General features: G+C 48.9%; 4 protein-coding genes across 4 annotated transcripts; 1 reads left to right on the forward strand and 3 right to left on the reverse strand.

The window, feature by feature from the left end:
• Window positions 1-512: 512 nt before the first annotated feature.
• PtA15_10A329 (uncharacterized protein) lies at window positions 513-3,754 on the reverse strand (the record flags this gene model as incomplete). The annotated part of the gene is made up of 10 exons (XM_053160493.1): window positions 513-566; window positions 645-691; window positions 759-768; window positions 848-903; window positions 998-1,008; window positions 1,112-1,616; window positions 1,743-1,825; window positions 2,246-2,612; window positions 2,751-2,773; window positions 3,417-3,754. 10 exons carry the CDS (start codon window positions 3,752-3,754, stop codon window positions 513-515), a joined length of 1,494 nt encoding a protein of 497 aa, XP_053024462.1.
• A 27,359-nt stretch (window positions 3,755-31,113) lies between these two features.
• On the forward strand, window positions 31,114-31,836 carry PtA15_10A330 (uncharacterized protein; the record flags this gene model as incomplete). The annotated part of the gene is made up of 2 exons (XM_053160495.1): window positions 31,114-31,356; window positions 31,606-31,836. The coding sequence occupies 2 exons, from the start codon at window positions 31,114-31,116 to the stop codon at window positions 31,834-31,836; spliced, it is 474 nt and encodes a 157-aa protein (XP_053024463.1).
• Window positions 31,837-53,518: 21,682 nt separating this feature from the next.
• Window positions 53,519-57,534, reverse strand: PtA15_10A331 (uncharacterized protein; the record flags this gene model as incomplete). Its single annotated transcript, XM_053160496.1, has 5 exons — window positions 53,519-53,586; window positions 56,124-56,591; window positions 56,655-56,871; window positions 56,955-57,374; window positions 57,484-57,534. The coding sequence occupies 5 exons, from the start codon at window positions 57,532-57,534 to the stop codon at window positions 53,519-53,521; spliced, it is 1,224 nt and encodes a 407-aa protein (XP_053024464.1).
• Window positions 57,535-67,193: 9,659 nt separating this feature from the next.
• PtA15_10A332 (uncharacterized protein) lies at window positions 67,194-67,604 on the reverse strand (the record flags this gene model as incomplete). The annotated part of the gene is made up of 2 exons (XM_053160497.1): window positions 67,194-67,325; window positions 67,404-67,604. The coding sequence occupies 2 exons, from the start codon at window positions 67,602-67,604 to the stop codon at window positions 67,194-67,196; spliced, it is 333 nt and encodes a 110-aa protein (XP_053024465.1).
• Between the last annotated feature and the right edge of the window lie 3,873 nt (window positions 67,605-71,477).

Below are 71,477 nucleotides of genomic sequence, written 5' to 3' on the forward strand. Positions count from 1 at the left end.
ACAAGTCAATTTACTTTTGATAAGGAAATACAGTCTGGAGGATTGATTATATGGATCAGTGTTGTAAAGTTCTAGATGGTATCGTGAGTGTATACATGTATCAGTCATCTGAAGATTTTGAAAAAGAATAGTAATTTGAACGCATATTGTATACATCCCCGTTTCAAAGGAAGGGGTTTTAAATGCTGCCAAATGTTATTAATCTGTTAGTTTAATTTTCTCCTAATACTATGCTCTGAACATCTAGTCTTGATTCTTTCTGCATTGTTTTTGGTTTCTGCTATTTGAATGGATGGAACGATTTGATATTAATACTGAGAAAAAGAACGGAAGAAGCACAGGAACTAGGATTGAGCAGGCAGATCTAGAATGTTAATGGGATTACGAGTTGTTTTGGGTCATATTTGTAATTGTCCGTGTGTACAAAGTTCAAAACGAAGTATTCTGCATAAATATTATACGGTATCTTTATTTCAGTCTTTGAAGTGTTCGTCTTGTCGACTCGAAGGAGTTCAATCTTCAGGTTCTCTGAATGGGCAGACCCGACTATGTTTGACCATATTGCCCTAAGTTTTTTCCCCGCAAAATAATCAATGTTGGTTCCTCAGGATATTGTGAGTGTGCAGGTGAAAATTAACTCTTACATGAGTAGTGAAACGTTTCACACAACCGTTCCAAGGACAAGGAAATGCTGTAAAAACACATCAGTTTTTCAGACCAATAAACAATGTAAAAGAGCAGGTGGTAGGTAATCTTACGTCTTTCACCCTATTTATTAAACCCCAAAATGGACAGAAACCATATCAGCGCGAGAAAATCAACAAAAATTTCGCAAAAAAAAACTTACCGTATGGCTTCTTTCATGAATCTGGAGGGCACTCGGACGGTCAAACGCTCTTAGGCCTTTTTGAGTGATGACAATCGGAGGTGAAAGCAGTAGCAAACGATGCTTAGTAATAGCCAAGGAGAAAATGAATTAGCTGCAACTCGCACTCACAAGTATTACACCTTTATTCCCGCAAATAATTCAATCACATCGACCACAGGACAGAATAATCAGCTTGTGTCGCCAAATTCTATTCCCGATAATTAGGGACTAGATCAAACTGACATGTAAGCCAAAGGTCTTCCTTGTGCATTGTATTGCATAGTACCCGGTTGATGGTGGTGTGCAGCATTGGTGTTACTCGGATAATGTGGTGAACTCATCAACTGACCGTTCCTTATAGAATGCGCGAAAGGTGTTGATGAGGGAGCATGATGACCAGTGAGAGGTCCGGAAGGTTGGCGACCAGGTCGAGCGTAAGGGTTAACCGAATCTCTGACGGAGTCAACGGACGGGGTCCAACCCGGCAGAACAGGTCCATCTGAGTGTTGAGCGTGTTGATGATGTCCATAGTTGGAACCCAGCGGCACCTGTACTGAAAGGTTGGAGTAAGGGCTGTAGCTACTAGCGGAAGTCACGGAACTTGCCGGTCGGCGTGGCCCTGTTTGCGGCGTAATTGGTGAGGCGAGGTGGGGATAATGACTGGGGAGTATTCCCGAGCTGGGTGGACTATAATGGGTACCTGTAGCCGGCGCGTAATACGGCCCTCTCATTTCTTCAGAGCTCGGGACTTGAAAGACAAGATCGAGCATGTCGAATGAAAAAATAACCAAACAGCTGTAAGCCAAAAACTTGTGCAAAATGACTCCGAATGCCGCTTTGAAGAGAAAAGCTAAGATGGAAGATGCTTGTGTACCTCTTGTGTGACTTGGGGTATGGCTCTCGTTGCGAGATTGATTTTGATGTTGACCTGGGGTTTGTCGCGAATCTTCACTTGCGCTGGTTACGAGTGATGTTTCCAAACAAAAAGTCAGTTCACTAAGACTTGCTATAATTGGAGCACTAGTAACGGGGCTATCAATGCTAATCTATGTTCACGAATCTAGCGGGGAGGAAGATGTAGATGATGATCGTCAAAGCTTCCGAAACTCAATCCACACAATGTAAGGATGCCACTGATCGGGAAAATTATATCCCACAGAAAAGAAAACTGTTGTAAGGAAAACGAAGGGCAATGAAAGACCCTCTGAAAACATCATTTAGTGGACAGAAATCGTTCAAAGGGCTACGTAATATAATGCTAGCTCGTATATGATGATATGCTTGGAATAGTTTCCCGCACAGGCAAAGTTGATGGCCAAGATATTAAGAGAACCGTGATTTTGCTGGCATCTGCGAAAAATGATGATTTTACTCAACTACATGGGACGAACGTCCAAGCCGGTGCAGTCGATGGCAGCGATCACGGCCAGACTGGCGGGATCTTGTCCTGGATGAGTTTGATAGTACGCAGGGGCCGCAGATGGTGCGGTGGTAGTAAGAGCCGAAGTGATCAAGTCGGTCTGATTTGGACTTGGATTAGCATTAGCATTGGAGCTGCTCCGGCGAGAAGTGGACGTCGCCGTCGGAGAAGGGTAGCCTGTACCGGCACCACTGGAGGGCGGTGGCGGGTCCCTAGGGGCCGAGCCTTCGAGGTTCGCGCTTGTACTGAACGGTCGGCGGCCTGGTGCAGGGTGAGAACCCGGGGGCAGAGTAATGCCGGACGCAGACCACTCGGAGGTTGAGCCTGAAATAGCAATTTTTGGTTATCAGAGGCTTGTTTCGTTAATCTGTGGCAACATCAACCCTCGCGGCCCCATCCCATGATGTGGAGTAAGGGCTCAGGTTGATCCCTAAAGATAAAGCAGAACCACCAAAAACATACCCGAGTTTGGCCTCGATTGGGTTCTAATTGAGCATTTGATTCGCAGACGCAACCAAAAATGGAGATCCAAAGGTCAGTAAATCAATAACGGACACTCCAAGATATCAATTAAATTACATTCATTCAGGAGATAATAAGAACTCGAAATGAATGAGTGCTGTTGCTGCCCTGGCCCTGGCCTGCGGCTCAAACCGGGCTCTATGAAAAAGCAGCCCAACGGGAAGTTGTTGTGTTCATAATAATGCCACTCAGGAGCCGCACAACCAGAGCCGTTCTCTTCACTTGTCAAAGCAGCCGCCATTTTCAGAAACAGATAAACCAGAGTTAAACTTCTGGCCTTACAACATGGACATCCATGGAGATGGTCCGGCCATCAATCTGATCGAAAATTTGCAGCATTTCAAAGTTTAACATTCGGTGATCGGCCACAACAGGCCAAAACTCATTATGTTCACCAAAACACACACTTAATCCCACCGGAGGTGATTTCTACCTCGAAATGAGAGCACCTGGGCTCTGCTAATCAAACTTTGCCACACTGGGGTAGCTCAGGAGCTGGCCGCACTTTGCGGGGATGAAACATCGCCCCAAAAAGCCTTGAAATCGGTGGATTGAGGACCAATAAACAAAAAAAAATGAACGAGGAGAGTAGGAAATTGGACTGACTGCTGCTGGTTGGTGGGAGTGGTGGATTTCGATTGAGGTTGAGGATCCAATATTTTATTATTACTTTCGGCTGAGTTCGGAGTGATGGTCCTGAATGGATGATGATAAACTGGTGATGGATCTACAAACTGATGGTGAGGATGATTAGGATGTTGGTGGTGGTGTTGATGCGAATGCGATGCCGAAGGCGATTGACTAGCATTCTCAGCGCTTGACGATGCCGCCGAAGCATTAACGATCACTGGTTTGTTGTTGGCTTCATGGTCGAAGAGGTTGGATCCAGGCGCGGCGTTACCGCGCGCGAGGCTGGGATGTGGATGTGAATCCATGATTGACATATATATGTTTGAGGTGAAGATATAAATATGTATATGTGTATGATGGTATATCTGATTCAGTGGAGAAAGGCAGAAAAGAAAGTTTGGTGGTGGCTTTGTCTTCTCTGGCAGGAAAATGTATATATAGGATTGATGAAGATGGCCAGAAATATGGAAGAAAAAAAATGAGCTAAGGACCGAGTTCTTGATCTGCCTTCAATTTCAATTGTTGACTCAGTCGATCGTGTCTATGACTTTTGTGGCTGCTGGGTTTATCGTTCCAACGAATGACCTGTCTGGCGGGTTGAAAATCGCTGAGTGACTACAAAGCCTACCAAACACGAGAAGGGGCAAGATGTGGAGGTGGTACGTGGGATCCTGAATATGAAGGCAAAAACACAATTCAATCAGATGAGATCGCGACTCTTTCAGTTTTCAGAGACCCGTCTTCTTCAGAGACGAGATGCAGAACACGGCGCTGAGATGAGAGTGTGTGTGGAGAGTTGAGTCGATGGATAGAATCAATCAATAGAACAAAATCATGAATCGCCGGAAGAAAAAGTAAGGGGCGAGGGAGGAGGTTGGCGAGGAAAAATGCCAGTAATTTTCTGGAGATACTCGGAAAAGCTATCAAGAAAAGATAGGAGATTGTCGTAGAAGGGAACCACACCTGAGCAATCGGTTTATGATTCTTGTAAATAGCTCGAGGGAGAAGAGCTATGCCGAAGTGGAGGAGGTACACGATGGCACTGAAGAGGATTGATGTAGACACGCCAAGGACTCAGGTAAGATGATTGTTCAAAAAAAAGCCCACAAGGAAGTCCAGAGAAGAAGATTGCCCCGAGGGGACTTACGGAAGTAATGGTAAGCTGAGTATGTAGCTGGCATCGTTTTTCTTGGTGAAGCGGGGGATCAAGCCGAGCTAAAGACCGGATTGGGGGTCAGTAGAGCTATAAGCAGCGACAAAGCTATAATCAACACCAGCACTTTAATTCCGCCAGTTTCCGACCAAAAAAAAATTCAGGAGGTTGGTAGGCTGATGATGAAGATGCCTTCATGATAAAAAGAGAAAAAAGGAAACAAAATGGTCATGCATGAAATTAAGGATAGAAAATATTGACTATCGGCCCAGCCTGTGTATCCTAGACATGATGATGATATTTCTTGTCACGTAAAAAAGAGAGAGGAAATTAAGATGGATGCAAAGCCGAGCGGAAGGGGAGAGTCTCTGTTGAAAGGAAGTGAGGTCAGGCTTCCGTCAGATTAAAGTAACGAGCTAAAGATAAAACCCACCGGGAGTAGCTGAAGTAACCACAGGGTAAGTAGCGTGGAGTTATAATCTGAGAGGGGAAAGCCTATACGCAATCGCTGAAAGAGTTGGTGGAAAGTTATTACCACAAGCTGATCTGAGCCTATCTGAGCTCACCCACGTTTGAAAGCATGACGCCGGCAGAAGGTTATTTAAAGCGAATATCATGAGATGATGTACACACTTCAACCCTCAGCCAGTATGTATCCCGCATGGGATATCCAGTACATAATCCGGGATATCTGTCGAGGGACCGCGGATCAAGCCAGATATCTGAAACCCGAGGTTCAGAAACCTGCGGATATGGGCGGATATTTCTGGATCTGAAGCGGGGCTTTTCAGGATGCAGAGGCTCAGCGGATTCGTGCACAAGATGAGAGGAAACTGGCAAATGGCCGGAATATGAAAAGGAACTGGGGGAAAACCCCCTACAAGAGAGAGGATGCCTTGTAATGGCACCTCAAACAGAGACACAAGGACAAACAACCACAGCCGCAACACCGCAGGGCTAATTCAACAAGGCCGTGGCGCCACGACCGCGCGGCCGTACTCTTCAGCGAGCTTAACTAAGCCTCTCGGAGAAGGCGCAAAGCGTCTCTGAAGGAGAGGCTTAGGACTAAAGTCCCATTCTTTGCCTGAGACTGAGGGACATTCCCACAGAAAACCATGATTCTTGTGTTTACATCTTTTGTATGTACTCATTTCTCTCAGCATAAAATTCAAAGCCACCTATGTATGCCATGTTGTAGCCCTGATTCTCAGATTTCTTGTACATATTTTTTCAATCAAGTTTTTCACAAACTCACTGCTCAGCAGCCATTCCTGTGAGGGGTTGTCTTGAGCAATGTGATGAAGCCATCAGATTATCCAAAGGTCAAGGTTGGACACACTCTCACTGGTTTGTTCAGTATTGAATTAAGAATTACAGGTCTCTTGTCAATACAGAATTACCACTGGAGATATGTCAAATCTTATTTTCATGTGTTTAGGCTGGGCAGGCTATCTGGGGAACATTGGGCAGGATAAAGACTCTTGGGTGAATTTTTTACAAACAATTTTTTTCCAAGGGATGGGGGTAGCTGTCAACAGGGGCAACGGTGGGTAGGTACGGTACGGTTATTGTTAACGTACCAATATCGTAACGTTTTTTCTCTTGTTACCGTTACCGTTAACCGTAAACAAAGTGCGTTACAATATTGCACACCCAGGATGTTCAATCTTTGACATCCGTTACAATATCTGCCCGCACGGAGGGGCAGATATTGGACTATATATGATCCAGAGGGGGTCATTTGCCCCTCTTTATCCCGTTAACTGGTGGTTAATGTGTTACGCTACTAGTAACACAATTAACACACCAAAAAAATCAGCCCCGTTACGATACGGGCCTGGGGTTAAAACTGGTTGTTACCAGTGCGCTAAAGCCTGAGCGCAGTAACAGCAAGCGTTACGCTACACAGATAACGGCAGTTATCGTAGCGTATTGTAACTACCCAATGCTGCCAGGGGGGAATGTGTGGCACTCTCTAGAGAGTGCCAGACTTTAATTTTATCAGTCAAATGGACTGATGTGAGTTCAATGTCAACTGTAACCCTTTGCTAAACTTTCTTCTCAATCCAAGCATAAATTTAAGTGAAGTTGTTTCCAACTGATCTTCCTCAATGCCAACACATGAAAATCTCCCTTGTGAAATTGGTTTTCTGGTCCATCTTGATCACATTCTGGATGTTAACTTCAATGCACAAGATGTGGTGCCAAGCATTTACTCATGCTAAAAATATCCTTGACTAAGTGACAAGGAATATTTTGGAGAGCTGATTTCTTTCATTCAAAACACATGTAAAATGAGATTGTGCAAAAAACTTCTAAAATGTAGCAACTGCAAATTCTCAACCAAGTGGTAGATGAATCCTTCTGGAATGTTTATTTCATGCCTATTCCTGTGACAAATTGGGAGGTAAGTGATGTTAAAACCAAATTTCTATTCTTTGAGTATCAAACAGTGCCAAAAATGGGAAAAGATGTGTAACTTATAACTTTCCACATTGCAATGCAGTGAAATGTGAACAATACCAGGGGCTGTTTTCCCTACCATGTTTAACAAAGGATGGAATACTCATGAAAGGTAAAGTTTGAAGTGTCATCAGCTGTTATTTTTGTACCACACCTGGCATATGAGAAATATACACATTGCAAAATTTTCATAGTTTTACCTCCACCTGACTAAAAAATGTGGCTAGTTGTGAAATTGATCAAGTTTCTCAAGAGAAAGTGGGTAGATTGGTGGATATTAACAGGTTCATCAATATTTCAGTGATCATGGAACCAGCAGGCAAAAAAATTCAGAAACTGGTCTCAGAAATACAAGGTGAACAGTGAATTCTGAAATGTCCATGCACATCCCAGAATGGGTAACACCTTTTGTCTTGTAGATTGATTATCTTCACATCTTTTCCTTAAATTTTTCTGCCAATTTGTTCCTACAGGTAGCATCAGCGGTGGGCAGATACGTTACGGTACGTTACAGTGGTCATTTTGGATACCGTAACTTTTTTGAATATCCAATTTGCTTTGTTTTAGATAACGTAACCCCACTATGCAAGTAAAGTAACGTACTGTAACTAAATTTCCTATGCGAGTTTTTACAGCCCCGATAACGTACCGGTGTGGTGATTACTGCACCCGTAACTCAAATTTGGCGCGTTACGATACCCGTAACTTAAAATACAGCGCTTTTATGGTCCCGGTGGGAACCGGGGCCCAAAAAACCTTGATTAATGAGCGACAAAGTGGGGAATCGAACGCGTGGAGCGCAGCAGAGGCAGAAGGCACCAGACTGACCCGTGCTGACTCGACTAAATCACATTGTTCAAGGCACTGGATAACAAGTATGTACTACAGTTACGATACCCGTTATTGTAACTGGTCCTGCGTTACCCCCATATTTGAATTGGGTAACGTACTTGCTCCCCCAGTTATCCGTAAATAGGCGATAACGTAACGTAATTAGTTACGTTACGGGCAGCGTTACCCAGATGGGTAACGTATCTGCCCACTGCTGGTAGCATGCTATCATCACAGGTACCATCATGTCAATGGGCATTGTGCAACAACATGGTGTTGATTGCTATTATGACATGGTACATAGTAGCCCAGTTATTAGATAACACTGATGCACTTTGTAGTAGTACCTGCTTTATCCAGACCAATCAACATAATTCACATTGGAGGAGGAGTATTTGCACCCATGTATATGTGGTGAAAAGCACAAAAAACATCAGGGAGTTTCAAGGTGGGCATAAGTCAACAGCGGCTGCAGAGGGACGACAGAGATCAGCTCTGCATCCCCGTGTGCCCCCAGGAAGTGTTGCTTTTTTTTGCAATATCCACTGTCATGTTTGGCAAAACATCAGGGAGGAAATTTGCAAGGTGCCGATGTATCCAGACTTGCCAAGCCCTGCTTGCTCTCATCAAGCTGGGAAAGCCCCCAACCTCAAAGTAAAACACATACTGGTCATGGAGCCTGGCTTTCCCAGCCCCAATGACCAGTATGTGCTGCCTACAAAACTTGGAAAACCCAAGATCAATGACCAGTAAGTTCTGGTCATCAATCTAGGCCTCCTAAAACTTGATGGCCAGCACAAACTGGTCATCAAGTGGGGAGAGGCCGCACTTGACGGCCATAATGCCCCAGTCATCAATCTGCGGCGTCTCTGAACTCGAAGACAATGGCCAGCACCTGGTCATCAAGCCAGGGAAGCCCTAGCCCAATTACCAGCACATTCTGGTCATTGAGCCAACCTTTCCAAGCAGGGTAGGCATATATACTGGCCACCTAGCTCGGAAAAGCGCAGCTGGATGGACGGTATGTACTGTTCATCAAGTCGGGACTCTCCCAGCGCAATGTAAAGTACATACCCCTCCGTCAAACATGGAAAGGCAAGGCTCAATGACTCCCATGTACACCAAAGGGGGAATTTTGGCTCCCTCGGGCCGTCAACTTGACAGCCATCGTCAACATAAAGTCAACCTGACCTCTGGGTTGGGTTGACGCGGCTGTGGTTGTCCCGCGGTTGGTTGAATTGATTGTTGGACCGCTGCAAGCCATGCAGTCAGCCTTGCGGCGGGGTGACTCTTGGGTCAGCCAGGTCACCCAACCAGAGCCCCGCCGGGCAACTGCCAGGTGGGGACCGGTTGGTTTGACCCTCCCATACTTTGGGCGACCCAACCAACGGCTGGCCCCCGTGTTTGTTGGCACTCTGACCAACAATGGTGTCAAGGTCAACCTGCCTACAGTTGACTAGCAATACAACTCGGCAGGTTGACCTTGCTGGAGAGTTGGCCTGACAGGCAGGCCAAAAAAACCTGCCTGCTGTCGTAGGGAGGCCCACCAGTTAGGATGACACATTTTTAGCCGCCGAATTGACGTCAGGACTTGTTCTCCAAACACATTTCTCAAACAGCTCAAAGCTCATCTTAATTAGCAAAGAGTTTGAGAAAAATTGTCCTGAAAATCAAAATGAAAGACTTTGAAATAAATGTGACCAATATGTGGTGTAAATATCAATTGTGGTCCTCTCCAACAACAAAAAATGTGGGTGAGTGGTTAATATAACCTGTTGGGGGACCTGGTGTTGTCAGACAGGGGTTCAAGTCCCTTTGGGACCTCCTTTTTTGCTGAGAAAAAGTGGCCTGCAGATCTCACACATTCATTGCATGGCCCTGAGATATTCATCTCTTGCAGGCGGTTTTGCAACGGACTGCCGGGGATACATGCCTCAACCGCTTGACCTCCCCACCCCTTTGGATACAAGTATGCAAATTTGATGTCAACCAAAAGCCGGAATTCCCAGGCTTTTGGCTGGGTCGGAGGGAGGCGGGTTGGCAGGCGAGACGTGTGGTTGGTTGACGTTGACATGCACCTGTGGTGTAGTGCTGGTCATTGAGGCGGGTTATTCCCAACCTGTCATCAATTCAGAGATGGCATCAGGTACCTGCTGTCTGATTTTACTGATTTTAATGAATCTGCTTCCAAGTACTTGTGATTAACTAAAATCAATATGTAACAGCTTCAGTCCATCAAGTACCACTTGGACTTGAGGAAAACACTCAGCTAGCTGGATAGGCCAGAACAAGTAAGATTAAAGAAGTCAAATAATGTTGTACAGGTACCTGCCAACAGGTATACCTGTTGACAGGTACCTGTGCGCAGGTATTTGGCATCTGTACTTTTATGTGTGTCTTCCTAGACATTTAGCTGAGTGTCTTCCTCAAGTCCAAATTGTACTTCATGAGATGAAAGTGTTACCTATTGATGTTCTTTAATAACAAGCACTTGGAAGCAGTTTTATCAAAATCAGACAACAGGTACCTGCTGCCATCTCTACATCAATTGGAGGGTGTTTCCACTCAATGGCTGGTAGACAACCATCAACTCCTCCACTCAATTTCCGGTACACACCAGTCATTGAGTGCAGAATCCCTCCACTCAATGGCATTCACCACCGGTCATCAAGTGGAGGATGTCTTCACTTGATAGCTGGTAATGAGCATATGTGAATTTAGTGGACACACCCTCCACTCAATGGTTGTCCAACAGTCATAAAGTGGAGGGTATGTCCGCTGTACACCCCAATCATTGAGTGGAGGGTGTCTCAACTTGATGGCTGATACACATAAATAAGTGTAGAATCCAAGGGTTTACCAAGCATCAGGTGGAGGTACCCTCCACTGAATTGCCAGTGTGTACACCATGGAGTGGATCTATGATCAGCCTTAATTGAACATAACACATGCTCACACAGTTGACATCAATGAGCTTTCCCAAAATAAAATACGGCTTGGCACTCTCTAGAGAGTTCCACAAATTCCCCCTGGTGTGTTATTTTCAAAACATGATAATATGTAGAAACAAATTTTGATTCTAAAGGTTCCAGAGGCTGTGAGGAAATCAGAGGTGTACCAGGGGACACATGGGTTCAAAAGGAAATTTGGAAGATTTTTGGCCAACCTTCAATGCACAGTGACTGCGCAAAAAAACTGATGTTTGCTTGAGCAGAGCTAGAATGGAATTTACACAGGTCAACTGGTGGCACTTGTGTGAATTTTTCTTCTAGTGACTTGTGCCAGTGTAAAGAAATTTAAAATTTGATTTTATAAGGATCATTTTAAAATAACAAGATTACTTACTCCTTCAGAGATTGGGTAGGATGAACAGCTTCATGTAGATCTTCAAGAAACCCTGACCAGAAATCCTCAAAGTTGTGAGGAAAGCTTGTGATTGCAGTTCAAAGTTTTCATCCCACCAAAAGGGTGGAAGCTCACACTTGCTCATTCACCTTTGGCTGATTTTTTTCCTGTTTGCTTTATTGAGTGGCACACTCCTAGGAAAATAGTGTAGAGATGAACATTTGGTACCTGTTGGGGGGTACCCTGCACCACTTGGCAGGTACCCCTTGCACCCGCCACACACCCACGCAGCAGTGCCGGGTGCGGTATTAGGACTTGTTTTTGGCCAGAAAGCAGTGAGGTACCCAGGTACCTCCCACCCCTGGTGTTGAATAGAAAGCGGGATACATATAGTTCAAGTTGAATGTCTGCCTTCTTTCTAGAACAGTTCTGGGCTTGTTTGGTAGTCAACACTGAAACTCTGCAACATACAAATCTCTTCAGCACTCATCTGTAAGTCTGATACAATCCGCCTTCAATTGCTCTGCTTCCGCACGCAAGAACTTGCAAAAGGTATGATTTTAGGGTAGGTAAAAAAACTCTCCGCACGCTTGTAATCCGTAAAGTGACATACGGAAAACCTCTACTACAATGTTGGTACCGTAAGAGTAGTAAGTAGAATGCTAGAATAGTCCCAGAAAAAACATCCCCTCCCATTCCATATCCTCCACTCTATCCACCCCGCTGTCCTCCATTCCCAGCCAACGTTGTCCGCATCCCCCTTTCCCGTACTAACAAACTCCACCTGCATCGCCTCCCAGCCTAGCAAATCTCTGACGCCTGCTCTCCCGCACCCCGCGACTAGCCTCCGGAGTTAGTCTCTACCCAGCGCTTCCACCCCAACGTCATCCGCTTCCGCCGACCCAGTTCACCTAACTCCGCGCCGCTACCAGTCCGTCCGTGCGCTTGATACGCCGCAGTCCTACTCCAAATCTCAGCTAAATCTACGTCTAGGCCGTGGCTTGAACCCCAGTTCCCCGCACCTGTGTGAGTCACCCAGTCTGCACCCGCCTCCGCGTGCTTTTGTTTGGTTGTACATTCAAGGTTCCCTCAGCAGCATATAAGCACGCGTGCTTTTCTCCTCTCTCAGGAATGCACAAGCTTTCTGATGAGCTCAGCTGCCCGCGCTTTCCGGCCATGCTGCTTTGTGAGCATTTTCTGACGGCCCGCCTATTTATACCACCACACCGGGAGGATCCAAGGCCGGGACCCGGTGGATCCAGCTCAGAGGTGGAGTTCTCCCAGAAAGCTGGACAAATTCAGCTTGCTGGGAGGATTCCTCTTGTCAAGCTGGATACACATGTATCCAGCTTGGCGAGGGGACTCCTCTCCAGCTCACCGGGTGGACCTCCCTTGCCGAGCTGGATCATATGTATCCAGCTTGCCAGGAGGACTGATGCCTTTCCAAGAGGATACAAGTAATAGTCTCCACCTTGCTGGGAGAATTTATTGCGGTGAGCTGGATACATATTTATCAATCTTGCGGAGGGGACTCCTCCCAAATCCTCCTGGGAAGCTGGCCAGCTCGCCAGGGGACTCCTCCCAGGGAGCTGGATAAATTTGTATCCAGCGCGCCAAGAGGAATACTCCCAGGTAGATGGATACATTTGTATCAAAACCGCCAGCTACGCTACGTGCGGCGGAAGCGTAGCGGGTTTGGGCCCGCTTTGCTAGCGCTTTTAGTAGCGGGTGGATTGCTACGCTTTTTGCCAATGGGTTTCAAAGAAAAAAACCGTAAATTTTGAGCAAGCTATTTCAGCGGCCCGTAGTGGAGAATTGTTCCACTATTTGCTAACTAGCGGGACCTTGAAAAAGCGGAAAATCACTCCAATTTTTGCTAAATAGCGGGAAAAAATGAGAAGAACATCGAGGGGAGGACATGAATCTTTGGATGGCAGCTTTTGGGTGGAGTGCTCTGCACTTTCACTGCGCGCCGCGCGTACTTTTTGACTGAGTATGACTGAAATTGGTCAAACACGTAGCGGAGCAGTGCGCTATCCGCTATTCTCAGCAAAAAGCCGCAAGAAGAGAGACAAAAATGGGTCTTGCCGCTATTTTGCTTTTCACCAGGAAAACAATTTAGTCACTTGATGGCAAGTGACTTGATGCAGCTTTGGTTTCTGCGCCAGACCTGCTCCAGCTATGCTCCAAGTCTGCTCCACCTAGAGATGGCAAATGGGTACTCGTTGGCGGGTACCTGTTTGGCCCTAAAGGTACCCGCCAGCGGGTTCCGGGTGCCGGTGCAGGTGTCCAGAATTCTGATGGGGAGGACGGCTGGTACCTGGAAAGGTACCCGCAGGTCAGCCGGTCATTGAAGAGGATAAAACCTCTCAATGAACAGTCAGACAGTCATTGAAGAGGATAAAGCCTCTCAATGACCGGTCAGCCAATCATGGAAGAGGATAAAACCTCTCAAAGACCGGTCAGCCTGTCAGATACCTCTTGATGACCGACTGACCAGTCATCAAAGAGGATAAAACCTCTCAATGAACGGTCAGCCGGTCATTGAAGAGGCTACACTCTTGATGAACAGGCTACCAGCTGACCGGTCATTGAAGAGGCTACACTTTTGATGACCGGCTGACCGGTAGTCCCTTAAGGAGGTAGCATTGCCAGTGGAATTTAGTAAACACCAGAATAACCTTGAATATCTGCCAATCTTGAATCTGCTCAGTTTCTCTCTCTCCTTCTCTCTCTCTCTCTCTAATATTTGTAATTTCTTTATCCCAAGAAATCCAAATATTGCCCCCCTTTTTTCTTGTGTCCTGCTGTCACTATAGAGACTCAGGCTCACAGACAAAGCACACTCTGCTATAGGAGTGTGCCAAAGCACAGTCCGTTATAGGTAGAGTATTATCCTCATGGGACATTGGACAAGCAGTAAAGACGGCAAAGACACATGTTTGCTTCCGACCGTCCAAGTTTGATTGGAGCTCTGCTCTTGCATTTTCATTAACCTTAAACAGCGTCCACGAGAACCTCTACTCCATTCCAATAGAGGTCATCACAATTCCGCCTGCTCCAGGATTCAAGTTGAGCTTGAAATTTTGAGGTAAATTAAACCTTTGTCCGCCGATTCAGGCGTAGCAGGCATGAGGTCATAGAGAAATAGTCAACCCCTTGAGCGCAAATTAATTGCAATTTGAGTTGTGGTTTTCCTAGATGCTTGCCGTAACCACTCCATTTGTATTGATGCTTTCCAGTAGGTACGCCTTGCACCAGGTTGATGATTATGAATTTTTAACCATCTTGGAAACTGATACTACGCCCTGATTGCTAAAGATGTGACTGTTTGATGAAATTTGTCTAGCTGATTATACACCACGGGGGCAAAGAAAGTTTTTGGAGACCATTTTGAAACATCCTTGTTTTTGAGTTAATGGATTCCAAAAATGTTTTTGGTTTGTGTATGGTAAAATATTCTTTTCCATCACCATAGCACATGGTGAAAGGCTGAGGAAGACGGTTCAGGTTTAAAGTGGAAATCATACTGAGCCATCATGCTGTCTGGCCCCTAAGGAATACCTAAGTCTCGAGTTATGTCAGGTTAGGGACCGTCCTAATCTTTAAGCCGGCAAGATTTCCGCAAGACATCAATATTTCATGATGCGTTTAGGTGTCTTTCTTTCCGTGCAATGATTCTTCCATCTATCACATACTTTTTGTATGCCAAATTGTGTCCTCTCCTAATTATTACTCTCTGGTCTCGATCTACTGCATTTTAATTTTGCCAACCGACACGCAGCGTCTCAGGCTCTCGATCTGCCAAGGCTGTATCAAAAAGTCTACTATTTAACATGCAATATTTATTTCCTGTATCCTGATCTCATGTGAATGCTTTTTGTGCTGGTTTCTAGATAGAGCCTGGATGCAGATTTTGAAGGCCAACCACCCGTGGTAAATGCCAAGCACATTCGTTGCCGCATTCCGTTCATAAACATATGTATCTTCGGCGCCTACGGGTGATATTTATGTATCTCCAATGCACCGTTATATATAGGGATTGAGCATGAAACTGAATATTTAGAGGTCATGCGGAGCTGTTTTTTGCTTATCACGGGAGCATGGAGGGCACGTTTTTCTCGATCATATCCAATCAGGGCGTATATACAAGCATCATATGCATGACAACACGGTACTTTTAAGTTATGTGAGTTATGTACTCTTGAACTGAGTGTCTTTCCATTCGCAGTAAATCTTGAGGATGGATTTTCCCAACTAAACCCAATTGCCTGGAGAATGGCTCGCAGCTCGCCGGGTGCACTGACAGTCTGGCGCGAGCGGTCATGAAGCCGCTAGAGCGCTCCGCGCGGGGTCCGCGGGATCCTCCGTTCGAACTCCGGGCGTTGCAGTCTGTTGCAGTAGAAAACTTCATGAAGCCAGCGCAATCAAAGTTAAGTTGGAATGCCCAGTCTTTGTGCTGTTCTGACTCAGCGTGTTCATGGCAATTTCAACTTGTGGAGGGTAAGGACAACATACTATCTTTGCACATCTCTTTGTAGTTCTGTTTTTATTTTTTATTTTTTGGCCGGCTAGTGACATACCAGAACATGAAAGAAAGGGATTTCATTGAATGATTGCTTGTAGATGCTTTGCGTCACCGGTGATCTTTAAGTTCTAAACAAGTCATCGAACCTATCGATTGTATTTAGGTGTACATAAAGGGAAGATGTACACATACAGGCCCTTGAAGTCTTGGCAGCCAAGCAGTGGCGGCGTCGCTCGGGCAAGGGGCACTTTGGATAAACCTGACTTTGATATCTTCTTCGGAGGGGAATGTGTCATAGACACCACTAAATCATCACACAAAACTACCGGCGATGAAGCTCCGTGCTCTTGGGCCTGGTTTCAAAATGATCGAGTCCAGTTCCAAACCCTGATAATCAACGGGCGTCCCCATCTCCAGGGTATTCCTGACTCTTCTCAATCTTGCACATTCTTGAGTCTTGCCTTGGAAGGGTTCGGACCCAGCTTTCGGACCGTGGGTCGCTTGGTCGTTCGATTCGAAGATGGTACATAAAACGCGAGCCTACAGCCTTACGCCACACTAAAAAAACTCGCCGATCTGCCTTTGGAATATGCCCGACTACATAAAATTTCAATCAAATTCTATGATATCATATTTATGAAGTTGTGTACATACATATGTAAAAAGTGTGCATAACTGTTTTCCATCCTGTTCCTCATACATATGTAGTTGGATCATCCGGCAGCATGTGGACAGCCGACGGGTTGGGTGAGGGCGCGGGATTGAGATTTTGACAAAAAATTAGAAAAAGGGAAAGAAGTCATCAATGATTGATGGTACTATTCACTACTACTAAGCTACACATTTTAGGCAAACAACTTCAACCTCCTATATCCTCTTTGGAACTTGCTTTGTATTTCTGGATAACTTAAACCAACAACCAAATCCAAGCCGTCTCCGCTTGTTTCTCTCCTGCACACTTTTCCGGGCAGGACCTTGTTGCAGGGGGGCAACGAGGTCCTGACCGTAAATCCGGTGGTTCCTACTTGAGCGTAGGTTTTCACCGGGATCGGTGTTCGGGTCTCAAGTGAGAGCTCCCTTGAAACCTCTTAAGGTTCCGTTGATCACCAGACGTGGCACGGCTATGGAATAGCTTCCTGAGCCGGGGACCAGTGATCTAGAGAGTCTCTCCTCCTGGGGCAGAGAGGAAACCAAGGTGCCGCTGCTACAACAGCGGCAAGATGGGGGGATAGTGCTACACCTGCTACACCTTGTAGAAAGCCCTTTGCAGCTCTATGGGTGGGTGGGTGGTCGAAAAATTTGTTGATCTAAGAGGAGATAAACTGAGAGATGGAGCTTCCGACGTGCTTTCGATGTGAGAACTCTGCTCGGGGATGGAGAAGCTTAAGGTTATTTATTAAGCTGAGTCGTCCTGGGTGTAGAGTGCGCGTGTGGTTCACGGGCCTCCTCCCTGACTCCTCTACAACTCCCCGGTCTGGCCTGCTCCACCGCTCGCGTGCTTGGACCTAGGCGACCTCTCCTAGCAGTCCGGTCATCGTCTATGAAAGCATGCCACTAGGCCAACCAAAACCTCACAAGGCAAATGTACATCATCATAGATGATGGTGAAGCCGCTACGCTGCAGAAAGCGCAGCAAGTGTAGCGGAAAGCACAACAGCTTTGTGGGCCCACTTTCTTGTAATTATTGTCTTTTCCAAGAAGTTTGGACCTTTTCCAATCTTTTTTCTTTTGGTGTGTGGGTTTATTTTTGATTTTTAGGTTAACTTTTGGCTGGAGTATCCCACAGCCCTCATGTCCTTTGCAGGTTGTGTAACGGTCTGGTGCTCAGTTGGCCCCTCCGTTTGGGCAGAGCAAAGCGGTCTATCACCATGAGCCGTGGTTGGAGGGGTCAACAAGCAGCTCTGGTTCCAAATATGATCTAAGTTTTTCATGAAATCTACTCCAAGACCATCTTCTCAAGGATGATGGCTCTGGGTTTCAATTTAGCCTTGGGCTGTATCTGACACCTGTCAAATCAAAAATCGGATTATATGTGAAAGATATGTGATTTGCAAAGGATTTTCAAAAACATTTTTTTAATTTCTGTCCAAGCTTCTTGGAAAAGACAATATGTGTTTTTACCGGGAGCACAGCGGCAGGTGGGCGTGATCCACCAAGCAGCATCTAAATGGCACTCATGGGCAAGGCACAGAGTGTGGCCGCAGACAACCAAGTGACCCATGAGGCAGTGTCCAGTGGCCGCGGGCTCGATAGTCATTATGTAAGTGTTCCACCTTTGCCCCACCTGATGCCGGGGACAGCATCAGGTGGACAGAAAATCAACCAGCCCAGATCCTTGCTTCGGCCCTGGGAGCGCCGCCCTGTGGTCTCAAACCCCCAACCCAAGGCGCCGGGACTCAGGGCCCCAAAAAAGGATCTGGAAGACATCTTTCTCATTAGTGTTCTTCCTTTCCTGCCTGTTTTCTGTTTTCTGTTTTCTCTCATGTCACACTCAGTAACACCTCATCTTGTATGTAGTCTAGGTCAGCAGGCCAGGCACAGAATTCTCTCTTTCATCATCCTTCCGCATACTGTTATGTCTGGCCTGGGTCAGTGTTTTTCCTTTCTTCATAGTATGTAATTAGCTGACCATCCTCCCAAGTACTGTCCTGTCTGGCCTAGTTCGTTGCAACATCGGGCAGATGTGAGGTGCGGATCCGCTAGAGAATTTCAAAACTTACCTGGGTACCATTTACACCGCCGGTACCCGCGCAGTTTTTGCCAAAAAAGGGCACCCGGCACTGCATCCGGCAGCGCCTGGCGGGTACCACAGGTCTTTAAGGCGGGTACCAGCGGTACCTGCCAGCTTTTTTCATCAAAAAGGTCACCAAGAGGTTTCCTTGATGACCGGATTGGACGTGTCATCAAGAGGTCCTCCCCTCGATGACCAGAACAGGTCAGTCATTGAGGGGAGGACCTCTCAATGACCAGAACAGCAATGACCAACATGTTCCGGTCATCAAACAGGTTGGTCATGGTCATTGAGGGTGCTCCCCCAACGGCCAGCACGCACTTTTCATTGAGGGGAGTAACAACTCCCCTCAATGATTGCACCAGGGACCGTCCTTGATGGCCGGTCCTGGCCAATGACCGGTCTCAGTCATCAAGGGCAGCTCAAAGTGGGCCAAGGTTTACCTGATTTATGTTATGGTCTGTTCTGTGGAGAGGAAGATGGAGTCTGGGTTCTGGGGTTCTGGGGGTTCCGGATCCAAGATGGTAGATTGCAGGATGAGGAAGAGGCTTGGATCTCCAGCCTCTCAAACCTTGAGTATGGTCCGTGACATGTACGTGTAGTCTATGTACATGTGAGTCTGCGCTGCGGAGTCCGCGCTACGGCTCATAACATTATCCCCCCTTTAATGCCCAAGCCGCCCCCTTTTCTGGTTGATCAATGAGAAAAAATAAAAAAATAAAAAAATCCTCCTCTTTTGGCTCTGCATTCTGTCCCCGGGCAGCATTAAAAAACCCAGTGGGAAAAAGCTTGCCCTCTCACTTTCTTCTCCGCATCCTCCGATGCCTGGCCGCCGCCTCCGGAAATTTCAAGTTAAACTCCGCCACCAGGTCTCTGCTGTTTTTCAAGTTTGCCTCCGGCTCCCAAGAATTCTCCGCCGGTCCAAATCCGCGCCAGCTGACAAGGTATTGAGTCGTCCGCCCTCTCCGTCGGCTGTCCAGTATTCCGTCGACCTCCCACTCATCTCCGCCGTTGACTGTTACTGGCTCCAGGGTCCGCCGCTGTCGGTGGGCGATCTCGTCGGGCTTGTGTTTGCGGAGTACTGACACGTGGAAAACTGGGTGGACTCCCTGCATGGAAAGCGGAAGGTTCAGTTTGTAAGCGGAGGTTGAAATTCTGCTAGATATTGGGAATGGTCCAAGCCAGCGGTGTTCCAATTTGGGGCTGGGGCGTGTTGTCGAGATATTGCGCCCATCTAGCCAAACCTCGTCTCCACTGTTCCATTCCGGTGTTTTCCGCACTCCGCGGTCAAACTGGCTTTTCATGGCCTCCTGCGCCGCTTCTAGACAGTGCTTCAGTTCGTCCTGTACCTCCGCAAGCTGGCGGAGTCGCTCCGCCACTGCCGGTACACACTGCTCCGCCGATGGAATTCCGCTGTACGATGGGTTGAACCCGTAATTTGCCTTGAATGGTGACACCCCTGTTGACGTGTGATCGTTGTTGTTGTAAGCAAACTCCGCCGTTGCCAGGAGCGGAGCCCAATCGTCCTGTTGATAGCCCACAAAATGGCAGAGATATTGCTCCACCGCTTTGTTTGCGATTTCCGACTGTCTGTCTGTCCTTGGATGGTACGCCGTAGATGGTTGGAGGCGGATGCGGAGTCTGTTGTCCAATTCCCGCGTGATTTGGGATACGAAAATGCTCCCTCGGTCGGAAACAATAGTCTTCGGAGTGCCGTGGAGTTTCCAAACGTGTTCCGCCATCAGGTCCGCTAACTGCTCCGCATTCATGGACTTCCTGCAGGGGATAAAGTGTGCCATCTTTGTCAGACGGTCAACAACAGTCAGTATGCTGTCGTGGGAGCGGGATTCCGGCAAGTCTGTGATGAGGTCATAGCTGATGTCCGTCCACGGCCCCGCCGGAATTGGTAGCGGCTCCAGTGTCCCAAATGGCTATTGCGTTGATGCCTTAACTCTTTGACAAGAATCACATCCATCCACGTATTGGTTGACGAACTTCTTCTGGCCGTTCCACACAAAACTCCGTCGGACCAGGGCGAGGGTGCGGGATCGGCCTGGGTGGCCCGCCGCTTTGGTGTCGTGTCGGCTCTTCAAGATCTTGGTCCGCAGTGCTGGGTCCGCCGGTACCACTATCCGCCCTTTGTCATACAAGATGCCATCAGTCTCCGTGTATCTGTTCCGGTTTCCTGTGGGGGTTTTCAAGGATTCTATCCATCCGGTCAGTTGGGCATTGAGTGGGGTCAATTCTCTGATTCTTGTAATGATCTCCGCATCAGCCATCGCCAGTTCATTTTCCGCTCCGTGCTCCGCACCTATCCCCAGTACGTCTACCTCAAACCAGTGCTCCGCCTCCGCCAAGTCAATAGATTCGTCCTCGAACCAGGATTCAAACTCCGATATCTCCGCAAAAGTCCGCTCCGTGGTGTTATTGGGCTTCAGCAGCTGTCCAAAGGTCAGTTTTTCACCAGGGGCGGGGGCTAGGTCCGGTCTTCTTGATAGGGCATCGGGTTTGGTGGCTTGGCGGCCCGGGCGGAAGATGATTTCAAAATCAAAGCAACCCATGGTCTCCGCCCACCGCGCCTGTCTCCGAGTGAGCTCCTTGGTGGTCATGAAGCTTTCTAGGTTCCGGTGGTCCGTGTAAACAATGGCGGTCAGGCGGTGCGGGTTTCCTTCCAGGTACTGCCGCCACTCCTTGAAAGCGGCAACAATGGCCAATAGTTCCTTGTCAAAGATCTCGTAGTTCTTCTCCGCCTGCACCAATGATCGGGATAAGTAAGCGACGGGGTGGAGTTCTTTGTCTTTGTTGCAGACTTGAGACAAGACTGCTCCAAGCGCGAAGTCGGAGCAGTCACATTCCAGGATAAAGGGCTTGTACGGGTCCGCAATCTTAAGTATCGGAGCGGAGGTAAAGGCGGTCTTTAGGCATTCGAAAGCGGAGTTACATTTGTCATCCCAGACAAAGGGGTTTTTTGCTTTGGTCAGGTTGTGTAGAGGTCTGGTCTTCCCTGAGAAGTGGTCAATGAACCGGCGGTAAAAGTTGGAGAATCCGATGAACCGCTGAAGTTCCGTAACGTTCCGCGGTGCGGGCCACTCCGTCACCGCCTTCACTTTTGCGGGGTCCATTCTAATCCGGTTGCACGCAATTAAGAGTCCAAGATATTCCACCTCCGGTTTCGAAAATTTACATTTCTCCGGTTTCAGCCATAATTGATGCTTGCTCAGGGTCTCCAGGATTCCGTTGACTGCCGCCGTGTGATCGGAGCCTTTCTGTGTGTATACCATAATGTCATCCAGGTATGCAGCGGTGTCCTTTCCAATTCGTCCAAGTAGAATGTCCTGCATGAAGTATTGAAAGTATCCCGGTGCTCCTGTGGGTCCAAACGGCATGGTGAGCGGAGCAAATTGCCCCGCCTTGCAGATGAACGCTAGCTTATCCTCATCTCCCTCCGCCACTCGGAGGTTTCCGTAGGCGTTGCGGAGGTCCAGCTTCGTGAAGGTGTTGGCGTCTAGCAGGCTGTCAACCAGGTCCATGGTCAGCGGAAGGGGGTAGCGGTTCTTCACTGTCAGTGCGTTGAGTTTTTGGTAGTCAAAACAGGGGCGGAGGTTTCCGTCCTTCTTTCCGGTGAATAGAACTGGGGCCGCCCATGGTGACGTGGTCCGCCGTATTGTTCCGCTGGCCAGTCCTTCCGCAATCAGTGTGTCGAGTGCCTGGTTCTCCGCCGGTGAAAGCGGAATGATCCGGCTTGCTTGCGGTGTGGCTCCGGGGACTAGGTCAACGCAGAAGTCATACTTTCTTCGTGGCGGTAGGCTCTTAGCGCTGGATTTCCGGAACATGTTGATGAATCGATGGTAGCACTGCGGGACAAGTTCTTCGACGGTCCGTGTTGCAATAGCGGCCTTTCCCGCCGCTGCTAGCCGGGCGGAGGTCGACCACGATGTCTTGGCGGCGCTAATCTCTGCAGTGTAAAGTTCTAGGAGAGAAATGGGCTTGCCAGCTGCTTAGGAAAATGATTGCGGAGAAACTTTATCGGACTCACATTGCGGGGGCGGTAAAATACACACCCCCTCGTCACAAATCCTAGCTTTCCCCATCATGGGCCCTTGGCCCTCTGTTGAGGATGTTTGCGGAGTGGACGATACCGCCAAAGCGGTAGCAAAATTGTCGGCGGGGTTGGCGGGGTTCCATTCCAGGTGGGGGGGGGCGGGATTCCAGTCGGGGTGCGGAGTACTATCTACGGGGAGAAAAAGCTTGCCAGCCGTTTCAGGGAGTATGGAAGAGGGTAGTCTATCGAACTCACATTGCGGGGGCGGTAAAACACACACCCCCTCGTCACGAATCCTAGCTTTCCCCATCATGGGCCCTTGGCCCTCTGTTGAGGATGTTTTCGGAGTGGACGAAGCTGCGGAGGCAGCTGCAATGTCGGAGTGGTCGGAGCGGAGTGTGCGGGTGGTCCAGTCAATTTGGTGCCCGTGTTTGCGGATCCATGGCATCCCAAGGATGCCGTCGTACGTGTCTTTCAGTCGGATGATGATGAATTTTGAAGGGCGGGGTTCTTCGTCCAGGGTCAGGTCAATCTCATATGCCGCTTGGGATGTGGATCCATCGAATCCCGACACTATCCGCTTTGAGGGGGTGGCGTTGCGGAGTAATCCCGCCGCGGCGGCGTAGGACTCACTCAACACATCATGGGTCGCTCCGGAATCAATCAAAAAGGAGGCAGGGGGTAAGGGGTTCTGGGGTGTGGCTCTGGGAGTTGTGATGGTGCAAGAGATGAAACATCTGGGATCAATTTCATTTCTGGTTAAAGTTTGACTAGCACCAATACTACAAGACAACTCCGCCGTGCTCAGGAAAGGCACAACCTTCATTCCTGAGCACCTCCATTTTTTGACGAGTCGGCCCGGCCTTTTCCGCCTTTATCCGCTGTTCCGCCTCCGCCTATTGCCGCCATCCCTTCCACTAATTGTCGGATCTGATCCTCCATTGCCGCAATCCTGGCGTTTCCGCGGCCTTTTCCCTTCTTGGTCGGACAGTCACGGGAGATGTGGCCCTGCGCTCCACATCGGAAGCAGAGTCCTTCCCGCATCATCCGGGCCTTCTCGGAGTCGGATAGCCGTCCGTTTAACGCCGAGAGGTCCATGGCGTCGGGGTCAATCTTCGGTTTGGTCGGCGCCGTTCCGCTCGCCGCTCCGCTCATTGCCGTGTTGAGCTCCAGGGCCAAGGTAGCAACCTCATTTATGGTTGTAAATGCGGTGCGGGAAACAATGAGCGCCATCTGGATGTCCCGCTTCAGACCTTGGCGGTACTGGCTGAGGAGAGTGGGGATTTCCCATCCCGCTGCGGAGGCGTGCTGGACGAAGGTGTGGGTGTAGTCCGCCACAGAGCCGGTCTGCTTCAGTGCTCGGAGGGCTCGTTCCGCCTTTGCTTTCTTTTCCGGGTCGAAAAACATGCCCCGGAAGGCCGCCGTGAACTCCGCGTAGGTCAGGGTGGGTGGTTCCACTGCTGCCTGGTCAAGGAACGGGGCTGCCCACACGCCCGCGGGTCCGGTCATGTACGAGGACACAAAAAGGATTCGTGTTGTGTCGGTTGGGAACAAGTGCTTGTTCACAGTCATATAGATGCCGACCTGGCGGGCAAACGTCTCCGCCACCGCTCCGCGGTCTCCATTGAACTTGTTGGGTTGGGCGATCTTGGGGGTCTTGGTTGCGGTTGGGGGAGGGGGTGGGTTTGGAGTGCGGAGTGCGTCCTCCAACTTGGCCTCGGCCTGGCGGCGTTTTTCCTCCTCTTCGTTAGCCTTCTTGGTGATGTCCGCCAGTTGTTGTTGGAGTTTGGCGGCTTCGGAGGCATCCATTGTATTGCTGTGTGATGTCGGAGCGGGATATTCAAGGTTTCGGAGTCGGGATGTTCAAGGTTTTGATGTCGGAGCGGGATGTTCAAGGTTTCGGAGTCGGGATGTTCAGGGTTTCGGAGTCGGAGCAATCTGATTCTTGTTGGTCTGTTGGGTTCTTTGTCTTTGTCTCTGTTAAGTAGATCCTGCAATATGGTATGGTCTGTTCTGTGGAGAGGAAGATGGAGTCTGGGTTCTGGGGTTCTGGGGGTTCTGGATCCAAGATGGTAGATTGCAGGATGAGGAAGAGGCTTGGATCTCCAGCCTCTCGAACCTTGAGTATGGTCCGTGACATGTACGTGTAGTCTATGTACATGTGAGTCTGCGCTACGGCTCATAACAATTAACCCGGCGGTGGAAAGTGGTACTTGGGGGCAGTACCCGGGTACGGCACCGCTTTTTCCAAAAAAAAGGCACCCAGCACCACCTTGCGGGTGCGTGGCGAGTGCAGGCGGTACCTGCCCGCGGGTGCTGGGTACCGCCAAACGGGTACTGGTTGAAATTCTCTAGGATCCGCCGCACCGTCCTGGCATGTTAGATGCCAAAGAGCAAATGCAAATCTGAAGAAAAGAAATGTGTTGCTGGCGAGCTCTAGCATACTGTGGTGTGATTTGCCTGTTGAAATGCCAAAAGCATTTATGCAAAGGTCTTGTGACAGTACAGTTACATACTTGTGAAACCCATTATACAAGGAGGAGCCAGTCTTACACAACATTTTCAACATTTACGTACAAACACCTTTTTGGTCACTGTAGCAGATTGGACAGAAGAATACACAATGGAGATACAATGATTTGGGAGGAGGAATGTCAGCCTTAGAGCCAGCACAGCTGGCCTAAAGTCTGCCTTTTCTACTTTCTTATACCTCAACTACCCTATATCTTTTTTACATTAAAGTTTAATTTTTTTTTGACTTCATATTCTGTTTCCTCATGCAGTTTTAACCCTAATTACAACTTGGCCCCGTTTGGCCGCGCGATTTAATGTGATAAATTGGGCAATTTATAACGGGGGGGCGCCCGGGGTATCACACCTGTTTATTTGGTGTTTGGGGCTGCCAATGATATCGTAAAAGGCATTACCCCACATCACCGGAAAAATATCACCCCCGCCATTTTGGAAATAGAGGTCAGGACCTCTATTTCCGGGTGATATATCGGTGACTACATATGTACTCACCCCCCAGTCATCAAGCTGCACCTCTCGATGACCAATCATCTGGTCATCGAGAAGGACACAACCCCTTGATGACTGGTCAACCAATCATCAAAGAGGACACAACCTCTGGATGACCGGTTGGACCGGCCATCCAGACACAACCTCTGGATGACCGTTCTGAACGGCCATCCAGAGGACTTCACCTCTTGATGACCGGTTCAACCGGTCATCGAAGAGGACACATGCTCTCGATGACCAGTTCAACCGGCCATCAAAGAGGACACATCCTCTCGAGGACTGGTTCAACCGGTCATCGAAGAGGACACACCCTCTTGATGACCGGCCAACCGGTCATTGAAGAGGACAGACCCTCTTGATGATCGGTCAACCGGTCATCGAAGAGGACATAACCTCGGGAGTCTGGATGACCGGTCATCAAGAGGTTGTGTCCTCTTTGATGGCCAGTCAACCGCTTCACCTCTCCATGACCAGTCAACAGGTCATCAAGAGGTTGTGTCCTCATGACCAGTTGACCGGTCATCAAGAGGAGTTCAGCTCTCGATGAACGGTCAACCGGTCATCAGGAGCTGAAGCCCTCTGGACGACCGGTTCAACCGACAATCAGGAGCTGAACTCCTCTAGATGACCGGTTCGACCGGCCATCCAGAGGAGTTCAGCTCTTGATGACCGGGTGATCGGACATCGAGAGGTGGGCTCCTCTCCATGACCGGATGATGGAGAGGAGTTCAGCTCTCTCGATGTCCGGTTGACCGGTCATTGAGAGGAGTTCAGCTCTCTCGATGTCCGGTTGACCGGTCATTGAGAGGAGTTCAGCTCTCTCGATGTCCGGTTGACCGGTCATTGAGAGGAGTTCAGCTCTCTCGATGTCCGGTTGACCGGTCATCGAGGGGAGTTCATCTCTCGATGTCCGATCAACCGGACATCGAGAGAGGTGAACGTTCTTGATGGACCAAGAGACGTTCCTGATGGACCGTTCATCAAAGAGGAGTTTAGCTCTTGATGACCGATCAACCGGTCATCAAGAGCTGAATTCCTGTGGATGGCCGGTCAGAGCTGAACGCTCTTGATGGACCATTCATCAAAGAGGACTTGACCTCTAGATGACCAATCAACCAGTCATTGAGAGGTGAACTCCTCTGGATGGCCGGCCGAACCGTTCATCCAGAGGTTAGGTCCTCTTCGATGACCGGTTGACCGGTCATTGAGAGGTGAAGTCCTTTTCGATGACCAGATGACCGGTCATCGAGAGGGTGTTACTCCTGCGGATAACCAGTTGAACAGGTCATCGAGATGTGTACTAGGTGTGTGTACATGTATGATACTGTCTGCTCTCCAAACAGCCTGTTATAAATGGAATCGAACATTATTCTGGAGCGGATGCGCCGAACAGCCATGTTATAAATCTAATCATTTCTTGATTGGCTTTATTACAGTTGGATTGCACATTGGGTGGTATGTATATTATGATGCAATTTATCATATCACACTGGGCGTCCAAACGGGGCCTTACCACTTTTAAATAAATCTACTCCTTCAAAGGGTTCTTGAGTTGTGGTGCGCATGCACAGCAGTGATGTGTCAGTGCTATCAGGCACTCCAACCACTTGTACATATGTAATTACATAATAAAACTTTTAATATTTTTAAAGTCAGGATCCCTCATGCAGCAGGAGGATCCACAGACTTCAGACAACCAGAAACATCACTAGAGACACCCCAGTGTAAAACCCCTGCACTGCGGGTTTCACAAACCATACACAGACCAGACGCAACAGCCCGTTATCTGCTGTCTCCCTCCTCATGTCCTAGCTCAGCAGAGACCTCTGACTTACCACTCTCTCCGCTGAGCTAGGTAAGCTTTGTTTCCTGTTTTGTCATCTCTGTTCTCTTTCCTCTCAGAATTGTAAATAGAGCAGAGACCCCCACTGCCAGCATATTTTGCTAGGATGAAGTCATCCCAGTTTAACTTGGATGCACTCAACCAATCTTAGATGGGTTGATCTCAACCAATGAAATATAAAAGCAAGGGGGGTCCCTTGGATTTGTATTTCATCAGTTGAGATCAACCAAATTTAAATTGGTTGAGTGCATCCCAGTTTAACTGGGATAACCTCAGCCCAGCCAATTATGCTGGTAGTGCCCCAACTGACCACCCTCTCCCCTGAGCTAGATGAAATAAAGACCCCTATGTCGGCATCAGAAACCCTTGAGACCACTGTTTCCCTGAGTGCCAGAGCCTAGCAAGTGAAGAGATCCCATCTCTTACACCCAGGATCACCTTACAGAGGCCACCTCACTCCCAGTATCACCACAGGATATTGACAGTGAGTACCCTCTTTCACTGAACTTGTTTATCTGAGAGTGAACTCTGTTGCTCTTGAATTATCTCTCCTTGTTTCTTGCCTCTTTTCAACCCCTCAATGATTATCAGGTTATCTATTGTCAAACCTAGACATAGTCTAAAACCCAGAGCAGAATAGTCACACTATCTCTGATCTCCACCACTTTTTCCTTGGTGTAAGTGGAGGCTGTTGCACTCTTTTGGCCTTGTATGTGTTAGAATATTTGTCTCTCTGTTTGCTCACATTCCCCCAACGGTGTATGCGCTGCGCTGCGTTTAGCGCAGCAAAGCGGGTAGCGCAGCGATTTTTTGGGTCGCTGCGCTACGCGCTACGCGCAGCGGGCAGATCTCTGCGCTACGCGCTTTTTGATTTTTCCAGAAAAAAAAATCAAAAAATAGCGCGCTAAAGAAGCGAACACGTAGCGGTCAGCGCCGCTTTTCTCTATGCCATGTGGGAACCAAAAAAAAAATGAAAAAGGTTTTAAACCACATAAAAACATGTTTAGAACATAAAACTGTTCTGCTATCCGCTAATTTAGCGGGTAGCGTAGCGAATTTTCGCTTTCGCTGCGCTTTCGCTAATGGCCCTGGGAGGTAGCGGACAATCGCTGCGCGTAGCGAGTAGCGCAGCGGTGTTCTCGCTGCGCTATCGCTTTTTGGTCTGGTCACGTAGCGGTCAACCGCTGCGCTACGCTGAAAGGCCGCTTTTTTTAGCGTAGCACAGCGGATACACCGTTGATTTCCCTACCATCCCCAGTCCCCAGTAAAGTATCCAGTGCCCAGTGCCCAGTCCCCATTGAATTATCCTGTCTCCTGTCTCCAGTAGTATCCAGTCCCCAGTAAATTACTCAGTACCCAGTAAAGTATTCTTTCCCAGTCCCCAGTAAATTTCCCTGTTCCCTGTCCCCTGTCTCCTGTCAATTTCACATGTTTGGTTGTGTTTTGTATGTTACATGATTTTATCTTGTGCAGGGGGCTCTCTAGTTGTGTGTTACGTGTCCGATCCTCAGATGAGTAATAAGATCATCGAGTCAGAGCCCAACAACGAAAGACCCACTTTTGCCCAACCTGAGTCAAGCTCCTCTTTCAAAAACCCTCACTACTCGCCTCCCACCTTCTCAGTCAACAAGCCTAATCTTGACAGTATGTACAGCTGGCATCCAACCTTTCCAGGTTGAGAATAGAAAAGATCATAAATCAAAGACTTAAAGTCTTGGCCTGATCATTATCTCTTTCTATTCTTCTGTTTTTTATTTCTTTATCCCAAGAAATTCAAACAGATCCCATCATTTTCCTTGCGTCCTGTTGTCACTTTAGAGACACATGCTCAAAAGGAAGGAAGGAGGATCAGGGGGAGGCTTTGACCCCCAAATAAAGGCAGATTCTATTTAGGTGCAGAGTACATGGAAGGTTATGCAAGGTGCCTTGGTTAGATAGCATCACATGTAGAGGTGGCCCCTACAAAACCGTTGCGGGTGCCTGCTATCTGCTGGCAGGTAACCGCCAGTGTGTGCGTGTTTGGGTGCGGATGTTAGGTTTCTGGGAGAATTTGAGCGCATACCTGGGTATTCTTAGTGTGTAACTGCTCTTTTTTGGCCATGTGGCGGCTGCCACAACAATTGGAAGGAATAAGAAGGGATTCCTTCCGGTGAAAGAGGTTCTGTAGGTTTTGTAATGTCTTTGACTGGAAGGATTCTTTCCAGTCAAATAGGTAATTACAGAACCTCTTTGACCAGAAGGAATCCCTTCCGGCCAAAGAGGTTACAAAACCTCTTTGGATGGAATGGTATCCTTCTGGTCAATCTTGAGGGGCAGGTACCCGGGCGGGTACTGCAGGTCAATTTGACACATGTGTCAGAATCGATCACCACAAAGGTATCAGGTCCAAACTCAGTATTGATTGCTACTCACCTGACAAAAAAAATGTGTTGCTGTTGAGCTCTAGCACACACAGTATTGCATCCAAACTAAGTGAGGGGAGAAGGGAACCAGTACCAGTGTGTAGAGTAGACTTAAGTAAAATGGGGGCTGTGCCTCAGTAATGCATGTAGGCGCAAGATTTTGTACATGCGTATTAGCGCAGTATAAACTATGATTGATTAAGTTCACCCTGTTGGCTACCCCGTATTCCAACATGGTGCAACCCCATGAGTTTGCCACCATTTTTTTTGGTGGCTCTAACTGTTGAATTACATGCGCCAAATCAACACAACTTATCATTATGCATACATTACAGCAATTCTTTCCATTCTCACTCACATCATGAATATACCAAAGCTTGACCTAACCTAATCAAAATTCCACTGGCAAAAAAGCCAATCCATCCTTCCCCAAGTGTACTGGTCTTTTCCTCCCGCGTTTACATTATCTTATTCATGAGGAAGAGAAGTAATTAGCAAAAATCCATCCAAGTTTATTAAATCCACACAAACGTGGAAACCTAGATCTAAGTTTTGGTGTATTTCTAATTAAAAAAATAACACAAAAGAAGAGCACACAATTCATAAAATTCACCCAGCCATTGAAAATATCCCCAAAGACCCAAAGGCCCTATGGATGACCCTCCAGCTGTGCCAAAGCAACAAGTAAAAAAGGGCCAGTGGTGAAAAACTCTGTGAAAGAGCTGACAAGGAGGGGCCTAATCAAGCAACTAGGGGGCGGACAAAACCAGAACCCCTGGGGGTACAAAACTTCACAATCCCACTCCATTTAAATACCCCACCACCCACCACATATCTACAAATCCCACTTGATGTTGAAATCACTGCCACTGTTGCCTGGCCAAATTTTGCTCCCGCCCCGTTGCTGGTTTCATTTTTTCTTGCGAGTTTCAAATATTGTTTGCCTACTCCCTGGCCCCTGTTCGCCTTCGCCGCGCCAAGTGTCTGCAACTGGTGCATCATCCTAGCCACCCACTAAAGGAACCTCAGAATGTGGTTCGAGACAAGAGTGGATGATTTTCATGTATATAGACATAACTAGGTTTATATACATGAAAAGATGTGAGAAAGGGGTCTAGATGAGACCCTCCACGCGTAACCCCAACTGGGTTACAACACCCACCACCTCATTGCTCGGCCATCCCGCACTGACCCCTGCTGTACATACATCTTTTTATTTGGAATGGTTCAGCCTTGAGATTCAACTCTGCTCAACACACAAATCTCAGTCTGTTGCTATGTGAAACTTCACAGACCTTCTACCAGCTTCCTGAAATGTTTCAGGACAAGGCGCACAGGGTCCACCACGAATCCAAATGTTTCAGGACGAGGCGCACAAGGTCCACCACGAATCCAGGGGAGGCTTGTCCAGCACCCACCCGCGCAACAACCTCGACCATCCCTCCAGCATCTCCTGTCCCTGAACTCAACCTCAGCTTGTTAGTGGCGGTGCCGCTTGTTAATGGTGGAACTCGTGGTGAATACAACATCAATATTGCCCGCTTGTATTACTGCTTGGTCAGCCACTTCACCATCTTTTTCTTTCCCTATTCCTCTCAGTTGGCTTGCTTGATCTTTTTATGTTTATTTTTCAGAGCTCTTCCCCACACTATTATAGATTGACTTTGTTTTTTTTTCTGGTACATACGCGGCGGGCACGATTTTTGAACTTGTATTGGGTTGGCAAGCTGTCTTGGCCAGAAACAGGTCACCCTGACTCGCCTTCATTGACGCGCACTTTCGACGTGCACTACCTCTTTTTTTCAGAAAGCTCAAGAATACAACAAGGATCAAGAATACGAAAAGATGGTAGACGAAATGGTCAAACAGACAACTCAAAGATTAGCAAAATGTCAGGTTTCGGGCTCGGGCCCCCTTGACCCGCCAACAAGCGTGTCAACAGGTTCGTCGCCTTGTATCACTGGGCTGATCAGCAAGGCAACAACTCCCGCAACCATGCTCAGCAATCAGCCTCAAGGCACGCCTCCCCGTAAGTGAAAACCCTTTAAATCATCACGCTGAAGCCAAACCAGCCGAAAAGAACTAATCAGTCCCTTGACATACCGTCTGATCTAGACGACGACAACATGGACCAACCGGGCGCGCCCACCGCCTCGTAAGAAACCAACCGGACCCTGTGTTTCAACCAGCCCAGCCACACTCGGTACGTGTCATGCAGAGAGTCTCACCTGCGCAACGCAAGAGCATAAAAAGCTGACCTATATTCCCTCTCTATGTTGCTCTTCAGCTGACTCCCACTATCCGCTCACCCTCGACCACACACTTCCCTTATCCACTTACCATCAGACCGTTCTCACAAGACAAAAACCTCCTTGCCTTATTGTTTTCTTTTTTCATTTTTGATTCATCAATTGTTTTCGACGACCTTGTTCTAAACTCAGTCATTCTCAGACTTTTTCTTCTTTCCTCTCAGACCACATCCTCATTATCTTTGTTCTCATACGCTCTACCACTGCCCTTAAGGTACATAGGCTTCCTCACATGTTTTCCTCTCTCACTTCTTTCTCATGATGATCACCATGAGCTGACTAAGATGCAATTGAACCTTAAGTCCTCCAATTCTCACACAAAACATACGCCAGTGACGGAAGGGACGGACCTAACCGCAAGTAAAAACATTGCAGAAACCAGCGAGATGATTTCCGGTTAGTTTTTTCGACTACTGGAGCAGCCTAAGTTGTTGGCTAGCTGATTTATAATTGATAAATCATGGTACTAATAGACATGCAAGTCGGTAACGTTAATACGGGATCGAAAGAACATGACATAGGAGCGGTTCTAGATGCAAGTGAGAGCAATGATAGTGAAACTTTTAAAGGTTAGCTCTCTAAGTTGTTGAGATGCCCTTATTTTTCATTTGAATTCCTCAAAGTTGTTGAGATGAAGTGAGAGGTATTGATAATATACAACTCATTTGCAATCATCACAGAAATACCAGACCCGGCTGGCGCGGTGACGGTTGATAAACCTACCAATAGACCAGCCGAATCAATTGCTAGGCCAGAGTCAACGACTGCCAGGTAAAAATCCCTGCTAGGCAACATCCCGCAGATTGAGAGAACCGGAGATGATGTCGTAGTGACAAAGGGCATGGCTCAGGTTGCAGTCACGAAACCCATGGCTCCTGCGACGGAATCTGAGTCAATTAATCTGGCGATTACCTTGAATAAAGCAAGTGCCTTGCATTAGACAGACAAGGAACAAATGTGGCAGTTGATCACGGAAGCAATAACCAGAACCGCCAAGGTCAATTGGTTGGCGGGAGGTCAGCTAAACACAGCTTGGTCAGCTTTAAAGCCAGCCCAGAGTCAAAATCTGATATCAGCGACCGACATGGTCATTAAACGGTGAGCTTGGTCGATATGTCTTGGGTCACCTTGAATCAGCAAGACCAACATAACTGATTGAAATCAGTCAACATTGCAGACCTATTCAGCCCAATGACTCTGGCAGACCAATGGCAGACAGACTTTTTTAACCCCATGATTCCATCAAGTAAGCTGTCAGGGCAGTCAGTCTCACCTAGAGAAAATCAATCAAAAATTCATGGAAGAAACCCCCATGAATGAAGAGCAAGCATCCATTCCCCATGAGGTTGGGGGTGATGTCACCTGGTTCAGGCGTCTCTGCATATAAATCACTTCCCCTCCTCCCCCCTTGACCCTTCAGCGTTGTTTATCTCGCTCTCATCCCCTCGCCTCCACCCAGCCCCATCCCCTTGCCTCTATCATGTCCTCCTCTCTTACCTCGCCTGGTTTGCCATCCCATCTTGCTCTCATCTTTTTCTCTATCTTTCTCTCATCTTCTTCTCTCCAGCCTGCCTGGCTCTGATCTACTCCCCCCCATGCATTCTTCATCACCCCTTCCTAATTGTTCTTGCTCCCACATCCTCCCTTTTTAGTTCCTCCCAACCTCAACTGTTGAATTGAGATAACTAGGATTTTATTTCTCTTATTAGTAATTGTGTTTGGTTATTTAAAATGAGTATGTGGAACTAAAAATAGAGACTGTTTTGTACCTAGCAGCGAGTCGAGTCCAACTCCAGGTTTAGAGTGATAAAAGAGAAGAAACAATTTGATGTGCTGCTTGCAAGCTGTCACTCTGAAAGAGTGCAGGGACCAAAACCGCAGGAGGAACAACACCAGATTTTATCAGTATCTGGCTCCCAGCTTGGTTGTTTTGGATGGGCGTTATTGCTCTCACTTTTTTGGCTCAATCCAAGTCAAGCCTTACAAGTTGGCAATGTGCTGGGATAGCGAACTGATTGTGCTACGTTCTGAATACAGCCGAGCTACGATATCAGTTTCCTCTATCTATCAAGGCTCTTCAGAGTCGTACTCACCTCCAGTCAATGCTGGAGTTATACGTCCTCTGAGGCTAGAGCCGGTTAGGCCTGAATGCGCTTTGTGGTCGTTTGTGCTGTAGTTGAGAAAAAGCTATCAGCCAACAAACCATTGCTGCCTTGGGATCTATATGAGCTAATTTCCGTCCTTGGCGGTGTGGTAGACGGAAAAGTGGAAAAATAAAAAGTTTTTTCTATGCCACATAATTACTCATAATAGGCCTAAAGATACCACCAAATGGACCCCAGAAGGCCAATTTCCCCCCTAGTCACCACCGGAAGCACCCCTGGGCCCCCTCTAGTGTGGAAGTTACACCTCATGGACACCTATCACACGGCCAGCCCCAGTGACCCAGCTGTCACCTGCCCCAACCCAAGTTTCACAGTAGTACATACACATCACAGGATACAAACATACATCTCCCTGTCAGGCTACACTCATTACATATTAACTACACTAGAGGCCAAGGCGGCTGCGCCGCTGCAGAGCCCAGATGCCCAGCTCCACTATTCTTCAGCCAGCAACATTACTTTTTGTACTCAGCAACAGTAATGTTTGTACTCAGCAGCCTTAGTTTCTTTACTCAGCAGTGGTATTTTATGTTTTCATGTTTTTGAATGCTAAATGCACACATTCTTTGAGGTGATATGTTGTAATCTCACAGTTTAATTTTTCTGTTGGGCAAAAAATGAATGCATTGGAAAATATTTGAAGTGATAAATTGTACAACACAGTCAACCACTTGGATAAGATTATGTATACCCCCAACCAATAACCCCACTGATCTCATAATTTCATCAGCTTGAGCCTATATAGATTGTGTGACCCACCAAGAAGGATATTCAGATCTTTCAGATTACAGGAAGCAGATCTATCTGAATGATAGTGAATCCATTGCCCCACCTTTTCAGGGTAAAAAAAATGGCTAATTTAATTGTTACAAGAGTATAGACAAACTACCATAGACACAAACACACATATACACACAGACCAATTGAAAAAAGAGTAAATAAAGTAGAAGAAGTAGAATGATTAAATTTACTCAAGTCAACCAATTTGATTAAATTGGTTTTTAGAGAGGAAGGTTCCCTGTTATGATTGACAGTCAAATGTTCATTAGTAGAAAGTTGAAAATAATGATCCAATCTTAGTTGTTCTTGCTGCTGTTGTTGAAGTAAGTTATGTTGATTTTTTAGGTGTTGTGTTTTGCGCGATTGACCTTTGAGGCTTTGGTGGCTACTCTGAAGAACAATCAGTTAATGGCTTCTCTAATCCCTTGCCTGTAAGAATCAAAATACCAATACGTTCCAGACCAACAATCGAGTCTGTCAGTTCCATAAACTTACACTACAATGAGATTGTTGATAAGTCTTTTTTCAAAAGCTTGCAGAAGGACATACCCAGTTGAGGAGGAAGCTCCAAGAACGTTAGCTTCACTGAGACTTAAAGATCGCGCCTTTTCAGATATCTCAGATTCCATGACCAAGGGATTGAACATTGATTTGATTTCTTCGACAGTCATTGGATTGAGTTGTTGATGATGTTGGTCCTCGAGATCGACTTCGGAAGTGGAGGTGGAAGATTGCAGAGGGGGGTCGTAAGCAGCGGACTTTTGTCCAGGCAGTGGGCGAGCTTCGCGGTCTTGTTTGTTGGCGATGACGAGGACGGGGATGTTGGAGTGAGCAATGGAGGGATGCTGAAGATCTTTTTTGAGCTTGGCCCATCCTTCGCCGCGTTCTGATCCAGCGGGAGACTCGTTGACAGCTTTTGCTTTCCCCTTTCCCGTTGAATCACCACCCGATCCACCTCGGGCTTCATGGCTATTCCGAGCATTTCCATCCGTTTCGGAATCGGTCCTGACTATCTCACACCCATATCGCATCCGCCTCTTCGTAATACTTCTCCCATATCGATCGGATGTGTTTGAACCCCCCCAAATCCCAGAATTTCAGGTACATCAATGACAACGTGATTCACCCTATGTTGAGGTGGGTTGGCAAGGGTACGTTGTTATATCAACGGTAAAGTTGACCGAGTCGGGCAGGAGGGTGCATTCGTGGCGCGGGCGAGTCAGCTGATTGATTCACTAATGTCGAAAAAAGTACAACAAAATGTGTCAGCTGCGAAGGGGCGGTGATGTGGGCTGAGAAGTGACGACGGGGCCAGGAGCAAAGGGTGCGAAGCTTCCAACTGTGGTTATGGAGACACGTGCGGGGTGAGAATGACCATGTGTTTTGGGGTGTGTTGGAAGATTTGCAGTTACGCGCAACGACCAATGAAAGGAAACCCCTTGGGTTAAACCGTTGCTCAAGGGGCAGCTCATGACGATAATCTATGTGTCATCTTCAAAGCGTCGAATGGAAAGGTCGGGGAGAGGCTGAAACCCCTTGGGCGGGCGGATGGTGCGGTTGCCGAACAAAAAGGTCGGAGGGAGGCTGAAACCAATGGAACGGGCGAATGGTGTTGTTTCATTGTGATCGTGTCTTGCACTAAGTAGGGACGTGGCGCAACTTGTTCCCAACGGGTCGAGTGGTTGTTTCGCAAAGGGGGGACCAAAGAGATTTGTTTCGTCATGTCCAAATCAGGATTTCGGTTGAGCACCTGGGGTTGTGAAGCCGGCAAAGGAAGATAAAGAGTCAGCATCTCGGCGCCATTCAACTTTCCCCAGGTCAAACTTACCATTCACATTTGTGAAGCCTGAGTTTGACCTCCCCTCCCGACCTTGCACTTGCTTGGCGCAGAGGGTTATAATTTAAAATGTTTACCCGTCGCACTTGCGCGGGTTGGACAACCCGTCTGCGCCACTGCGCTTGCAGTGGACCGGGGGTATTAACATCTTGAAAGTTTCCCCACACATTTGTGAAGGCTGAACAAAAATCTAAGTTTATTAAATAAAATGTTTACTGAAATTATTTGGTTCCCCTGTCGCATTTGCGCAGGTTGAGCTTTTTTTTGACCTTGCGCTGGCCGCCACACTTGCTGGGCGTGGCACACCGTTAAGCCCCTTTTACACCATTCGCCCCCCTCCGTCCCCTTGCACTTGCAACAGGCCGAGGGGGATGACCCCGGTCCCTTTTCATTCATGATTCATGAATTGGGGGATCAGTCCGAGGCATTTATGTTCGGGGACTTTAAATTTAATTTTCAGGCAGTCAAGTCAAACATACTCCTGTCTGAAAATGTGCGAAATGTGGGAAAACAGTGTATGGCAGAAATGCCTGCTCTGTTGAGGTTACTATACCGTTGTCTAGTTCACTCTCTAGTTGTCCGCTTCGATCTCTTTCCTTCTCATGTCACATACATGTCACACGGTCTCTCTCTTGTATTTAACCTGAGGGTGCAGCAGTCGGAAGGCCTTTCCTTATCCTTCCACACACACTCATCACCTCGTGTCTGCTCCCTCAGGTATGTAGTTCTCTCTCTTTCTTCTCTTTTTCTCTCATGAAATCCTAATCCTTCCACACACACTCATCACCTCGTGTCTGCTCCCTCAGTCCATCTCAACAGGTTATAAGCCCAGTTGCACTCGGCGAGCGCAATCAGTCCAGCACGTAAAACTCATTGGACTCAGTGTGTTACATCAAATCACAAGGATCAACCCAACCCTCTTCTTCGTTCTAACATACGAAACGAACTCGGCCACCATGGCCGAACCAGCTCAACATAACATCCCAGACTCGTCAGACAACTCGTCTCTTCGAGTTACAGGAATCCCTCAACTTCAGGCCCCGGAAGCCGACTCCAACTATCTCAAATGGAGATTTGTTGTCAAAGTCCACCTGAACTCTATCAATCTCGGATATCTCCTCAAGGAAGTCAAACCCGAGGACCGTACCGCCAAATGGACCAAGGACAACGCTGATGTCTGCTCGTTCATTGTCCGCACCATCCATCAAGACAACCTCCGTCTTATTCAAGCATTTCCCGACGACGCAAAAGGCATGTGGGATGCCCTTAACAAGGCTCATCTGGACTCCACCGCGGGGGGCCGGATCTACTGGCTCCGCAAGCTAGTCCTTCTTCGTCTATCTGGGGACGATATCGAATCTCATATCAAGGAGATGGCAACATGCGCCGAGCGGCTCAACTCTCTTATCACCGCGGCGAAACCTCTCACAATCGACGACATTCACGCGGCCGCTCTCTTGGGTTCACTCTCCGTTGACTGGTTACATTGTGTTTCCGCCATGATGAACGAGGAGAATGTCACGTCGGCTCGCATTGTCTCGGCTCTTAAGGCGGAGTCCCTTCGTCGTAAGGCTCGAATCAAAGGCGATGGTTCTATCTCGGTCTCCCAAACAAGGACTGCCTCGGGCACTAGAACTCGTCTTCTGTTCGATGACTCACTTTTCTGCTCCTACTGCCGCATCAAAGGCCATGACCTTTCCGCATGCAAGTCTGCCGCCCGCGTTCTGAACAATCACCAGTCCAGACGCCAGGATAATGACTCTAAAAACCGCAGTAGTTCTGAGAAGGGTTCCAACCGACGCAAGGGGGCTAGTCGCTCCTCATCCAACCGCGGCCGTCATTCCCCCAAGCCTGCCGCCAAGGCAGGTCTCACCACGGTCGTCGAACTGGGTAGTGACTTCGGTGACGAGTCAGAGTTTTCTGGGTCGGAATACGCCGGGAACGTCACCGAAGTTACTCCTTTCGCATCCGCCTTGACTACCTCCATCAATGCTAACATTGACTCTGGCTGTTCTATGAGCATGACTCCAAACATTGAGGACGTCACCCACATCAAAGCCGCCTCCACCCCGGTTCGCTTAGCTGACCACTCCACCGTTTTGGCCACGCACAAAGGCCTCTCGACCCTCCCGCTCACCGTTTCCAAAGCTGTGAAAACTCTGGTCGTGCCAGACCTTCACGAGCCACTTCTCTCAGTCGCCGCCATGTGTGATGCGTCTCTCCGACTGGTGTTCACCCCCACTTCGTGCGACATCTACTCCGCCGCTGATTTTGAGGACACCGGTTCCGTCGTGGGACGAGGTTACCGCAAGGGAAACCTTTTCTATCTCCCTTCCCCCGAGGTGACGTCCAGGATTACTTCCTTGGCTTCGTCACATCTGGCTGACAACTCTCTACTTGGGTACCACATTCGGCTGTCCCATATAGGTCTCAAACCTCTAAAGAGACTCCTACGCTTGAACAACATCAAACCGACACTCGCGAACGAGATGGATGTCCAAAAGTGTCCGGTCTGCATTCAATCTAAGATGCATCGCTGCCCGTTTTCTTCCCGGCTACAATATCGCTCTACTTCTCCTGGCTCTTTAATCCATTCGGATGTTGGTTCATTTGAACTCCTGTCTCGAGAAGGCTACAAATACTTTGTCACCTTTATCGACGATTTTTCTAAATTCCTATGTGTCTTCCCGATGAAATGCAAGAGTGAAGTTTTCCGCTGCTTTAAACTGTTCAAAGTGTCCTTTGAGAAAACCGGTTCCCGTAAAATCCTCTTGCTCCGCTCAGATAATGGCGGTGAATACGTGTCAAAAGCATTTGAGACTTTTCTTCTTGACTCTGGCATCAAGCATGAACCTGGACCCCCCCACTCTCCGGAATTGAATGGAGTGGCTGAGCGGGCAAATCGAACGATTGGGAATCTCATCCGATGTTCTCTTCTGGGCTCCAAACTGCCTAAATCTTTTTGGGTCGACGCGCTTCGTCACTTTCTTCACTCTTTCAACTCTATTCCTCTCCATTCCCCCGCAGGATTTCTCTCTCCCAACTCTGTTCTTGGAGAGGACTCAATTCCTCTTCAGGATGTTCACCCTTTCGGATGCCTGGCTTGGTATAAGGTTCCCAAGGCAAACAGAAGAAAGCTGGATAATAAGGGCCGCTCCGCCCTCTTTCTTTCCTACCTTTCGGACGGAAACGGTTTTCGTCTCTGGGATCTGCAATCTCGCAAGGTGATCAAGTCCAGGGATGTCCTCTTTGATCACTCGGTTTTTCCATACGACGTCCAGCTTGTTGGCCCTACTCCAATGGTCGAAGTTGAGCTTCCGTGGCCATCTGTTTCCCTCGCCCCTCCTCCGCCTTTGCCTTCCGCTCTTCTTCCTTTTCCCTCTTCCAATTCTACTCCCTCCGCGCCTGACGATAGACCTTCAATCTTGGATTCTCCCCCGCTGAACGTTACTCTTCAACCGCGCTTCGATAGAAAACTCACGGCTTCTATTCACGCCCCTTTGAACCAACACCGCCAACGACCATCGCCATCTTCCTCCCCATCCGATATGTCAGTCGTGTCCAATGGTAAGTCAGCCCCTTCGCCGGTTCAACTTCCATCCCCTTTTCTCCGCCCTGCATCCCCTCCGTCCTTTCTTCCCTCTCCGCCACCGGCGCCACTCTCTCTTCCCGATAACCCAATGGCTCGCTCACTTGCTCCGCCACCTCAGGGCGATTCTCCGCCACCTCAGGACAATTCCCCGGATCCGGCATCCCTGCCTCTTCCTCCCTCTCCACCAGCTGCTGTTTCACCTCCGCCGGTGAGGCGTTCTAACCGTTCAAGGAAGGCTCCGGACCGGTTAGGACACTGGTCAAAACACACCACCACATCTGGCGACGTCGACACACCCAAAACCTGGCGTCAACTTCAACGCTCTCCAAACAGAGATCAATGGCTGAAGGCGGCTAACGAAGAATTCTCGTCACTTTTGGGTATGGAGACCTGGCAGCTTGTTCCCCGGCCGGACAAGCGGAAGATTATCAAATCAAAATGGGTATTTAAGGTTAAACGTCGCCCTGACAAGACGATTCAAAAACTGAAGGCCCGGCTTGTTGCGATGGGATATTCCCAAGTGAAAGGGCTGGACTACAACGAGGTCTTCTCTCCCACTTTGCGGATGGAGACTTTACGGCTGATCTGCAGTCTTCTGGCCGTACGTAAATGGAAAGGCAGACAGGTCGATTTCACCACGGCTTTTCTAAACGGTCGGCTGGACAAACCTATATACATGGAGCAACCGGTGGGCTTCGAAGATTCTGTGCACCCAGACTATGTCTGTGAGGTTTCTCGTTCACTCTATGGACTTAAACAATCCCCTCGCCAGTGGAATCAGGAGCTTCACACTGCGCTCTTGGATCTTGGGCTCCGCCAATCTCAATATGATCCTACCCTGTATTTTCGGCTACAATCTGAAAAACTCGTTGCGGCTGTCACAGTTCATGTGGATGATCTCACTATTGTTGGCAAACCCGCTTACGTAGATTCCCTCATTTCTTCTCTTGGCTCTCGTTTCAAAATTGGTGCCGATGAGGAACTGCATCACTTTCTATCAATAAAAATCACCCGTGACATCAAAAACCGCCTCCTGTACATGTCTCAAGAACACTACATCGAGGATCTAGTTCCCCGCTTCCTTTCCGGTACCCCCATCTCTGTTTCAACTCCTACCGACAGTTTCTTCAAAGATCTGCGCAAACGGAGGTCCGGTGATCCTGCTTCCCCGGGTCCGTACAATCAATTGATTGGTTCTCTCCTATGGGTCGCCCAATGTACTTGTCCAGATATTTCATTTGCGGTAAACAAACTTTCTCAATTTCTCAAGGACCCTTCGGAAGCACATTGGTCGGCGGCGGTTCGGGTGCTCAACTACCTGGTCACAACTAAGCATCTCCGTCTTCGGTTGGGGGGCTCTCTGACCTGTAGCGGTTTTTCTGATGCCGATTGGGCGGAGGACCGCGAGGACCGTCGTTCTACCTCGGCCTACACGTACAGACTCGGCGACGGGGCGATTTCCTGGAAGTCGCGGAAGCAGGCGACAGTCTCTCTCTCTAGCACCGAGGCAGAGTACAAAGCCCTTTCTGACTCATGCAAAGAGGGTCTCTGGCTCCGGAATGTCTTGACTGAACTTCGCCTTCGCCCTCGACACGCTCTGCCGCTCCACGTTGATAATGAAGGTGCGGAGGCTCTGGCCAACAACCCTGAACACCACTCTCGCACAAAGCACATTGATGCGCGGTATCATTTCGTCCGTGAATGCGTCAGGGACGAGAAAGTCAAGATTCTAAATGTCTCCACTCACGACATGCTCGCCGACATGCTCACCAAGCCCTTGACCAGGGTTCTTCTGGAGAAACACCGGCAAATGTTTGGAGTAGTTTGATTTTCTTTACAGTAGTTTTCCGTGTTCTCTTTTCTTTTCTTTTGTTAGTGTTCTCAGCGAGGGGGGGTGTTGAGGTTACTATACCGTTGTCTAGTTCACTCTCTAGTTGTCCGCTTCGATCTCTTTCCTTCTCATGTCACATACATGTCACACGGTCTCTCTCTTGTATTTAACCTGAGGGTGCAGCAGTCGGAAGGCCTTTCCTTATCCTTCCACACACACTCATCACCTCGTGTCTGCTCCCTCAGGTATGTAGTTCTCTCTCTTTCTTCTCTCTTTCTTTCTTCTCTTTTTCTCTCATGAAATCCTAATCCTTCCACACACACTCATCACCTCGTGTCTGCTCCCTCAGTCCATCTCAACATGCTCTGACAGGCCCCTTTTGGGGCCTTTTGTGAAAGGGTTAGGGGAAACCCATGATCCAAATTTCCACGAAAGTGTGGATTTAATAAACTTAGATACACTCCTTTATATACATAGTATGACATCATCTACACTGTTTCTGCAGCCTCAGACTTTGTGTATACACTAATTACCCCTGTATGACAGCTCATGCAGTCTACTGTCACCTCATGCATGCGTTAGAATGTTCTGTTGTATATTCTGACATCATGTATGCACCCCTGGCATATTTAGAATGTTCTGTGGTATATTCTGACACCATCCATGCACCCCTGAGGGGTTATGACATCATTTGTATCTACTCCCACCAGCAAAAATCCCTCACCCTGTTGTCTAGATCAGCTGAAACCCTAACCCACAAGCCCCTTTGGGGCTCAACTTTTGTCTATAAAAGGAGCTCTCTCCACCCCCAGTGGCCTGCTCCCCAGTTCCTCACCCAGAACTCACAACTCACCCAACACTCATCCACACTCAAATCCTAAAACCCTTATAACAATAAATCAACCCTTATAACAACAATTCAAACCTTATAAAAAAGTAATTAAAACACTTACACGTTGCCAGTCAAACAGATTTCATCTGGAACAGACCAGACATATCACTTAATAAAACTTGCCAAGCTGAGCTTGGTGGGTCTTGTTGACTGATAACAGAAGGGCAGAGCTTGCAACTCCATCATACCCTTCACCATTCAGAAAAAGGGTTTCATTACCACTTTTGAGTCTTACAGCGGACCGCTGCAACCTGGAGGGTCCCCGGCGTCACCACTCCACATAGAGAGGGACTTAGCTAAGTTAGCATTGGGATCCGCCAACACTTACCTTGAAGGTAGTTTGTTGTGCGTGATCTGAGTTTGCTCTGCGCCAATTGCTGAAGAGGCTGTTTGGAGTGGAGAAGTCACCTTGAAGCTTCTATTTCTGCCTGGGGCACATATGCATACGCATAGTCTGGAGGAGTACACCACAGGCTGTGGCGGACGTTGATCGGACATGTATATGGACATGTCCGCGGATGTCCAGCTCTGGCGCTGCAGGAAACATCCGCTGGATGCCACTTGCATTGCGCGATGGCGGACGTCCCGCCAGAATGCATCTGCTTGATGCAATGCAAACGTCCGTCGGATATCAGCCACTATCACCAGGTTGCTAAAATTGTAGCAGACCCAATGGTCACCTGATGCGTACGCCAACCCGGCTCAGCCCCGGGGGTCATGGGATCAGTGGGGGGGGGGGGATGTGGGAGCAGGCGTCGCACGGGAAGGGGGGATGTCATGAGCGGGGCTCGAACACCCAGCTGCCCGTCTGGGGCGAGCACCGCTGCTGGCAGGACAGGCAGTGTTGATAACCAACTGCGACATTGTGGATTTGCTGCCTTACCTCTGAACAAAGTGTATATAGGGTCGAGTTTGCAATGGCAGACCCTCTTGCCACCCAACAGGCAGCTGAACATCTTGGACTGTCAAAATCTAGACAGTCCAAGATGCAGCCATTGGCAACTCGTTCCAAGAGTGACCGATGGTTGAACTGAGAAATTCCTTCGGTCACTCCAGCTCAGGTGTCCGATGGATGGTGAGTTATGGTGTCCATCAGACACTCTCGGAGTCTTGATCAAGAGTGTCCGATGGACAGTCTCTTGATCAAGAGTGTCCAATGGACAGTGGTTTTTGGTGTCCATCGGACACTCTGGCTGGAGTGTCCGATGGATGCTGAGCTTTGTGGACCATCAAGATGTCCATCGGACACTCTCACTTGGGAGTGTCCGCTGGACGGTGTTTTTTGATGTCCAGTGGACATTTCCGAGTGCCAAGCATCACTTGGACGCTTCCAGGAGCGTCCAAGTGATGCTCAGTGCCCCACGCGTCCGCTGGATGCCCCCCGGACATCCTCTGGACATTTCTCAGTGAGAAACGTCCGCGGGATGCGGGGCATTTCCAGGAATGCGCCCTGTGGTGTAGTCACTGACCTTGCTCCCTGGTTGGGTTAGGTTTAACCTCAAACCCTGTTTGGCGCTTTTGCGCACACTCAGAGCTCGGATCTTCACATCAACAAGTTCTTGATATCCCCTCTCAAGGTGGACCAACTTATTTTGATTGATCCCATTCTCATCAATCCTTTGGTATTCACTAATGTCAATTGCATGTACCTCAGTATTTGATTCAGAATTTACAAATTTTGTTCTATTGATACATCTGATGATAAATAGACTAAGTTCTTCCTGGATTTCTACAATGTTGCCCTGTGTATTGTGTGGAAATATTTACTATTTCAATCTTGAAGAACTTTCAAATATTGTACTGTTAGAGATTAGGCAGCACATTTATTGCCAACATTTCAATAACTCAGAACGTAATAAAATTTGGGTCTTGGAAAAACGACTCCCAAGTTTTGGGAAAACGACTCCCATACGTCCGCGCAACGGTTTTTGGACCAGCGCTTGACGTCAACCTAGACCCTTTTTTTGGGTACGGCTTTTTTGGGAGTTGTCGACCCAAAAAAATTATTTTTTGGGAGTCGTTGACCCAAAAAAATTGTTTTTTGGGAGTCGTCCGGACTAATTTTTATGAATATTTTTATTATTTTTTTCTCGGGGGGTTTGGGAGTCGTTCACCCAAAACGAGTGCCCCCTGCGTTATTTCGGGAGCCGGCCGCGGGGGCCACGGAAGCCCCCAGGGAGTCGTGACGACTCCCCTTCGAGCCCCCCACCCATCACACAAGTCACACACCACAACCGCCACACCAACCGCCCGATCACCGCTCACCCGTCCACACCAACCGCCCAATCCATCAAAGAATATGATTAACCCAGCCGCCCCCGCCGCCGTCCAGGACCAGGACTCCCAGGCCCCTGTCGCTGCCATGGAGCACGCCGGGCCCCCTATGGCCGCCGTCGAGCTCGCCGACCCCCCTGTCGCCGCCATCCAGTACGCCAAGGCCCCAGTGCCTGGCGAGCACGCCGAGGAAACCCCAGCCGCAGGGCCAGGTAAGCTCCCTCCCCTGCCGACTCCCCCATCCAAAATGGAGGCACTGAGCCCCCAACAACCTTGTTCACACCCTCGATCCAGCTGTCAATGAAGACGCCGCCAAAGGCCCCGCAAACGGGTCTGGCATTGACACCGACTCCCTTGCAATCGCGGCCCAGGACCACGGAGCCACCCTGGCCATTCTAGACCCCCAAGGAGCCGTCCTAGCCAGCGGTGCTCAAGGTCTAGCCCCCGCCGACTCCCGTGATCAAGGTCTAGCCCCCGCCGACTCCCGTGACCCCGTCGACTCCCCACGTCCCGCAGCCGCCGACTCCCAACCTCCTGCAGCCGCCGACTCCCAAACGGCAGCCGCCGACTCGCATTTCGCCGCCGACTCCCATTCAGCCGCCGACTCCCAAACCGCAGCCGCCGACTCCCAGGCCATTGCCGCCGCCGAAGTCTGCATTCAGACCACTGAAGCCCTTCAAGACGTCACCCTAGACCCCCTCCTCCTTCAAATTACTCAAGAAATCGCCAAAAAAAAAACTAGAAAACAAAATCCACGAAGAAAATGAGGAAGAAGTAGTTGAAGATTATAGCTTAGATAATCCAGACGACAAGAAGACACTTGAGGAATATGTAGAGCTAGCCAGAGAAGAGAAAACCATAGAAGATTGTATTGTAATGTTAGAATTAGACAAAGATAATACTAACAATGATCCAAACTCTGGAACGGTTCCAACTGAAAAAAACGCCGCAGAAATTGAGAAAATACTTGAGAAAATTGCTGAAGAGAGAACTGAGAAGGAGCTCGAAGAAATGGAACTTGAGAACGAGAATCAACCGGATGATGAAGACTCAGTTAATGAAGAAGGAGAAAGGACAATCTACGGCAACATTCCTGCGCCGCCAGCTGGAAATTATGACGATGTTGAATTGGTTAAGGAGGCCATCCAAGAATTTGCTCGTGTGCATGGCTATGGGATATCGGTCAAACGCTCTGTTCCTGGAAAGAGTGTCCATTTTAAATGTGTCAGGTCTGTTATTTCCCACTTCTTTTTCATTCTTCTGTTAATATTGACTGACATTAAATCCACATTGAAATTATAAAGAGGAGGTGATCCTGCAAAAAACAAACGTAAAGGTGATACTTGTGAAAATATATCATCTCGATTGATTGGCTGTCCGTTCGCCGCTGCCGTATACAACCAGAAGAAGAAGGGCCACTGGAAATTCACAGTCTCCAACTCGACTCATAATCACCGCCCCACCGCCGCCGTTGCCCACACTGTTCACCGTAAGCTCAGCGACACTCTCTACGAAGAAATGAAAAGACTTGGCGAGGCCGGATTGCGACCGGCACAAATACTTGAATGCCTCAAGAAGCTGCACCCTGACGAGACAATCCTGGCCACAATTGATACGATTTACTCAGCACGAAAGCGGTCTGCGCAAGAGATGTTGCAAGGAATCAGTCCCATCATTCACTTGAATGAAATTCTGGCTGGAACCGATTTCACAACTATGACAAAGTTCGACGAATCTGGCAAGCTCAAGGGCCTTTTTTTCTGCCATTCCCTCTCTGTGAAGCTTCTCCATCAGTACCATTTGATCCTTTTCCTTGACTGCACGTACAAGACGAATAAGTATTGGATGCCTCTCCTCCACATCACCGGTGTCACTGGAGCCAACAAGTCTTTCAGTTTGGCATTCTGCTTTCTTGCCAAAGAGACACAAGATTATTACGACTGGGCGCTCGAATCCCTCCTGACAGTTTTCACCTCGAACAAGATTCCCCTTCCTGCTGTTGTTCTGACCGACCAAGAAGAAGCTCTAATCTCCTCTCTCCAGTCCAATTTTCCCGATTCGACCCACATGCTTTGCACTTGGCACATACAGAAGAACTTGGTCTCCAATGGCGCGAAACACATCAAGAACAAGGCGAAGGAGTTCGAAATGCTTCAACACTGGAGCAAATTAATCAAGATGACTAGTCCCGGCGATTTCCGTTCAAGCTTCAGTTGGTTTTGCGCAAAATACGGCGAAGCTTTTGGAGATTATATGATTGAGACATGGCTTCCGGTGTGTGAAAAGTATGCTAACAATTGGACAAAGGATATACCTCATTTCGACCATTGGACAACGTCTTGGATTGAATCATCGCATGCTTTCATCAAATCTTATCTCCTGGGCCCCAACAATTCTTTTGCCGCCGTCATCAAGTTAATCACGAATGCGCTTGAAGCTCAATCCCACGAAATCTCCGCGGCGCATCACAAGGAGAAGATTAGAAGCCTTCGATCAACAGGGAAGATTTTCTTGCTCTGTCACGGCCGGATCACCCACTTTGCTCTCCAGAAGGCGCAGGATAACCTGAGAGCAAGTGTTGACCTGGAGAATTGGCACAGGTGCAACGGTTGTTACGAAAACCGGATGGGAATTCCCTGTAAGCATACACTCCGGCAGCGCACAATGGATGGCGAGAAGATACTCCCCAAGGATTTTCATGTCCAGTGGCACATGAAGGTAAGATCTGGGTTTTTTTCTATTTTTGTCATGTGGGGGGGCCTTGGATGGCCGGTTTTTGTGGACGACTCCCGTTTTTCCTATGACGACTCCCATTTTTCCGTGGACGACTCCCATTTTTCTCCAACGACTCCCGTTTACCCCCGCGCGCCCCAGGGACAGGAACGACTCCCATTTTCCGTCCGTGCGGCATGCCAATTGGGATAACAACTCCCAACGACTCCCAAATCCCCCAGCCGCGGAGCCTCGATTGGAAGAACGACTCCCGCCGACTCCCATTCGTCCGGCCATTGCCACCGCCCCTCTGCCACCCCTCCCTCCAATTTTTAACCTCCCCTGCGCCATTCCCTTACTAACTGGAGTCTTTTCATTCCCCCCAGGATCTCCATGCTCTTGGCGCCAACGCTGATCTCACCCAAATTGAGCAAGTCGACCGGATCCGCGAAAGGCTCCTGCAGATGAATCCCGCGCAGATGGCGGCCCAGTTACAAGCTATCAACAGCCTATTGGAAGGCTCTGGAACCTTCGTGACGATCCAGGAACCAACACAAGCTCAGACCACCCGTGGACATCCAAAAGGCGCGCCAAACAAACCGAAAACTACGAAAAGGGACCCCTCCGCCTTTGAACACGTTGAAAATAAAAGGGAGAATGAAGAGGGAGCAATGATGAAGTCCAAGAAACAGAAGCTAGTGGAAACCAGAAAAGCGGAGAAGGAAGAAATGAAACAAATGAAGAAAGAAGAGAAGGAGCAACAAAAAAGGAAGAAAGAAGAGGAGAAGAAGAAGAAGCAAGAAGAGAAGAAGAACGAACCAGCGCCCAAGAAGAGGAAACTCCCGGCCCAAAAGTCAAAGACCCCCAAGAAAGTCGCTCAGTCTCCTTCTCCAACTCCTTCTCCGTTGCCGTCTCCATCACCACCACCCTCCTCACCTGCGCTTCCTCCTCCTCCGCCGCCGAAAGCCCAAGTCCCAACAAAGCGCTTCAAACCGGTCCGCGTCGCACCTAAGAAGCCAGCTTCCCCTTCCCCTCCTGTGAACTCCGCCTCGTCTGCCGCCGCCCCTCTGCAGCAACGTATGTCCCGCGCCGCTGGGAAGATGCGAGCTCCGCCTCCCCCTTCCCCTCCTTTGCAATCAATCACGTCTGCCCCCGCGCCTCCGCCGCAACGTCCGACCCGCGCCACCGCTAAGAATCCAGCTCCACCTTCCGCTCCTGCTCAATCAACCTCGTCTGCCCCCGCCCCTCCGCCGAAATCTAGCCGGGTACCTCCTCCGCAAGCCGCGCGAGCCACGCGAGTCCCTCCACCGCCAACAGCTCCAGTCCCTTCACCACCAACAGCACCAGTCCCCCCACCCCCATCCAAAGAACTAGTCGACCGACCAAATTGGCTCAATCAACTCCCAGTCATCATCAGATCCTCGGTTGTTAGAATTTAGAACTTTCAGGCACGAGAAATAAAAGGGCTAAGATGAGTATTGATAAAAACTCAAGAATTTGGGCAGTGAGGATGACTCTCTCACCGGATGCGGCTCAGCGGGGCGCGGAGAAAGAATGAGGAGAACCAATGAGTGTAATTTCTTGTTGTAGGCTGGCTTTAAATAGACTAAAAATAAGCGGCCAACAAGTGGTTGGAAGACAATAGAATAATGAAAAAGTTTGATCAAGACAAGTTTCATTTATACTATCTCTGAGACTATGCGTGATAACAAGTATGACAAGATATTATCTACTACACACGGTTCAATGACTACTTGGTGTGATAAAATCTGTACTAACAAGGATACTGGCAATGCTTTTGAGAATGACATGAAACAATGTTTTAGAGGTGTAAGTAAGAGGAAATGGCAAAATTCCAACATCGGTCAAGCGGATACTTGATGTCGAGTCAGATGGCCATTGTGGATTCCGCGCGGTGGCATGGTGCTCAGGGAATGGTCAGGGCGCTTGGAGTGCAGTCCGAGAAGCTCTAGCCGACGAAATCAGCAGACGAGGCGAGTGGTACGTGAAGTTGGGACATTTTCACAACATCAAGTCGACTCTGGCCAGAATAAACTTTTCCGGTACCAAAGGTTGAGGTATGGCTCATTGGATGGCGATGCCCTCCTCCGGCGAAGCACTGGCCAACACTTTCCAACGGCCAGTTTTTTATTTCACTGAAGAGTGGTCTCAAACTTTCCTTCCCTCCTTCTGCCCTCCTAACCAAAACCACCCGATCTTCTTGGCTTTCATTCGGCGACTCGATCACTTTGTGGCTCTAGAACTATCCTCCCCTGACGTCTTCCCTGCCCCTTCCCTACAAAAGAGCTGGAAGCTAAATGCCAACCCAGAGGCACGAGGTTTGGAGGCAAGATAATCTGATTGTTTTGCTCAAACAGGTGGAATAAATCTCCTCTTTCCTGATAAGAGTGGTAAATTTTACTAGTATTTCCATTTGTAGTTTTCATGTATTGGTGGTTGTTCTAGTCTTTTTTGAATAAATATTGTGAATATTATTCCTCTCTAGTATTTTTTGAATAAACACTTTTTATATTTTCTTGTCCTCATTATTTCTGGCAGCTCTGAGAGTTTGTGTCATCAAACATGAGGTACAAATTGTGCGCTGGTAGGGAGCATGTCTATTGTGGAGCTGCACCCCTCATATCTCATGTTCTGATGGCACACTAATGCCACAAACCTTATAGCGCAGAGGAGTTACAGTCTTGAAATATCCCTGAAAATTTTAGACTGTTTGGTTGTGTAACACAAAAGTTACACAGTTAGCAGTCATTTCCTACTGAGCATTCGGCACGCCCCTTATGTGTCATGTTCTGATGGAACAATAATGCCAGAAATTTTATATCACAGAGTTTATGCAGCCTTAAGATATCCCTGAAATTTGTGGACATTTTGGGTGTGTAACGCAAAAGTTACACAGTCAGCAGTTATTTTCCTACTAATTTTGGCGCACATCCCTTATATCTCATTTTCTGATGGGACAATACTGCTAAAACTTTCAGTATTGTCTTTTTATGTATGTTTCTCTGTGCTCTCAAATTTTTATGTCTCTAGTACGTGGAACAAAAAATTTATACATATTAAAAATAATAAAAAATAATACGAAAAATTAGTGGGGACGACTCCCAAAAAATAATTTTTTTGGGTCGACGACTCCCAAAAAAGCCGTACCCAAAAAAAGGGTCTAGGTTGACGTCCAGCGCTGGTCGAAAAATAGTTGCGCGGACGTATGGGAGTCGTTTTCCCAAAACTTGGGAGTCGTTTTTCCAAGAGCCTAAAATTTTAGGGGAGGTAAATGTTGGATGTACTCACAAGCTGATTGGAAACTTAAGTATGAACCACATTGATCTCTGAAATTAAATATATGGATAACTTGGTATTTTGCTACTTTGTAAAATCTAAGTACAATATGAGGAGTGTTTTGGTGTGATTGAGGTGATAGAGATTGAGAATTGGATAGCAAGGGAGGGCAAACATGTAAAATTTCAGAGGTGAAGCAGTTTCTTTTTTCCTCTATTGCTATATGGCCAAGTTTGAAAATCTCAAGAACCATTATTTGCATGATTGCATTCAATTCTCCTGAATTTTGACACACCCAGTTCCTGCTTGCCCTGCTGCAGGAAAATTTGCTGTTGAGATCGTTCTCCAACAGGCACTGGTCCAAAGTTGTGATATCAGTGAATGGTGACCTACCTATTGAAGGGTGACCTACCTATTGAAGGGCTAATGATGTGGCTTGGGCAGCTATGTGGCAGAACAGGAGACTGGATTGGTGCCCTGCAGCGGTGGAGCAGCCTTGGCCTCTAGTTTTCTTCAAAACACAACAACATCAAGTACTCAAAAAAAAAAAAAACTAACCGTCCTCAGATTGTATTTTTTACTTCTCATTTCTTAATGCATCTTATATACATCTTATAACCTCTTGTGTGCTTCCCTCACCCAAACTAGGGATGAAAGTGGGTTGGGTTGACCCGGCGGGTACCCAACCCGTGTTGGGTCTAGGGCTGGGTTCGGGTTGGCCTGTGTCTCAAAAACCAATTTTTGACCCGATCTGCCTCAGACCCGCTAGATTTTTGAGTTGGGGTTTGGTCAGCCATTTTGGCTGTTGGGTCAACCCACCGACCCAATTACAGACCCGCGCAGCAGGCGGGTAGAATCCCGTTCTTCTGCAGGAGGCTCGCGGAACAACTTGGCCCCCAGACACAAGAAGAACTGCTCGCGAGGACCTTGGAAGCTACAGCTACAAGCACCATGAAAAATATGAGGGAACTAGGTTTCAGGTGACATGAAGCTAATTCCAGCCTTTATTCCAACCTTACTCCCAGGAACAATTGTTGAAACCCCCTGATAATGACAAGGGGACCATTGTTATTCAAGGGGTGTATTGTTGGAGTACCACTGGACTTTCAACACATGTTACTGCATGTCACCTGACACCTATTCACATCAATTTTTTCATGGTGAAGTAAGTCAAGGGCAGTTCCCGCCAGACAAAGAAAAGACAAACAGCTGACTTGAATCAAATGATATTTGCCAAGCAGTCCCAGACCCAGCGGAGTCATTCCGCCAGAACAAGACAAGCCTATTCCGCTAACACACTAGCGCCTAGTAAGTCCAAGAGAGAAGTGGAGAGGGCAGCCAGACTAGTAGCTGACGCAATTGACATCTTTTCAGGTTCTTAGAACTACCCACAACATGGAAACAGAGGAAATCCTCGAACAGACTCAGCCCATCTCTTCATCATTCTCTCACTGCAGGAGCATCTCGCTCTGCTTTCAGGTACAATCCGCTCAACTCTATTGTTATGTTGAGTACAATAGTAAAGATTGTTTTCAGCATCTGATAAGAAACATAATTTCAGTTTCTCGTATTCTCTTAAATAACTGGGTTGGAAGGACTGTACGGAGCTGGGTGACGAACTCGAGAAGGGAAGGGAGCATGGGTTTATCTAGACCTCACTCACCAATGCTACGTATCTCATTCTCCGGCATCCTGTCCAACTCAGGCTCTTCCGGCCGGGTCACATGCCAGGCGCCGGCCATCAAAATGGTGCGAGCTCCACAAAGCCACTCCCATGCCATCTCCAGGCCCCGCCTTCATTGCCATACACTAGACTTTCAAGCAAAGGTCGTAGTTCAGTTTGACCAATGGCCCCCTTTCACACCATTATGGGTGCAAGAAAGCCGGTGAGAATCTGTCATTGACAAAAGGGTCTGGCCGAGCTTACCACCAGTCCGCCACTTCGGAGAGGGCCCTGGCACACAGCCGGGGCCGGCGCGACATGCCTCCGGGACGCGGGGATGTCCGCTGCTCCTTTCGAGAGACTCGGTCTATGGGGGGTCCGGATGTGCAGCAGTTGTCCGCTGGGGCAGCGCCCACTTCAAGGCCAGCTGGCGTGCTGTAAACCCGGAGCACCAGCTGCCTCCCCCGCACAGCTGTGTCACGGCACAATTCAGGGGCCTTGTGGCCACATTGTTGCCTGTGGTGGGACATCACTCGGGAAGCCTGGGGCCACAGGATCACTTTTCTGGCAAGGGCCCCACATACGACTTCTGCAGCAGGCAAAACCACGGTATCGTGATTGTACCGGTGTGTGTCCAGGGAGAAGCTTGCTGGGTGGACGCAGGGCCCATTTATAAAAAGTTTTGGGATACAGGAAGTCCCCCAATACTTCTCAACTGGGAACAAAGGGGGAAAAGTTCATAACTTGTGTTTATCCAGACTTGAGTACTAAGTAGATAGATTGTGTTGGTTGTGTTTGCTATTTACAAATGTGACACAAGCATGCGGGATTGAAGGAGTGAGCCCATTCAAAGGAGTGTATGTATTAGCAATAATATAAGGCTCTGATATGATGTCAAAACCGCAACTTCAGCAGAAGGGACCGGGACACCCAGTTGAAGTACCGTGTCCATCCTGTTCGTCCCGAGGCTCCAAGGCAAAGCGGTCAATTTTGGTGCGTTCTTTCCCGTCAACCATCTGCAGCAGGTAGAGTGTTATCAGCGGAAAATTAATATCCCAACAGACACTCTGCATAACATCACGCAACAGGCTGCCGGAAGCGGCTGTACTTACGGCGATTGAAGCGATCAAGGCAGCGACCAAAGTCGCCAAGAGCAATCGAGTGAGTTGAGGCATTCTTCTAAGGGGCTGTTGGAGTAAATAATCATCAGGGGTGAGCACTATATCGCCGGCAGAATGAGCGGGGAGCCAGAGTGACACTCTACCAGAGGCTTACATTTGTGTCTGCGTTTGATGATGAAGCGAGATCTTGTGAGTGAATAACTGGGTTGGAGGGAATGCACGGAGCTGGGTGACGAACTCGATAAGGGAAGGGAGCAGGGGTTTATATAGACCTCTCCAATGGTCTCGAAGCAAGCCTCCCGTTTGCTTCCCTGCTACGCATCCCATTTTCCCGACATCCTGTCCAACTCAGCGCTTCCGGCCGGGTCACATGAGGTCACATGCCAGGCGCCGGCCATCAATGGCGCGAGCTTGACCAAGCCACTCCCATGCCATCTCCAGGCCTGCTTCGGAGGCGGGCGCTTCGCGCCCAGGGACTTATGTAGTTAAGTTCGACATAAATATGTACATGTGTTTACATTCAAGCGAAGGTCATCGTTCAGTTTGATCAATGGCCTCCTTTCACACCATCATGGCCCTCATGGGTGCCAGGAAACATTTGAAAGACGGTGTGAAGCTGTCTTCGAAAGAGCCAAGCCCGGAGCCCCAGCTGAACGGCCAGCAACGGTGATGCGACTTGCCAGCATGTTGCCTGGGACATTACTCGGGGGTCTGGGGCCACATGAGGTCCGCTTCGCGCCGTGCGCATCGACTGTGGCAAGGGCCCCCGTGTGCAGCTTCTGGAGCAGGCAAAGCCGCGGGTGTTGATCGGACGCCTCTCTGCGCCTGTTGGACAGGACCCCATCGGCTCTGCGGCTCGGCCATGGCATGTGGATGCTGGGCCGCAGGCTGCTGCACGTGGCTCCTTGTGCTCTTGGGTGGCACTGGAATCTACAGACAAAAAAGGCAGGGGCGAGGCGGCGGGGTTGTCTCTTTTTTTGTGGGGAAAGGAAACCTGAGAATGCACGTGATGGGGCACCCACCACCGGGCGTGTATCTAAGCAGTAGAAACAACAAGCGCAGGGCTTCAGGAGGGCTTGAGGCGGTCGACGGCGAGCAAGAGGCGGTCGATGCGTTGGTCGACGAGGGCGAGGTTTTGGGCGACGAGGGCGTGGTTAGCGTCTGCGTTATTTTGGATGGAGGTGAGGAGCTGGGAGAGGTGGGTGGTGCGGTCGGCGGAAGCGCGGAGGCGATTGAGGGCGTCGTCGAGGCGTGTGCGGAAGGAGTCGGCGCTGGCATGGAGGTGGGCGAGGGAGCGGAGTCTGCTGAGGAGGTGGGGCACGAGCGGGAGCAGGGGGTCGAGCCGGGGCAGGAGGCTGTAGAGCCGGTCGAGCTTGTGGAGGGCGTCTGGGGGCAGAGGCGGGGCGCGGTCGGGGGCGGGGGCGATGACGCCGGGGACGTTGGCGAGGGCGGAGGAGCCCGGTTGCTGCTGGTTGTGGGTGACGACGGTGATCCCGCTGGCGAGGGCGATGGAGAGCGGGCGGGAGTCGGTGAGCTTGCGGCGGGCCTCGTGGACGCGCTCCAGGTCGGTGACGATCACCTTCACTCGGCGGGAGATCGAGTCGAGGTGGCGCGGCTGGGTGAGCAGCGAGAGCTGGTGCTCGAGCTTGGCGATGGTCACGAGCAGGGGCGGGGGAAGACTGATCTCGCCGCCGCCGCTGGCCGTCGAGGCCGCCTGCAGGAGACTGTGCGAGCCCAGGAGGTCCTCCAGCACGCTCAGCCGGCCGTCCAGCTGGGCCGCCGTCGTCTCCCTCAACACCGTCGGCTCGAAGGGCGGCGAGGAGGCGGCGGGCGGCAGGGTGGAGGGCCCGCGCTGGGCGAGCTGCTGGAGGAGCGTCTTGGCGTACGCCTCCCGGGCGCGCAGCTGGGAGGCGGAGGACAGCGCCGAGGCGGCCGGGCCGGCGGAGACGGAGAGCTTCTCGAGCTGCTGGCGCAGATGGTGCAGCTCGGCGAGGAGCTCGGCGGGCGAGGGCGCGGGGGTGGGCTTGCGCTTGGCGGCCCCCGCCGGGTCGTCCTCCGCATCGGGCTGCTGGTCCGGTCGAGCGGCGTCCTGCGCGTGGCTGGCCTGCTCGATCTCCTCCTCCAGCTCGGCCACCTCGAACCGCAGCCTTCGCAGGCGCTCCAGCGCCGTCTCTTCCCCCGGCCGGCCGTCGACCGCGTATCCCCGGGGCAGGATGGTGTACTCGTCGGTCTCGAACGTCTGGCTCCGGCTCGCTGGGGGCGGGTACCCGCGGGCGGACGCTCGGCGGGGCGGTTTCCTCAGCAGAGACGTCGAGAAATCTGCCTCCGGGGCGGGTCCAGTCAGCAGCCGGGGGACGGGTCACAGGGGGGAGGGAAACCGACCTGCATCGCGGCCGTCGAGCCCGGAGGCGGCGCCAAACTTCTTGCGGGCGGAGGACTGGTCGAGGGTGTCTTTGATGATGTCGGTGTTGGGGGTGTGTGTCTTGGCCGGCTGGGCATGGCCTCCTGGGGGCAGCACCTCGCTGTCCGAGTCGTCGTCCCGCTCGGTGATGTGGATCGTCGGCAGGTCGGGTGTCTCGTAGACATCGGGCGCCGTGTCCTGCGTGCAGCAGGCTGTCAGCTCGGCCCTCTCTGCTGGCGTCTGGGTGATGGGGACTTACTATGTCTGGGAGAGAGGCGTACTTGCTCATCTCGGGCTGTGTGTGGTTCGTGGGTGGTTTGTGTGGCCGGCTGAGGCTTGACGAGAAGGAGGGAAGCAGTGCTGGTGGGGGTGCTATCTCTCCGCCCGCCGCCCCTGTTGACCATGCTGTAATGGCCCAACCGGGGAATCGGGCAGTGTCCACTGCCAAGCTGATCCGGGTATCCGCAGCGCACTGTGTCCGCCGGGGTGTCCGGGCGAGAAGGCCAGGTCCTGGGTTCGAAGCCTGCCCTCCCGCAGGGGTCGGCGGGCTGCCCGGCCAAGTCGGCCAGCGGCCGGGACCTCGTGTCCCGTGCCCGGCCTCGCCTCAAAAGGGGGCCGTTCCGGTATCGGGTCGCCCCAGCATCCGGAGGTGGCCAGCCTGGCTCCTTCTGTCCGCCCGGACCGCACCCTCGCCCAGTCTTCTACTTCGAAGTATAAGACGCTTGGATACCTCAGCACCTGCCCTAAACCCCTTCTTTTTGCATCTTCAAGGGCCAAAACATTGCTAAAACAAATGTAGAAAAGTGGGACTGTATCATCTGATGAGGATGAAGAGGAGGGGTCCAACGAAGAGGACCACATCGATATTGATCCTATCCTTGAGTCTCTCTAAACACTTTCTGCTTATCTCAATAACCTTCCTTGGCAACTCCTGTGACTCGACTCTCTTCCACCCATTTTCTCTGTTCTTTTATGCCAGAATTATTCATTGCACAGAAAAAAAAAACCCTATATGTTTTCTTTCCAAGAAGTCCTTGTGATTCAAGAAATCTTGTCTGAAATACAATGAATTGTATGTTTTGGCTCATGTGTGGCAAACAGATAAACTTTTGGCCCATGTGTGGCAAACAGAAAAATCTAAAAAAGATCTTGGATTGCATTCATGTGTTCTGTTAGATCACAACAGGAAAAAAAAAGGTTCAATCTTCCTGATCCCTGTTCCTTGCTCCATATCTGCTGTTCTCTGAATGTGTAAGGGTTTGCTTGCGGTGGAACCAGAGTGACCGAGGCAGGTAATTTGTATGTATCAGTCAAATCGCGCTCATGGTCCTCCACAATCATGTTGTGGAGGATGATACAAGTCCTCATAATTGACATCATTATTTGAGGATTCCATATGCAAGATGGTATAGTAATGATAGCCCAGCGGGCTTGTAAGACGCCAAACGCTCATTTGATATCTTTTCAGAATGCCTCTTGGAGTGTTTTGAAGTGCTGGGAGGGAGGATCTTGAAAAATCCCTTTTGTTTTGACAAGTGTCGACCAGTCTGGGTAGATGCCGTCACAAATTTGACATCCCAACCAGTCCCTGCGATTTGATCGTCAAAGAGAGGTGATTGATCAAGCACGTTAATATCGTTGAGCGCCCCAGCGGTACCGAAGCCATATTCATAGCCGTTGATCGGCCACAGCTTCTAAAACAACGGTCAGTTTCTTAGCTTTTCCTTGATACTGACCAGCCACTGCACTTGGGCAGTTTTTCTACTCCCAGTGCATGCAGTCCAAGCTGCCAATGCAGCCAGGAAAGCCCTGATTGTTATTGACATCAAGGAGCCAAATCAGGTCTTTGCGATTGGGCCTTCAAAGGTATTCTCGGCTGTAAAGGCGGTCAATCGTGCTAGTGAACTCAATCAGGCACCTGCGCGCGGTTGTTTTGCTGAGCCAACAGTGCTTGTCTGTCGCATCCATTGCACATCCGTACGCCAGCTGTTGAAGTGCAGAGGTGATTTTTTGATAGCTTGACAAACCAAGCTTACCAGTACAGTCCTAGAGAAGATAAAAGGTTCTTCAGCATACTGTGTAGACAGATTATAAAGAAAAAATAAAGGACATACTGGTTTTTGAACAAAGTAAGGGCACACTGACTCAACATCTTGGACAATTTTCAGGAAGAGTTCCTTTCTGAGTTGGAATTGGCGCACAAAATCACGATCATCGTATGTCAAATCGTCCAGAAGGTAATCCTTCATCAGCTTTTCGTTACCCTCTGATGTCATCGGTCTTTGTTAGGGCGGCGTCGGATTTCGGGCTTAGGAATTTCTTCTTCTTCACTGTTGAGATCAAAATCATCTAGTGAGTCCGTTTCATCGTCTTCATCGGCCCTTTCAGATCCAAATAGGTCCTCGAGAAGGCGGTGTTGCTTTTGTTCACGGTCCATCATTTTTGGTAGCCAAGGTTGCTACTGGTATGGTTGGGTGTCGTTGGTTGGGCTTGCTAGTATGGCTCAGTGTTTTAGCAAGACCGGTGTTTTTGAAACGGCCACGCTAACTTAGCTAGGCTAATCTCAAATTTTAGCTAGGGATCAAGCTAGCGGCACCGGTAAGGATGCTCTAAGGACTCAGAGCTATACAATGATAGCACGGCGTGGTAAGCTCTCCACACGTCCGGGTCCGGTCTCCTAATCTTGATGAGGAAAGAGAATAGGAGCCGGGCCGGGCTACCGCATATAGTCTACATACAAGGTTAGGTTTTGGGGACAAGCGGTCTCACTCTACTAGGTTTGGCTGATGAGTAAGTACATAGTATGGTTATGTACTATGCAATCTTGACTAGACTTCTAACAGGTTTGTGCATACCTCACACCACTTGAAACTTCTGAATACACCACGGAGCGCGTTCGAAACAGCGACGACGCAATGAATTGCGCCGGCGCGCCCCCCCCGACGCCACCAATTTGCTTTGGTGGCCGACGTGATGTCTCTACGCGGAAGGCAATCGGCGCCGCCGTTGGCATTTCCTTGACGGAGGCCCTGCGTCAAGGAATTGCGTTGGCATTTCCTTGACCAAGGCCCTGCGTCGAGGAATTGCGTTGGCATTTCCTTGACCGAGGCCCTGCGTCGAGGAATTGCGTTGGCATTTCCTTGACGGAGGCCCTGCGTCGAGGAATTGCGTTGGCATTTCCTTGACGGAGGCCCTGCGTCAAGGTTCGCCGTTGGCATTTCCTTGACCGAGGCCCTGCGTCAAGGAAATGCCAACGCAATTACTCGACGCAGGGCCTGCCCAACGGCAGTACATCGGCATATCCCCTTGCGCAAGGCCGGCGCAACATAATTGCCTAGCGCAAAGCTTGCGCAGACTTGACGCCTGGCCTGCGCAACATTGACGCAACGTCTGCGCAATTGCCGCGGTTGGCTGATCTGTCGCGGAGTGGTTTGGCGTTGGGATGACCCCAACGTCAAGCAAGGAAACGCAAGTGTTAAAAAAAAAGTGGAAATTACGGGCGGATTCTTTTTGTTTTTTGCTAGAATAGTATCCGACGGGTTTTCTTTTTCAGGAAAACCCGCGGAGCTGATTAATTTCTAGCATGAGATCTGACGGACATTCTTTTTCAGGAAAACCGGCGAGATCATAACACACGGCGGGTTTTCTTTTTCAGGAAAACCCACAGGATTGGAGTACAGGATGATGCAGCTTGACAATAACGGTGAGGAGAGAAATAGGGGGAGGGGAAAAATAACGAAGATGGCAAAGAATACTACTCGGCGGTGGCGGCGTCGGCGGCCAAAGCAGCGTCGGCAAGCGCGTCACGGACGTTCTCGAGGGTTGGGACGGTAAATTCCTCCTTCGGGATGTCGACATAGTTTCTGAAATGTGAGAACAACTCGTGGTCTTTGTCCAAGACGAGTTGTGCATGTCTTGTGGGGGAAAGATAAGAGCTGAGGTTAGTAAATGAGAGCATGATCAATCAATGAGGAAGTAACATCGACAACTTACTGCTGTTGAAATTCAATTGAAGAGCCTCGGAGAATGGCCAGGCGTTTGTCTATCTCAAGCCATTGAGAGGTCTTCTTGGATTTATGGACATAGTAATGTACCATAACCAATCGTTCGTAGCTCATGTGGATTCGCATCGCCCAGTTGTTATTCACTTGAAGTTGAATTTCAGCTGCCGTCATTTTTTGCCCTCGCGGTGGGAGGTCTTGGTAGATCTGAATGATGGGTGCGAGGAATCAATACTAATGGTTAATAAAAATGAAGGAGAAGAAAGAGACACTTACAGCAGTTAGCATTGCGTGTCAATTGGGAACGGGTCCCTTGATAGCCACCCTCTGGGTTTCAAGGATGTTTGTCAAGAGCTTTCAAGAACAAAGAAAAGTCAGTACCGTTACAGAGGGGTGGGGAGATATGTGCCCGCTTACCAAGGCGCGTAAGTTGCTCCTTTGGTGCTTGAGGAGCTCGCCAACCGTGTCCCGATAGTGTTCAAGCGCCGTTGGTTCATCGAGGAGCTGCGCAGGAGACAGGTGATCATCTTTCCAATCGTCGGGTTGGCGATCGATGGCATCCTGAGGGTTTCCAGTTGATTTTTAATGTTAGTTAAGGATTGAGAAAAAGAAAACGGACCGACTTACAAAGGTGAGGAAGTATAAAGTCCTGGGGAGGGCCCCATTGTGATTGGGGTTGTTTGAGTACGCCTCGAGTGTTGGGTTCATCAGGGTTAGGCGAGCACGTGATCGCACAAAATTCTGTGAAAGACTTCTGATTAGCAACAAGGATGTGCAGTGCTTTGGGCAATAGGGAAGGGGAGGGATGTTGCTGCTTACCTTGAATCCCTCATTGTAAACGTGATTCGAAGTCAAGGACGGGCGAGCAGCAAGGGCGAGCTGATGGAAGGCCGCTTGCGCAAATATCACGTTCGCGTGTCTGGCCTCCGGAGCGCACTGGTTCAAAGGAGAGGAGCCAATAGTTAGCGCAGGATCAACATGGAAACAATCTGGAATGTGTAGGATAGTGGTCGAGATATGTAGGATGTGATTAGCTTACCTTGCTAGTTAAAGAAGCGATGATCAAATGCTCTGGATCAAGCTTCAACTTTGCTTGAAGTTCAGAGATCACTTGATCGATGTTGAAATTGGAGGTGGGGATATCAATGGTTAGACTGGCAACGGGGTTGTCAATGCTTGGATCGGCAGCAGGGAGACGCAATGGATCAGACATCTGTGTATCGAACTCGTCTGATGCAGATTGGAATAGATCGCCTGGAGCGATTGATTCGAGAGTAGAAGGAGAGCCGGGCCGATGTGGATTGGTACTTGGCAACGCGGGTAAAGAATCACGAACGCCCTGGAAATGATTGGCAGGATCATTTAAGTCACCCCGGAGGAGGTCATTCATGGTCGAGGCCATGAGGGGAAAAAGGGAGGTGGTTGAGGATGGAATGTGCGCGGGTTGGATTGGATGGAAGGGAGGAGGGAGGAGGATGGCACTTGGACGAGAAAGGAAGAAAATTTATACCTTCCGGCCGGTGCAGATGTCGATTTGCATTGCCCGCAAGATTTGGTCGAGCCAACGACAAGACGATGATAACATCAGGGACTGCTGATTTTGGGGGCTGATTGTCGGATTGATCGAGGGTGGTGGGCTGACGTAAAACATGGTAGAAGTGATCGAGTAAGGTGGGTTGACGGAAAACCGGGTCGGAGTGATTGAGTGAGCTGGGCTGACAGAGAATGTGGTTGGGTTGTTCAAGTGGGCTGGGCTGACGGAAAACCTGGTCGGCTGGCTGTTGGGGTGAAAAAAAAAGATAAGATATTGAAAAAATGGTCGGTTGGGTAAACTGGCTTGCCCAACTCTGATGCTTTTTTGATTGGCAGTACCGCTGAGTTCCCCCAATCATCAAGATCAATCCCAATTCAACAAAAGAAAACGGTCAAAAAAATAGTCAGAAAGATTGTTGGCAAGATGGCCGACATGAATTTCAGATGTGAGCCGCAGGAGTTTTTTTTTTGTCTGTTTCCATCCAGAAAAGAAAGAAAAAAAACTGACTTGTTCGGTTCTTTTTTTGAAAAGACTTTGTTAATAGACCCGGTGTTAATGGCAATAATTTCCTGTGTTGGCTATGCAAAGGACGGACAACAACAAACCGGAAGAAACATTGTCTTGGCCCTCGACATCAAATCCTTGTGCGTGCGGAAAACAAAATTTGAAACCAAGAGTCTTCTCGAAGGGCTGCGCGTGATGCCTCGTATTGGGAGCCGATGACTGTTGAGGATCCGATTCACCTAGAGCCAGTCATTGGACAGGATCAAGATCTTTTGATGGAGGACGTAGAAGAAAGAGAAAACAAGGAAATGGAAAAAGAGGACGTACCGAAGAGTCTTTTCGAGGAGTTGGAGTCAGATGATGAGGAAGGAGAGTTGAACTGGATGAATATGATTGGTATCGCAATTGGGCAGGTTAAGGCAGAGCCCGAGGAGACCAGTCTGGACGCTTCAAATCCGCTCTCCTGCCAAGAAGAAGCTATAATAAAAAATGTTAAGCCCAACAGCTCAGCCTGGTATCCCTTCCCAAACCAAGAGGTAAGTAAGGAACTGGATTCTCATCACAAAATAAAGAAAATAAAGACTTACCACAATGTTCCTTTTCATTAAAGTATCTTGTTGGTTCGCTTCTCATCGGATACTTACATAAACTCATATCTCGCGATATGTACCACCAAGTCCGGGTCGTGTTCACGCTGTACCACGTTAAGCTCCCTCAATGGGAGGCCTTGCGGCAGATGCGGACAAATATTTGGAAGCTCTTTGATAGGACTATTTTTGAAAGAGAGACCATCTTTGGTCAGCCGGTATTTGGTTTAAATCCAAAGGATTTGATCAAGGACGTGAGTACTTACCTGAGCGTCCTGAGCCGGTGAACTGAGCTGAATCTAGGGGTGGTTGTTGGTTGTCGACAGGATTTGATGAATCCCCTAGTAGCACCGCACCTTGAATTTGTGCCGGAGGAGGCACACAGGCACAATATATATAAGCTTTCTCAATCCGCCAAGTGGCTCAAGCACCTTGACCCAGACCTTCGAGTCCAGATGGTTAAATCTAATCAAAAACATTTCTACATACTTGAACCGGTGCAATTAAAAAATTTAGAAATTGTTATTCCTGTCTTCTTCCACACTGAAAATTCTGCACTCTTTGCCAGATGCTACAAAAAAATCTTAAAATCTAATTCAGATCATAGTCAAATCAAAATCCGCGTTGCGGCCAACCCCGCTGGGATTTCTTACGATGATGCAGCTTTGCAAACCATCTCCGTTGATCGATTCTCTCTAGTCTACGATGAAATTACATTGAAAAATGGCTTGAAATTATTTGATTGCTGTGGGAAAAAGATAATGAGTGAGAAAATAGTACATTTGCATTACAACAATATTTTACTGACACATTTTTTCTCTGTCTTGTTTTTTGTATTGATAAAAAGCTGACAATGGTTCAGAAACTCCCTTTCCAAATGAGTGGAGCAAAAAAGCGGGCGGAAAAATCTTGAGAAATGTTCCCATCACGCTATACTCAGACAACACGTCCGGAAACAAATCGAAAAAATGGAACAAACACATCTCTTATTACTTTACGCTTTCTGGATTGCCGCCCAAAATTTCAAATCAACAATTCAACTGTCATTTTCTTTGCACAACCAACATCACGGGACCTTTGGAGCTAGGAGAAATGGTTGTTGAGCAATTAAAGTAGCTTTTTTATCTGTTTTAAATCCTCGCGGTTTGATTTATTGGCAAAGCTTGCTGATTATTTTTGTTCTTTTCTTTGTTAATTGTTTTGCGCCTCAGTGACATGGCCACGCATGGATTTAGCGCGTATGATAGTACTATTGGCGAAGAAGTCCACGTTATGACCAGCATGTTGTGTTTTTTAGGGGATTCCCCAATGCACGCCAAAATTACCAACACTCACGTACCTGGAAATTCTCTTAATTCTTGTCGGTATTGTGTCTTACATTCTGCTACGCTGCAAGACAGAAAGAAGATGCCTTATGTAGGGCAATTTATGCAGAAGAACTTACACGGCGCAAATGTATTTTTGTTGTCTATTTCTTTTTATCAATTAAGTCTGATTTTGTTACGCCTTTACTTTCTTTTTTTTAAAACACAGTGCCTAAATCAACTGCGAACGATGGAACAAACTACGGAAAACTCTAAAAAGCTCTGGGAGTGCGCAAAAGAGCCGTCGATGACCTTGGAAAAGTACAACACCAGATCCGCCAAGCTAGCGGTTCGAGATCAAATCAATATAAAATTCGCAAAACAATTATTCAATTTTGAAGAGGAAAAAATCGCCATACTCCAAGCGGATGAAGAATTGCCGCCGCATATGGATCAGCCAATTCCTCAAGTACTGGTACTGGATATGGAAAAAAATGTTCAATCAGTTTTTGGGCTTGAAAGGTTTTTATTTAGCTGATTATATATTTGTTGAATTTCTATTTCTGACGCGCTTTTGCGGCTTTTGCCGCGTTTTTCCCTTTTTTATTAGGATTTGATATGGTCAAGGATACTCCGGTGGAAGCGCTACATGTAATTTTCCTTGGCGCGGTAAAATATCTGTTCCGGGATTTTATGAAGACATTGGACGAAGACCAAAAAACGGAACTCTTGGCTTTGTGGTATTCTTTCAATACAAATTCTCTCAACATTCCATCCATCCGACCCACCAGCATGGTACAATATTCCAAAAGCTTGATTGGTAAAGACTTCAGAATTGTTCTTCAAGCGGCTCCCTTCCTCTTTTTCCGGTTTATGACCCCTTCCCGCGTCAAAATCTGGTCCGCTCTCTGTCATATGAGCGCCTTAATCTTCCAAACTCTTATTGAAGATATGGACTCATATATATCTGACTTAAGGATGCACATTGATATATTCTTAAAGCACATTGTCGAAGATTCTGCCCAATGGGTCAATAAAGCCAAATTCCATATGTTACTTCACCTTCCGGAATCCATCCTCCGATTTGGTCCGCCAAGCCTCTTTGCAACAGAAAAGTTTGAAAGTTTTAATGGTATTCTTCGAAACGCTTCCATTCACTCCAACCGCCAAAGTCCCGGTCAAGATATAGCCATTACCTTCAGCAGTTATCACTGTTTCCGCCAAACTATCTCTGGCGGTTTCTTCTTTGATAAAAAACTCAACAAATTTATTCAATCTTCCAATCAAGTTCAGAATATATTCAAAAGTAATCCCTTAATACAACAATCTCTGGGTTATAATCAAGACGCATGCCTTCCGGTTACCAGCTATCCTTCTATCAGAAAGCGCTTAGTACCGGAAATTGATCAAGTAGAACCTCCGCAACACTTGAAGAACGCCTATCCTGAACATGAATATAATCAAATACTCGAATTGAACCTGAACAAGAAGCAAGTCCTTGAGAAGGGTTATTTTATTCTGGTATTTCATCATTATCCTGTTCACATCACAGTAATCTATGATTTTTTACTCAAATGATTCTTTTTGACAGTTCAATGTTAAAACACCTCAAAATTCTCAACGCGTTGGACGTGTAAATTCTATTTGGAAGGTTCAGAAGCCGTCCCAACAAAGCAGTTACTTTCACTGCAAAAAAAACTGTGTCAACTGTGAGCAGTTGACATGTGGTAACTCTGAGGAAGCTTGTGGTGTTACACCAGCCTTACTCAAGGTTTGACTCAACCCAAGCTTTAATGCACAGTCACTGTGCACCTTGCACAGTGACTGTGCCAACAAAGACACTTGTGAATTCAGGTGGAGTTACAATGGAAGCTTGGCTTGAGTTCTCTGCATGTCAACTGAAAGCAGTTGACCAAGTTTTTTTTGCAGTGTTTGTTCACACGACTGTGTTTCAAAAAATGGCCGAAAATTCTTTTTATAGGATGAGAGAGGTTTGTAAAACCGCCGAAGAGACCTGCGTAAACTCATCTGTTGGTCATTATCATTGCGCGTGCGATCCTTTACAATTCAAGTACTGATTGTTTTTGTTAATTCTCATGAATGGCCTCAGAGCATTGAGACTGGATTAAATGTCCAGCACAATTGTCACGACGGCGATTGCCAACTCACCAAATCAAGGACAGCAATTGTTGAGCGAAGAGTGAGCTCAAAAAAAAGCTTGGAACTTACCCACCGCGACGACGACAGATTTATTATCAATCTTGCTTCTCTCTCGTCGGTAAATTGGCACCGTAAATTCTCGAACATAACACTTCAACCAATCACTCAGCTCGAGTGGATTGATGCAATGCACAACGGTTTGGATGTCTGGCATTCAGTTGTTGAGAAAAATGAAACAAAGAAGACAAAGAAGAACAAGAAGAAAGCCGCTGCAACAGGATCCACGGATCCGGACTTGGCTGAGTAATAAATGTACACTGCAAACTAAATCATGTTATAGCCAGCGCAGAATCAACAATATCATACAATATATTTATGTACTTTTTTTGGGAGGGGGAGAGATCGTTCATTGAGCTTGAGGGCCGTCCTACTAGTGGTGCGCGCGGCGGGAAGCTCCAGATTTCTCGGTATAGCCTTCCGTGGCGGTGAAGTGGCCTAAATTGTGAGTCATTCGGAAGATACGGAGGCTCCTGCGCACCGTTCGGGTCGGAGGTGGCTTGACCTTGCACAAGACAAGAAATAAAGAGGTGGAAAGGTTAGATTCTGGCGCGCATATCACAAGGCTTGAAGGAGGACTCACTCTGGTCCTTCTAGCTGGAGCTCTATGCTCAAGCGCAGGCGCTGCAAGCGGGCTGCCGACGTTGTTGTCGCCGGCGGACCCCGAGCCTTGGGTGGCGTTAGCAAAGGACGGAGTGTTATCCCGCGGCGTGCTAGACTCTTTGATTGAGCCATGGTCGGCGTTGACAACGGGCGGCGTGCTGGATATTTTGATCGAGTGCATTGTGTATAGCAGGTTTTTTGTTCTGTGCTCACCGTGGGCTTCAGTCGGTTGACTGACAAGCACCTCGCAGTCAGACCAGACTGATCACCGTCATCGGTGATCTTGCCAGGGTCTGACGCTGGCTCAACCAGCCCGCGACGTTGGCTTTCCCCTGCTGGCAAGCCTTTGTCGGCTGTCTGCCGTGTCAGACGCTCTTCTGACGCTCAGTCAGGCCGACAGGGCCGTCAGGTTGGCCCGACCCACCCGTACCGTCGGCCTGCTCAGCAGGGCCGAAAATGGTCGTCTGCGTAATGCCATGACACCAATTTTACCCATATGTCATGCCGACGGAATGTGCTGGTGGCGTTGGCATGACAGCTGGGTCGGATGGGTCAGACCAACGCAGGTCTGACCCATCCCTGGCGTTGACCTGCCTCCGCAGTCGAATTCGCGGCAGGCAGGTCAAACCAGACCGCATTTTGACCCCGCAGGCACGCCAACGCAACTCGAAGTTCAGATTCGAGCCGTGGTGTAGCTCCATCCCCTCGCAAGAATTATCCAGTAAAGAAAATACCATTGTAAACAATCCGACCTTTTCAGGACCGGATATCCCAGCAGATATCCCTGGTGCAAGTACATAATATACCTTGCACTGAGTAACAATCCAGAAACCAGAGACTATAATTTTAAAGATAACATCTGGCCCCATGTAAGTCACCAAACCGTGAGAGGGTGCGTGAACCAATGATCCAACCAGTTCGCCAGCTGTTGATCTCTACCGGGCAAAATGCTAGGACATCACTGACTAACAATCACAAGCAACTGCTTATTTCAAGCCAAATCACCCCAAAAAAGTATGAAAAAATGCCTGAGAAGCATGTCTACAAACTGTTCTCCTCAGAATTTCATGAAAGGTGGTTGTTTGTGTTTAACAAGCTGTTTATTCCAAAAAAGAAGAAATTCATGTAAATTTCTCAAAGTGCTCAGGCCACGCGGCCAACTTTGGGCGTAAGCCTCTCCTGCGGAGAGTCCCTTAGGGACCCCCGTTCAAGAGGCTTTGTTAAGATTGAGCTGAGGATCTGGCCAAGGTGCTGCCCCATCTGCCATGGCTACCTTGCAAGGGCAGACAGGGACCCCAAAAGTTTTTGAGGTGGTTGCAGTGAGTAGTTTTTGGAACCAAAGCAATTTGAATTTGGTTTGCAGACCGATTCTGTTGCCAAAAACTAAGGAGCACCCAAATAGTTTCTAAAACCATTTCAAATTGTTCTGCAAATATTTTTCAAACCAAATCAATGGTATGTTTAAAACCACTGCAGCTTGGGCCTCTATTGGCAGCATGGCCTGCCTGAATCAACAGTCCGTAATATGGACCACTGTGACTCATTGGTGACCGCTTATGACATCCGCTTGCAGAATGCTTGTCCATTCAATCTCATCCATTAAAGGGTTCCAAAACAAGGATTGAGCCATCTGCAAGGAACTGGCTCAACTGCAACTGGTTAGGGGTGAGGGCATTCCTTCAAACCAAGCTCAAATTACTCAAGAGCTGTTATTAACACACTTTCACTCTGCTTTTCCAATCTGTTTGTTGTTAAGCTTCCCCACCCACTGCTTGTGTGTTTTCATGTGCGCTTACCGGGAGCGCAGCGGGAGGTGGGCCGAGTCCAAGGGACAGCGGTAGTGGAGCCAGCGTGAGGCGCGCGCACAGAGGCCCCCCGCAGTGCGCACCCGAGGCGCGCCCGGCTGGGCCCAAACCTAGTTGATTGAGGAGCAACCGGTACCGGCTAGGGCCAGCAATCCGGAACCGGCAACAGTGCACGATACGCCAGACACGATATCGCCAGAACTCGTGGACAAATTTTCGCCAAACTAAGTGAATCTTTCTCCACTCAACCAAACTAACCAACATGTTTAACTCAATTGCAGCGGCGACTTCGGCTGTGAAGGTAGCAGCAGGCTTATCGAGCGGAGATGCAAGTGGGCAAAGAGGCGGAGAGGGTAGTCAGTCGCAAGGGATCACAGGGACACAGGAGGAGCTGGAACCGACGGCGGCAGCGGAGGAAGAACAGACCAACGGAGGAGCAGAAGACGAACCGACCCCAGCCCCCCCAAAGAAAAACAAGAAAGTCACTGTGAAGGCGCCAGCGAGAAGGTCGACCCAAGCGGCTTCGAAACGACCGGGGGAGCAAGAGAAGGAAGACGGACGGGGGGAGGGAGGTGGAGATGGGGAAGATAGGGAGGAAGGAAGAGGGATGGGACTCGACGAACTCAAGGAGTTGGTGGAGGAAGGTATTGGGGATCAAGGAAACCAGAGAGGGACCGGTAAGCACAAAGGAAGGAAAGGCGGAGGGGTAGAACGGATAGGGTAGATGGCAGGGCTGACGGATCACGGCGTTTTACTTCGCTTAGCGGGGAATCCTGTAGATGCGGAGGAGGAGATGCGGGTCATAGGGAAGACGAAGGAAAAGGTGGACCTACAAGGGACCATGCTAGAGGTGATAGGAAGGGCGTTGGCGGCCGACGCAGCGGGAAAATCTGCCAAAGCTACAATGTTGTTCAAGATCTGCAAAGGTTTAGGCAACACCATTGCAAGCAACCCAGCGGCTTCGTTACCTCTACCCTCGACTCTAGCAACCCGGATGCCCACGGCTTCAACCCAGCCAATTGCCTCACCTTCTTCACCGTCAATTGCCGCTCCCTTACCCATCCCAGCCACCTCAAACCAACTCCACGGTTTCAAGATCCCAACCCCAGCACCAGCAGTCACCCCAAGAATCCGTGACTATGATGAGATGGCCGTCCCCACCGGGACGGAGGCGGTGGTCCTTTTCGACAACGCCGCGGTCCCAAACAACGACGACATAGGCCTCCCCCGGTTCTTTGCACAGAATCTTCTAGAATTCCGAGCACCTTTGCCGTTGACAATCTTCAACGAGTGGTGGCAGGAACAGGCGTTCCTTCACCACGCCGAGAAACGGAACAAATCGGATGATGCTAGCGGAGAGCGGTTGCGTTATACGGGCTTCCCGTATCCGAGCGAGTACCTCCAGACGTACCAGGAGTGGTCCGTCAACCACCAAGGATTCCTCCGGGCTGTCAGCAAGATTCCGTCGCACGGAAACTTGGCAAACTGGCTGGTGATGCACAAGCGGAATGCGGATGGGATCATACGGAGAGAAGGCTTCATGACTGCCCTCAGGTACGACATCCACGTGAGGATGAATGCCTTATGTCATCGGGTTCCGGTACCGGGAGGGCGTCTCTCTGTCGCAAATATTTCAATTTTTCGAACCGAAATCGTACAAGAGGTCCATGCCAAGACAGTTAGGTTTGGTGAGACTGAATTCACCGACAACCCCTACGCCGCTGGGGGCTGCCGGTTTGGTTGGGACCCGACGACCGGACAACAAGCCCGGAAGAAAGATGAACAGGCGAACAGGACGCCTCTCCACCTACAACAACCGGGTAAGCCGATCAACCCCATCAACAAACCCGGACCCGAAACCCCACAAGGCCCTAGCAACCAGAAAGGAACTGGCGGCAAGGACGGCGGTTTCAAGGGAGGCAAATGGGGGCCCAGCTACGATCGCGATGGAGGAGGCCCAGGCAGCGGCGGTGGAGGAAACGGGGGTGGAGGAGGAGGAGGAGTGGGAAGCAGTTACGGGAAGGGGAAAAGCTATTAGTTAGCGGTATTTCCTTTGTTTTAGATCCGTACAGTCTGTTTCTTTGCACGGCCGACACCTGGGCCGTGGCAACTATCTTGTCATCGCTTGTTTTCCATCTATTTTCACAAGGAAATAGTCAACAGTCTAACTGACTGGCACCCAATCGGGATGATTTGTGCACAGCAAAGGGAGTCATGAGAGTAACAGCTACAAAAAACAAGGTCTGCGA

Source organism: Puccinia triticina, chromosome 10A (assembly GCF_026914185.1).
Source record: "Puccinia triticina chromosome 10A, complete sequence".
NCBI lineage: Eukaryota > Fungi > Basidiomycota > Pucciniomycetes > Pucciniales > Pucciniaceae > Puccinia > Puccinia triticina.